This window comes from Vanellus vanellus (genome assembly GCF_965231255.1).
Source record: "Vanellus vanellus genome assembly, chromosome: 15".
NCBI lineage: Eukaryota > Metazoa > Chordata > Aves > Charadriiformes > Charadriidae > Vanellus > Vanellus vanellus.
The window spans coordinates 7,190,748-7,261,529 of record NC_138920.1 but is presented as its reverse complement, the minus strand read 5'-3'; the positions used below and the strand labels follow the sequence as shown (position 1 = coordinate 7,261,529).

The 70,782-nt window shown below is 48.4% G+C and overlaps 3 protein-coding genes across 4 annotated transcripts in view; 1 reads left to right on the top strand and 2 right to left on the bottom strand.

Moving 5' to 3' along the window:
* The window catches only part of MANBAL (mannosidase beta like), a 5,317-nt gene extending 2,663 nt beyond the window's left edge, over positions 1-2,654 (bottom strand). The window contains exons 1-3 of the mRNA XM_082490906.1: positions 2,605-2,654; positions 1,282-1,364; positions 723-920 (exon numbers count right to left, since the gene is read on the bottom strand). Of these exons, the coding sequence (XP_082347032.1) occupies positions 723-872 (150 nt within the window). The 5' untranslated portion in view covers positions 873-920; positions 1,282-1,364; positions 2,605-2,654. The remainder of the gene's footprint in view (positions 1-722; positions 921-1,281; positions 1,365-2,604) is intronic.
* A 12,401-nt stretch (positions 2,655-15,055) lies between these two features.
* GHRH (growth hormone releasing hormone) lies at positions 15,056-19,153 on the top strand (the record flags this gene model as incomplete). The annotated part of the gene is made up of 6 exons (XM_082491323.1): positions 15,056-15,135; positions 15,958-16,089; positions 16,979-17,083; positions 17,691-17,828; positions 18,174-18,230; positions 19,129-19,153. The coding sequence occupies 6 exons, from the start codon at positions 15,056-15,058 to the stop codon at positions 19,151-19,153; spliced, it is 537 nt and encodes a 178-aa protein (XP_082347449.1).
* A 3,332-nt stretch (positions 19,154-22,485) lies between these two features.
* Positions 22,486-42,696, bottom strand: RPN2 (ribophorin II). 2 transcript variants are annotated; one of them, XM_082491290.1, is made up of 18 exons: positions 42,666-42,696; positions 42,380-42,576; positions 40,235-40,330; positions 39,353-39,528; positions 38,416-38,491; positions 37,897-38,031; positions 35,631-35,807; positions 35,118-35,236; positions 34,595-34,700; positions 32,123-32,214; positions 31,137-31,251; positions 30,309-30,503; positions 29,715-29,801; positions 29,040-29,135; positions 27,865-27,940; positions 26,823-26,952; positions 24,893-24,978; positions 22,486-22,858 (listed from the first exon to the last, which is right to left on the bottom strand). In XM_082491290.1, exons 1-17 carry the CDS (start codon positions 42,676-42,678, stop codon positions 24,927-24,929), a joined length of 1,938 nt encoding a protein of 645 aa, XP_082347416.1. In that variant the 5' UTR covers positions 42,679-42,696; the 3' UTR covers positions 22,486-22,858; positions 24,893-24,926. The 2 variants fall into 2 exon arrangements, with proteins under 2 accessions (XP_082347416.1, XP_082347417.1); XM_082491291.1 differs by lacking the exon at positions 24,893-24,978.
* Between the last annotated feature and the right edge of the window lie 28,086 nt (positions 42,697-70,782).

Sequence of the window (70,782 nt, the reverse complement as noted above, 5' to 3'; positions counted from 1 at the left end):
TACCAAACCACCAAACTTGCAGCCTGAACACCAACACTGAAATATGTCCCCAGCACCACAGATTTTACCAAGCACATGGAGCTCTTTTACCAGAAAAGTGAGGTAGATGCAGGTCATCCCAGTCTAGAGGAATCAGAGTCCTGTAGCTCACCTCAACCTTTCACTTTAACCTTCTCCTGTACTAACTGCACCAAAGGACCCTCCACTCGCTGGTGCACGATTGGCTATCAGGACTGAAAACTGCCTTCCTCACATTAGAATATACTAGAAATGTCACCTGTAACTTGTTGCCCAAAATCCCACACATACTAGAGCCCAGAGTAATTCCCTGAAAGGCAGGTCCTTCAAAGGGGACACCCTGCCTGGCAATTCATAAAGCAAATCAGCAGAAGGATATGGGGTTGGGACTAAAGCATTCTCGTGTGCAGTCAGCAACAGCATGTACATTTAGCACACCTTGCCAATGCTTCAGGTCACTTTTTTCACTGACATTCAGAGACACCCTGGCTCAGGTATTTGCTCCTGACTTTCTAATCTGGGGGTAAATAAAAAGACAAAAGCTGGAGTTGGGAAAGCTAGAAGGAAGGAAAGAGAATGAACAATGAAACTGTCATCAATCCCAGGAGCAGACAACTGTGTCTCCATTAGCTACTCAAAGTTCCTTCCCACCCTGTTTTCTCTGACTCTGCTCATCTATATCAATATTAAAGAGCACTACTTACTGCCTTATGAGACTTTGAAACTGGCAGGATTATGGCTAGCACACAGATGAGCTGGAAAATGGCTCCAAAGAAGAGTCCGTAGCGTAACACATTCTCCATGAATGTGGGCTCAGGGATTTCAGGTGGGGAGAAATCCAACTCGGCAGCCATTGTGAGTGCACCCTCCTTCTCCTCTAATGCTCTCAAGAAGAGTGGTTACTACAAGGGGGGGGGGGGGGGGGAAGAGGAATTATTTGCAACATGCTTTCTGGCATTCACTTTCCATTAACAAAAAATTACAGATTACCTCATGCAGGTTTTTTTAAGACACCCTTGATCTACAGACCCCATAACAAAGAGGGAAATGAAATTTGAATTTTATTTGGATCCTTGTTGTTTACCACCTGCCTAAGAAAATAGTCCTCAAATGCTAGTATTAGTCCATTTGCACATGAGGGCAAGACAAACAAAATATGAACAATATTAATGAAACAATAAGGGAAAAACTTAATAAGCAAGAATATACTTCTCCCTGAAGTTGATCATGCATGCAAGGTGACTATTATTAATTTTTACTTACATCGTATATGTGGTCACAGCCTTTTTGTTTCGGATGGTGTAGAAAACCAACTACTACTTAAATAAACCACACAGAAGGCAGATCTGTTGAAGACAAAGGAATGAGTTATGCATGTAAAGTTAAGCATGGCTTTAGCAGCCTGTTACACTAAGCCCTATATACCTTGTGACAGTTACACAAGTAGTTTGTGGCAGAGTTGAATATTGATCTCCTGGTCCCAAGCTAGTTTCTCAGCCACGAGACCATCCTTTCTTCCTTCCTTTATCTTTTGCTAATGGAGTTGTCAATTCATTCTATGAATGACTAATGGCTTTCTACAATAACAGAGAACTCTCCTGCCAGAATTGCTGGAGTATGCCACAGGAACTCCCAAAAGGGAAATTCAATTAGTCTGAGATGCCATCAGAACTCGGTTGTGATTACTGTCTTACTCAGTTATCCTGACCTGTATGATCTCAGTATGTACTTATTGAATCAGCATTACTTATTGGTACTTACAATTCTCTATATTACTAAAGCTTGGGTGTAAGATTGTGCTGCTTGCATGTTTCAGCTGAATGGTCCCCAAAGCTGGCTCTATATTTCTCAGGCTAGGAGATTTCTACAACCTGCAGATGTGACCCAGTTCAGAAAGACAGTAAACTCAGAGTATAATTTGAGTACAGTTATAATTGATAAATTTTGAGAATCAATCAACAACTCAATGCCACTGCATAAGAGGCAAATGTCATTTGAGGGCATAGTAGAAGGAGTGGTATATAAATTAAATAAATAATTATTTTGTTTTAATTCAGCTGAAGTACAGGATCTTATTTTGAATTTTAAAAGACAGGAAAAAATTCCCAACTACACAGACTGCCAGCCACTGGAATAGAGACTGTGGAATCCCTGTTACTGGTGATTCAGAAGAGCAGATCAGATAAGCATTTGCCTGGGATGGGGTGTGAGTATTTATAATCCTGCCTTTGAATCAGGAGATATGATTAGGTGACCTTTTGTGGTCCCTTCCAGGTTTGTACTTCAGTGAAAGAAAATTTTTCAAATTCTGATTAAAATTCAATAAACAAGGGCTGCATGGGACACAAAGCCAGAATACATGGCGGGCCACTCAGGCTCATCCCTAACTGCTTTTAACTTTTAAAATGCCCTCTCCCCCAGTCCACTAAGGCAGCAGTTCCTGAGCAAGAAACAGAATTATGGGAAACTTTACCCCTGAGTTGCATTTTATCTCGACTTTATTTATTGGGATATCTTTTGAAAACGTTATTCTTGCCCATCCCCTTCCTCAAACAGAGCAGGAAGTGATGTTGCTTCATTACTCACCCAGAGTTTTCTCAGCACAAACTCCTACTGATAATCCTGATTCATACACCTGAAACACAACACACAAAAATAAGCCAGAAAAGGAAACGGATACAATGAAAACAAAAAAATCTCCAGACTCATCTTCCGCAAGTCTCCCCTCCTTTCCCCTTTTCTGTTTCACCTCCCTTGAGGGTATTAGTAATTTTCTAACAAATCCCAATTGACATGACCAGCATCAACAGCTCTCACACAGGCTGGTAGCAGCTGCCACTACCATTTTAAGCACTACACCATGAAATATGCTTAGAGAAGACCTGACAGCATGCTCCAACTAGTCACAGTAGTGTGTCCTTGCTTGCACAGTAGCCACAACAGGCAACCCACATTCAGACTATTAGTTTTCCTGATATCAGTGGAGCTGAACCAATATTAGCAAAATACTTCCCCTTTTTTAAAAAAAGAAAACTCCTGTGTTTAACACAAGGCCCAAATCTGCACACACACAGAGGCTAAACCTAACGCAAATAATCAGGCCAAAGTTGAACACCGGGGAACATGGGCTCAGTGTCATGCATGTCACCTTCCGCACTGAAAGGAAAACTTGCAAAGTGAGTTTTCTCACCGGGAGCACTACCTTGTTACGCTCTGCCTTGTAGCTAATTCAGCAGGTCCCTGTATGATAATGGAGTCTTCCTTCCTGTTCCCAAGCAGCTAACAGTTTCATCACCTCTTCCTTGGCTAACATTTCTTCTTCTCCACAGGTTATCAACCACCTTTTTCCTCAGACCACCTCACCTATTAACTTGGCTACGTTTAAAGTAATTGTTCTCAAATTGCATTTAAAGATCGGTATTCCTATTTCACCCCTGAGAGGAAGCTTCCCTCATCCAGCTAACTCATTTGGTCTAACAGCAGCTATCACTCTCTCACAAACTCGACCACCTCACTGGAACATAACAGCAGAAACAGGTAATAAACACTTGCACTGCGCTACAGAAATTGATTTTGACTATCTGTTTAAAAATATTCAGTCTTTGTTAGGGTTTTACAGCAAACTAGCTATCCCCACACAAAAGCACTTGGCCCTGTAGCAAAGCCAGAGCTGTACCACAGAACCAGCAAGGAGCTACTTGGGGCTGCAGGCTCACGCTTTTGCTCAGTGCCACCACTGGAAGATGATGCTGCTGTCCCCCTGGACATAGGATCAGGCCCTACGACCAATAAGGACGTGTTTTCAGGATCAGGGCCATAAACTGGCCACCTCAATAGAACTAGGACAGACTCAAACCTTTCTTTTTGCTGTCCTGTGCTGGCACCAAGACCTAACACTATATAATTAGCATAGGACAAAAATACAGGAGCACTTCAAGTAATATATATTAATTTCCTCTTGGGTAGAAATAGAGAGCAACGGTATCAGTACAGAACATGAAAACTTCTGCCAAAGGATGAGGCAAAAAAAAGCTGGCGCTGGATTTCTGAAATGACTTAATAGGTGTTGGGATGGCGACTGGCCAATTCACGTTGGCTTCAGGAAGATTTGCGTGTGCTTGGCACCGCTGAAATCATGACCGTCAGTGAGGCCGAGGAGCCCGTCTGTAGGCTGACGGGCCCGGTGCCAGGCAGCCGGCTTTGCCAGCCGTGCCCGGGGGCTGCGAGGAGAAGCAGCTGTGCACCCTCAGAGAATGGGACACCCAGAACTCCTCCTCCCTTCTCGAGAGAACGGTTCTGTGCCGCTCCCTGCTGCAAGCAGCGCTGGCCAGCCCCGGCTGCAGCAGGAGGAGAGGGCCGTCACAGCACCAGCCAGGCTCCCCTGCACCCAGGGCTCTCCCTCCCGCTTCCCGGGAGGGACGCGATGCTGAAGCCACCGCTCCGCCCCTCCCAACAAGGATCCTTCCAGCAGCCCCCTCCTGCAGCCCCCGACCCTCCCGGGAGCCCCCCAGCCTCCCCCGCCCAGCCCGCTCACCGCCCCTCTCTGCCAGGCCTCGCCGCCCCGGAAGTGGTTCCCGCCCGCCAGGAAGTGCACCCCTCCCCGCCCCTAGCAACCGCCCGGGGCGCCGCGTTGCTAAGGGCGGCCTGCGGGCGGCCCCGGGGTCTGCGGGGCCGGGTTGCTCCCGAAGCCGCTCGGTTTCACGCTGCCGCGGGCCCCCAGCGCTGTGGGCGCCTGTGGGTGCCGACCCCGCGGTGGGTCCCCACGGCCAGGCCCGTGTAGGCCCCTCTGGCAGCAAAGCACCCCGGGCCTTTACACCTCAGGGTTAATGTACTCGCCCCCTACATCAGTTGTGAGCATTTTAATCCCTGCCATCAGTAGCGTGGCCTTTCAGTTTATCTGCGAGGTTTTGATCTGCTCCCTTGAAGTGCTCTGGCAGCAACAATTAAGACATGCAGTTCTGACTTTGCTCTTGCTGTGGATATTTTTAAAAAATTTTTAATGTCCCGTTTCAGTATCCAGCTCTGAAATGGAGATGTCTCGATAAGATGACCTACAAAGAGAAAAATGGCTGTGCTCTGTTTTGCTCCTTTGTGGTATTTAAAGAATCCGATTTGTTTTGCCCTTTTCCTAACCCTAAAATATCAGTAATGCCAGGTTAGTTTTGCTGCAGAGCTTTATTATCAGAGCACCTAAATACTTCGGGGCAAACCTAATCGGTTACTTATCTACTGAGGGAGTAAGGTATGTCATTTGTAATAAAAGGATTTGCTAGGCTGTTACCAAGCATTTGAATTAAATGGGTATTAATAAAAACAATTTCAAAGGTTTTAAGCAATTGGATTAAAAACCTTTCATCTTTTTTACTGCAGAAGACTTTACAGACAACTGGAGAATGTGTATGGCTGTGAGTTGCAGAGGCCAGAGACACTTGTACAAAGAAACTCTTCTAGCATAAAAATCCTAAGAAAAAAAGGACTCTCAATAATTACCAGAGGTTCCACTGCTCCTAGTAAGTGGCTGTACTGGCTAAGAGATAGACCCAGAGATCAGGAAAGGGAGTAAATTCTGCCCTTTCAGCTCCCAAACACTATTTAGGACACAAAAACACTGAGGAGGGAGAAATAATTCCGTGAAAGTGAATGTCAGGAGAGATCCTATCAATATGGATTAAAAGGCCAGATTAAATGCTTCCCAGTACAACCAGTACACTGAATTTCGTGGGGCTGCTGTCCACACACACCTTCCCATGGGCTCTGATCCTCGCATCTTGACGTTTGCAGGCAAAAGGGGAAATACACACTTAGATTGCACCAATACTGTATGATTTCTTCCTTTCTCCTCCTCTCCCCCAACACAAATGGCACCACTTAGTCTAAGCAGAAATAGGCAGGTGGGGAATGCCAGTCTGTCCCCTCCGTGCCGAGACTTTCAAACACTTTGACAGCAAAGCCAGGCTCTGCAGAGGAGACCCTCCGCCTTTGAACCGCAAGCAGGTGGTGCCATTAGCCCACACTGGCTGTGTGCCTTTCACCAGCACCACACTGACCCATTCGTTTCAGCTGATTGTGAAATGATAAAAAGGGAAGCTATTTATTAAAAAAGGGAAGATTTTTCCAAAGCCTACGAGATGTAGATGGGTTTCAAAGCTAAAATAGATTCAACAAGTGGAAATGGCAATTTTGTCAGCACCCAATTCCAAGTAGAGACAGAGCTCAGGCATTAAGTGTTTCTCCAAATCCAGATCATCCTTAGCTTTTTTGAGTTCTTTCTACATTTCTTCTTTGGTTTGCATTGCAGTATTTCCTGCACGTCTTTGCAGTGAGATCTATTTATTATCATTCACTGCACGTGTACCATATCCTTATGCACCAAGGTCTTCTCATCCTCAGGTTGCATATTATTATTCAGCCAGGAAAAAATTAGTAACAACTGCCTTCATTTTTCAGCCCTTACTGGAAACGTGACCTTCCTCACTCCCTCTCCGTAAACTACATTTTACTTTCTCAATACCAGTAACACATTTCACTCAAATTCTGTTTTTCATCAGAAGCTTTCAAAGCACTTTTCCAAGGTGAGCAGCAATAGCAGCGTTTGGATTCTGATGGGAAACCAAGTCACAGAAAATATGTAGACCAACACCCAGCCTGCCTGATGGGAAGAGGAGTCATTGGGGTAGTCACTAGAGCTCTCTGTGCAGAGGGTGGGTGTTCACAGACCCTTTTTCTACACTGCCTCTCCATCCCAGAGTATGAAGGTTTCAGTGCTTCCAAAAATCAGGACTAGGGTTCTCAAGTGGGGCACCAGCACCCAAGAATCAGCAGCTGAAGGACCTTTGTGAGCCTGTTTGCCACAAGTCAGTGACAGGGTTAGGACTGAAGCCTTGTTCATTGATTCTGGCTGTAACGTGCTGGGTAACCTTCCAGCCAAGGCTCCTTTCCAAACTGAAATAACAGCAGCAAGACCAAAGACAAACTCCTTAATTACTGAGATTCACTGCTGCCATCCGAGCTCTGTCTGCTGGGGCTGGAAGAGGAAGGAGATGGTATTTAGAGAGCCAGAAATTCAGGAACCAGTTACTCACAAGCCTACAGCTGAGTGTAACATGCTGACATCTGGCTGAAACTCTTGGCAGTTCACTTGGGCGATGCTGAAATGCTCCAGCAGCTCTGCTAGGAAATAAACAGACCCAGACAGGTACAAGCTCTATAAGTGGATCTCGCCCGCAGAGCTCATCAGGCTTCCTGACAGATACACATCTCGCAGGCTGGTGCCATTTGTTCTATTGTAGTCTCAGTGATACGTTAATGTTTGAAGATTAAGTAGGCTTTTCAAGCAGCCTTTTAACACTGTGAGACAGTCCTTTCTGATAGCACTTCTTGCACATTTTGAATTACTGATTTATTTTGTCTATTTTTAATCTGATCCCTTGTTTCAGACTCACTCTCATAGTGCAAACTGTGCTCTCATCCAGAGGAACTCCTTCCTTGAGATTATTTTAACAAAAGTTTGTATTCAGCTTCCTACCAATCTGAATTCCTCAAGGGAAAATCCTCCCCAGGAAATCTTTTGATGTTCAAAGGACTGAGTCTGGAGGATCCGAACATCCAAATGCCAGCACTTGGTTTCTCCACCTTGGAAGGACAAAATCTTGTATAATTTTCTAATGGCAAGTCTCACCACACCTGCTGGGTTTAAGTTTTGGGTCCTCTGCTTCTTCCGCAGCACAGGCCAAATCTTGTCTTTCTCATCTCATTTTTGTTTGCCTGCCTTCCACAGAAATGATTGCATTTTTGCTAAGAACTTAGGAATGAAAGTTACTGTGTACACACCAGTAATGGACAATGTAATTAAATGATTGATGATCAATTTATTTATAATGTGCCTTAGTTCTGCCACTTGGGATAAAACATTTGAACCAAAATGTGTCCTCTAAGATGGCAAACCTAGGCAAAAAATATAACTTCTAATATTTGGTAGTTCTGTTTAATTTACCATTTGGGCATTTGCGATAAGTTAGTCACCACCACATCTCGCAAGTAAAAGAAAACCAGAGAGAACAGTTGTGTGGGGCTCTCTCAGGAGTGGTAGGGATTGGAGGAGCTGGGGACCAACAGCCACCATCTTGTGCCATTTTGGAGAACTGCAGAAAATTTTTCAATAGCTGAGCAAATGGAATGTTTTTTTTTTTTTTGGTATTTGATGAGTTGCTTCCTACTGTCATTAGTTTCAACCTCACAAGGTGAGCAGCACCATTTCACATGCTGCTCAGCCTATCTGAAGCTGTAAGTTGCTCACCTGGAATAGACAGGGGCAATTTTTTAAAGTATGGCGTGGAGACTGGAGGAGGTAAAGCTAAGAGGAAATCAATACCTGGGAAATTGCTGCAGGATCCTAACACTGTGTCCTTTGTCAGTGAAGGACTGGCACTGAAATAAAACTAGCTGGCGTGTGCTTCACCCTAGTACTCTCAGGACCTCAGGTCTGCATGGATCTGACTCCGAAACCCAGCAGTTCCAGCTGCAGAAGGTACCTGTGGCAGCTTGTACCAGGCCATAGACTCCATTGGGCTTGCACCGGTGTGGTCTTGGGTTTAGAGCACAAATCGGCAGTTACCCACTGTGCACTGCTAACTTGAAGAAATGATCTGTGAGAGGTAATTTGAGTGTTCCATACCTGGTTTAGGAGCCAGCGGATGCTGACTACACTAGCCATGGTAGGGAGGAGAGGTGGAGAGAAATGGGGACGGTTCTAGGGACAAATCAAGAGATATTCTAAAGAGAAAAAGCTGTTCATTTTGCAAAACAAGTTTATCATCTGTTGTGACAAATTATTACTGAAGCTACCCCTAAAATGAAGGTCCCATGAGGAATGCTGTCACACAACTAGTACATTTAGACTTTGGATGCCACTGATACGCACAGAGCGGCTCTCAGGCTGTGAGGGGTGCAGAACTGCAGCCAGAGTCACCCTCCTGCATGTGCAGGGGGTACCAGATCTACCTGCACGACTACCCTACTGAAAAAATGACCCTGAGAACACAGACCACAGTTGCCAGCTCAAATATACAGTGCAACACAAATGGATGCAAAACTGGCTCCAAACAGCACTGGATCCTATCACAGTCTGTAGCATCTTCATCCAGAGCCGTTAGCAGCCCGAGCACCCATTGTGGGACTCAAGCCGTGGCTGAACTGCTGGCAGCAGTGGGGAACAGAGCCATTTCTGCTGCAGCAGAAGTAGCCTCAGTAGCCAGAGGGAGAGCTCAAGGAGTCTGGTCGAGGAGCTCCAGAAATAACCCTTCTGGGCTCTGGGAAGATACGAAGGTTTTGACTAAAGCTAGGACAGGAGATCCCAGGGACAGAAAAGCAGCTCTATTTATGCTATTTCAGAACTCCTAAGCTGCATACACCCAACGGAGCCTGGAGGATTTTTAGAAGTTTCTGCTGCCTCCCGGAATTAATCTGAAGTCATAAAGAGAAATTGTTGTTGTGTGAGTCTTGCTGGGTCCAGCTGTGCGTAACAGGAACCCAACCCAGGCAGCACAAGGAAACCCCTAGGATGATGGAGCTTTATATAGCCTTCTTTGAACGCAGTTCACTTGAGATATGAACGCGGATCACAGCCCTCCTAATCCAAGCTGGGCAGCAGGCAGCTATAAACAAGTCAATTATAGACTGATTCCCCTTGATCTGAGAGATATTGCCCAGTACCTTACAGCATCTCTGTGTAAGGCAATGGGCCAGGCAGATGGAGAATTAGCTCAAAACCATGCTATAGGATAATACCTTGAAATAGCATAGGCTCTCGACTGGTTTAACAACATGGTCTGATTCATCTGTTCAGCCAGTGTAGCACTAAGACAGTGGAAGAAAAATAATTCATGCTGAAAAATTGGTGCAACCGGCCTCACACATGAGAGAACACGAACAGATTGTTTCAAAAAAGCAAACAAAAATTCCTTCCCAGTTTGCAGAGACAGCGCATGGCTTTGTGCACCAATAGAGAGATTTTGGAAACCCTGCTCTGTGCTACCCAGAAATCCCCTTCTCCAGTGTTCATGGTAGATGATACAAGTGATATACCTGCCTAATTTGCACAGCAGCTCCTCTCCCCATGAACAGGCTGGTGCCATTTTTGTTTTTAACTGGAGGAAGGCAGTAGTGCTTGCTTCTCTTCACGCTGCTGTTCTGTTTCTTGATGCCACTAGGAAGGGTCAGCTACTCAGTTCAGGGTCAGCTCAAGCTCCTGCTTTGGTCCATTCAAACCTTTTTCATAATTTATCTGCAAAGTGGCCTGGTCCTGATTTGATAACAAAGGGAACATGAGCTCTTGGAGCACTCAAAGCAGGGAAAGCCCAAAGGTGTTGGTGCACATCTGTGTAGGTATAGAGCAACTGTTATTTAACACCACAGAGTCATTTGGTGCGCTGAGCTCACTCAAGCCTTTCCAAATGGTTGGTTACTGCTTACTGAGAGCCCACAGTTTGGAAGGGTCACTAAGTGAGCCATATTCACAGCACTGATTTCTCACCTCAGCACGAAGCAAAGAGGCAACGGCAGAGAGTTGGACCAGCGCTGAATGCTTTTGACGCCCTGCACACACAGGCACCCATGTGCACACCAGATGCACTGTCCTTCCCTACAATCCACTTCTGTCACCAATAGCTGCGATGAGTGCTCTGGTGCAAGGCGAAGGTATTCGGCAGCAGGCAGATATGAGTCATCTCACCTGCTAAAACTTCTTCCCAGCATCGAGTCACGCAAGCTCTGAGACAGGAAGGTCTGGGTCTCAATCAATTCTGGTCATTATAAAGTCAATACTAAAAATCTGGCAGGTGGAACTCATGCCGGCACCTCATTTTTAACTCCTCTGAACTGTCCTGGTCTTTGTGGCACCAAGGCTATGTGTTCTTTTTAATGGGGTTTTCATAAACCTTGTTCCAGGAATGAAAACAGCTGCCAGCGCATGCAGCACCCCAGGGAAGACCCTCGCCTTTTTCCCGAGCACATGAACGGAGCAGGGCTCCCCAGCTGCTTTGTGTGCTTAATATGAAGCTGTGATGTTTGCGAGGGACTGAAGCATGAACTGCCCCACTAACGCTGGCAGGTGTGAGTAACAAAGGAGAAGGAAGAAAAGGCTGATAATCAAAGAAAAAGAAGATAGCAAAAAGATAAACCCTCCTGAGCAGGCAGTGCGAGAAAGTATTAATGGTTAACTCTCTCTCATTATGGAGTAGGAGGAAAAAATGCAATTGCAAAGGGAAAGAGAAGTTTACCTTGCAAAGCAAATTTGTCATTCACTTTGCCAGACTATTGTTGTTATTATTTGTTCTTTATTCTTTGAACGATAAAGAGAAAGCGTGCAAATGACCCTCAACTACAGGCATAACCCTCTGCCCACAACCTCCCTGCCTGCGTCCTTGCACGCACAAAAAGGAGGATGCTAAACACAGCCTTTGAAATTCAGGAGGATAATTGATTCTCTGACGTGTAGAAGCCCACAGGACTCCTGAGGGAGCACAGGTATAAAAAGAGGAGATGCACCTCCCTGGCAGCCAGAGGACAGCTGGGGGGAGATCTGAGAGTGTCCTCCCCGCTCAGCGCGTGTCCCGCGTCCTGCCCAGGCACTGCGTGGAGGGGACGGACCCAGCAGGGCTCACCGAAGCAGCTCTAGAGAATAAGAAGTTGTATTTGCAACAGGGAAAGAAGACACCTGAGCAGGAGCCAATCTAGGAAGCGCTTGTTTTCTAAGGGAAAGGTAAGTGTGAGTCTCTGTATATGCATTTAACAAGATAATGTCTATTTGGAAATTTGAGACAATTAAATTACACCAAAATGCAATCAAAGCTGGCATCAGTAATTAGCTTTGCCAGGTACAATATACTTTGTACCATACAAGATCTTTTGGTACCAAGTTATAGAATGAAATAATAATTGAACTATAGGATAAATGCAAATCAATAGAATTATAATACAGATGAGCCTTGTAAAGACACGTTAGACATTTACTAGCTGTAGCACAGTTTTCCTATTTCGTTATACTGATGCAAGTCCCTTTTACCCTGGAAAATGAATGCCGTTTTACTTACCCATCAATAAAACTGTGTTTGAGCCAAACCAAAGTGTGAGGAGAAACGCAACGGTGTGTTACAGATAACACAAAGCCAGCTACAACGAGGCAGCGTAAGGCACTTAAAAGGATTTCTGCTTTTCTAATGTAGTATTTCATAGCAAAAAAGTCTGAACTTTATAAAACTGCAGGCACAGTAAAAGCTTCATTTCATCTACATAGTGGTATTTTTAAGACTGATCGGGTTAAGGTTTCAGAAACAGTAAAAGAGATAGTTACCCCATCTCTCCAATATCATTGTGACAATGCTGCTGTTAGCATTGCACAGGATGGAACGAAGCTATTATGCTTTATCTGCTGGAATGGTGCTAAAAGCTTTTCATCTTAATGGGAATTTATTTATTAATAATTTTTTCACATACTGCCAGAATGGAAAGTAAGATGTCCCTCACCTCGGGAGATTTTTGAAGGTGACAAGGTTTTGCAGAGCTGTCAAGCTGCCTGTATGCAGGGTGAGACTTCAATTCCCCGGGTCCTCCTCTGAAATAGCAGACACTTCTGGGAAGGTGTTAGGACTTTCATTTTGGACTCCTTCCCGAGGGAAAAAGGGAGACAGAAAATGCCCAAAAAGCTGGGATGAGCAGCAGACTGTAGTTAAGGGACAGAAGACAAAGCAGGACAGGGGAAGAAAGGTAAAGCCAGAAACAAACAAGAAAAAAAAAAAACAAAAACCAAACCAACATTGTAAAGAAACTAATAGTAGAGAAATGAAAAAAATAAATCTCAAAGGGACAAAAAGTGATTCTGGAGAAAACCCCAGCATGCAAAGAAGAGAAACCAGATACAGAAAGTGGTAATCAGGGCTGTATACTAGGAAGAAAAAAAGGGAAGCACACAACATTTGGCTAGGTTTTCTTTTACATTGGTATTTCACTTCTCAGCTCACATAGCAGCTTTCCTGCTACTGACTACATCTCCTGGTTGGCATTCCCTACAGATGCTGGTGCCACAGTCTCCTGGTACCCCCCAACAGATGCTTTAGATCATTTCCTCTGTCTAGAAAGATCTGATTGGGGATTTGTCTTGGAGATATTTAGGGGAGAGGCACAAACAGGAAATGCTTTTTCAAGTTTAAATGAAAAAGGGAGAAAAAAAAAAAAAAGGTAGGAAATTTGCTCTAAAACCAGAAGCCCTGTAAGTCTTTCTCAAAGCACTCTGTTGCTTCTTCTGAGTATTCCTCGACTCTCTGAGGGGCCCGAGTGATTCCGTAAGAGACCAGGTATCAGAGGCAGGGGATGCCACCCATAAATTCACAAGAAGCTCTGCTGGAGCCAGAAGCATCAGTGCTGCTCCCCACGGAACAGATGGGGAAGCTGCTGGTCCCTCAGCTGGGACCATGAGCAGCTGGAAACAGGGACTGGGCTGAGACTGAATGTGTGATAAAAAACCCCATTTCTTAGTGCACTGCCTTTTCCCATGTCTGCCCATGCACTTGTGACACTGCCACTAATTCTGTTATTAGCTTCCATGGTATCAAGATTGAGCCACTTGCATGAGCATTGGTTCTTAATTAACCTCCCCTCCCCCCCCCCAATATTTTGATCTACTTTCAGGACAGTGGGCAGCTATGTACAAGCAGAAAATCAGAGCTCACTGCTGATATTTCCCATCAGAATGGGCCCCCTCCTGCCACGATCAGGTGTAAAACCCACTGCTCAGAAAGTTTGCTTGGGAAATTAGAAGCCCAACCTTTCCATTTGGAAACTGCACTTTGCAACAAAGTATTATTATACATTTGAAAAGTGTTGGTTTTTTTAAAAAAAAATCTAGAGTTTTTTTTTTTTCCTTTTACAGAGATCAAACATCTTTCTGCTCTTTTCTTGTGTAAAATAAGACAGGGAATGGGGAAACTTGGTATTTTAAAGATTTCTATCACATTCTTAAAGAATCTTTTTTGAGCAAAAGATCAATCGCTTTCAACCAAAACTTAGGAAGAGCCTTCACTGAAATACCTTCCTACTGTCCCTCGCTTCCAATGACAAAAACATCGCATTCTGCTCCCGAGGGTGTGCGACCTCAAACGACTCAGTCCTGAGTCATTCATAGCACTTCAGCCAGCCCAGGACCAGTGCTCAGAGCTGTGCAGGGGCTCCTCTAGACACAGTGGCTGTTCAGCTCTCCCGAAGGGATGTATTTTGGTTCAGTCCCTCCTCTCCCCAAGCACAACAACTGAAGGAACAGTTTGCACTTTGTTCAGCTAACCAAGCTCAGCACTGTTGCCTTTGATAAATGCATTTGCCAGGGTTACCTCCAGGCCACTACTACCCCTCTGCCCAGGAATTTTATTTGGGTTTCCCTGTTTCTCCCCAATCTCCGGACAGCCAGCAAGGCAGCCCAGTCAACTGTTATGCACAGACCTGCGCTGTACAGCCATGTGGGCAGACACACATCCCCAGGAGAGCACAGGGCAGGAGAGGTCCCAGGGGCCGGTCACAGATGGTCCTGTGCAGGCAGAGGCTGCTTTTGGCAGTCCCTGCTAACTGCAGCCTTCCAGCATCCAGGTGTTCTTACACTGGTATTTACAGCCAGTGCAGTGGTCCCCAGGGCTATCCCAGCCTGAGAGCTCTCCTTCAACCACTGGGGGGGGGGGCAGGTCAATAAGGGGGTCCCACAACGTGGAACCCTACTGATCAGCCCTGCCCCCTGACCCAAGGGACACACCAGCTCCCTGAGGGGTCACACACAGCCACTGCACGCCCTAGCAAAGACTTTGCCACATCAAGACATCACTGCATCGGGAAGCACCATAACCATAAACAGAGGCACGCTTCCAGTCCCTTTGTGCCAATGACTGAGCAGGGGGACCAGGAACACGAAGGCGGCACTTGGCCTCCCCTCCTGGCCCTGAGCATCTCACTGCCGCTGACTCACACTGCTCTGCGTTTCAGGTGTCCAAAAGAGTGGAAGATGCTGGATAAGGCCACTCCGCTCCTCTTCCTGCATTTAGTTGCATGCTCCATCTCCTCTCCTCTCTACCCAGCTCTCAGGTAAGCTAATGAACGCTTTATCCACACTGTCACTCCCTACCTCATCTCTGACCTTGTGCAAAATAAGCACGTGCCAAACTAAGCTTGCCAGCACTTCTGAAAGCCAGATGGACCGTTCGTGAGTTGGTAAGCCTATTTCTTTACCCATTTTTTTGGGTACACTACTAGCCTAGGGGCAGTTTCCAAAGAAGGTGGGCACCTGACATAGAAGATTTCAGCCCAAGCAGTTGGTTTTGGAATTAAATGTGTGGTCCTATAAAGGGAAATCTGGCAGTCTTCAAAGCAGGCAGCACCTCCAGCTCCATCCTTGATTAAAATTTGTGCCTGCAGGCTACCTGCATTGAAATCAGAACTGCAGGTATTTTAGTACATGGACTTAACAGCTGCCTATTAATATTTTCAAGTATTTCCTTGCTGACTGTTGTAATATTATTTCCTACCTCTACAAATCAATGGAAGCACAAAACTGAGCACTGGGTTCTATAATCTGGATTTGCAATGTCCCATAGGAAATGCTTTAGACTTGTGCCAAAGCCATGGCATAACAATACCAGAATTACTGGAATTTTGCTCAAGGATGCTGGGATCTCAGGGAGGGGAAAGTGTGTTTGAGGCAGCTCTGTTAACCATCTTTTCACTGCTGAAATAGCTTCAGGGCAGTTTCTAGTTGGGGAGAGTTATGGCCAACACTCGTGTTACCGATGAAATGGGCATGGCAAAAGGAGAAAGAAAAAGCAGGAGAACAGGGAGTAGTGATTAAGAAAAGCGATCCCTGACTTGAATTAAGCACGTCTCGCAGTTTGCCTTGGGTTTGTCTTGCAGGTACAGCCCAGGGCCAGTTGATGGCAAGGCCGTGAACTTCCAGCTACAGCACAGCAGCCCATTGCAGAGCCATAACCCCTCAGTGGAAGATCAAGATGAGGAGGGTTTGTTAACAGACCACACTGAGAAAAGGTTTGTGCCTCACCTCTCAGCCCTGCTGCAGCAAGAGTACACTGATTACAATCTTCCCCCAGCCCAGGAACAGAGTAGCAGGTCATTTAGTCCCACCAGCACCACAAAGTCCAGGCTCCAGGGGGAGAACACAGCTGAGCCCTGCAACCGCAGAAGGCTGGGACTGTGTCATCTCTCACCATCACCCATGTTCAGAGCTATCCCCCAGCAGCAGGGACATACTGACAAGTGCACAGTCACACACCCAGCACTCCTGCAGGGAACATAGTTTTCCACCCAGCTCTGGGAATCCATCTGTACGGTTGTTAGAGCCTCTCCTTTCCACCCCCGCCAGGAGATGAAGGATGGTCATTTCTGTCTGAAGCAGAGGATTCATCCTTACGACAGTGGGACCATCCAAACAGTTTGTGCTTCCCTTACCTGTGGATTTTTGGGAGCCTGGGTTTAACCACAGGCTAGCGACCTGCTGGAGGCTCCTGCCACCTCATCCCAGACACAGCCCTCCCAGGAGATGACAGTGCTGCCACAGAGCACAGGAACGTCGCAGCTCCAGCTCTGCCCTCTCCCAGCCTGTGGTTCTCCTCCTTTCTACTGGTTCTCTGACCCATTTGGTCTGTAGGCGGTTCTCCTTATTTGTTTTAGTGTGGATACTGATTAACAGACATTTTATTTTGCATGCTGCCTCCACGTCAGGACTGAGCTCCCTCAAATCCTTTTACCCTCCAACACTAATGCAGTCCAATACCAAAAGGCATTTGCTCTGCTTTCCTGCTCCTGATCTCAGCAGTGCTACATCTGGTGTATTTTACCATCTGAAACACCCCTTTCTCTCCTGGAAGGTTCATTACTAGCTCAGAGAATATACCTCATCCTTGTCTTTCACCCCTAGAATGCAACGCCATGCTGATGCCATATTCACCGACAACTACCGGAAATTCTTGGGGCAGATTTCCGCCCGCAAATTCTTACAGACCATCATTGGCAAGCGGCTTGGGTAAGCCACAGTGCTTTGCTGTCCTAGGGCTAATGTTTTGCTTATTACACTGGGCAGTTTTTTTCATGCATGTAGGAGAAATAGCTGCCTTCCACTGCAACAGAAGCAACCTCTCCTGCTGTTCCACATCCCGAAGGCCATCCCGCATGCCTATGTCTCGGATCCCCCTAATCACAGCTATCATTAAGCAGCCTAATTAATCTTTTCCTCCCAGGCTATAGGCATCAGATGAGCTGAGAGCTCTGCCATAATATCAACAAGCAGTAAGATTTGCAAATAGTAGTTGCAATGATCATTCACCGGTAGGAAACGGTTATTCCTGTTTGAACACAGAAAACAGCCCCTCCACTACCACTCGGGTAGTTTTGACTAGATAGATTAGTGACTGCCACTAAATAAGACCAATTAGTCAGATGCGAGCCAGCTCAAATCCCTCCTCTAAGACAGGAGCAAATACAGCTGATCAATTTCTTACTGAAATTAAGCACAACAGCCCTAGGCTCAGACCCAGCAGGTTCCCTTGCTGTGCTGCTCAGCCTGAGCCGAACTGAGCGAGGGACTAAAAAGCATCTCTGAAACAAAGATGTTTCTCATCTTTGCATAATAGAAGCAGTGAGAGCAGCCCAGGAGAAGGCGTGCATGAATTTCTGACAAGGCGCCAGTCTGACAGCATCCTGATGGACAGCCGCTACCACCAACAGATGGTACTAAGGGACTTCCTGGGAGCCATGCTGCAGAATCAAAGGTAGGTGGGAATGAGTTCATTATCTGCTCACCACAGGAATAAGACGAGGTCCTTATTGCTGTCTGGCTTCCAGATGTGAAGCTACTGGATTAAGTATCATCTTTCAGGTACGCTCAGGGAAAGAGTGAATCTCTTACCTGACCCCATAACCCAGCCCTTCCCTTACACAAGAAAGTAGGGTGCAGATAAGGAGCAGCCTGTCCTGAGCCAGCCCACACCACACACAGCGCCGTATTATTGTGCTGTCTTCTCAATGCCATAATTCAGTAAAAAAGTGGTGGAAGAAAAATAATTTCTCTCTCAATCCCAATTATGCCATCACTGCCCTATTCTCTTCTTTCACAGGCCTCAGGACATCAACAGCAGTCAGCTAGGTTTTCCCAGCACCTTGGCTAAGCTCATGTAAATACTTCTCCCTTTTTCATCTCCCCATGCTCTGGTGAGTACCATTCACTGCTAAATTCTGTACATAACACACTGCTGCTGCACTGCTTAAGTGGTTTGAAGGCTCTCCTTCAGCAAAGTCAGTTCCCACTGCTGCCCATGAAAAAGGGCGCTTGACATGATTTAAGGGGGAAAAAACTCCCAATCGATTTTGTGAAGTACCTAAAGTTCTGTTAGTCTGAACAGACAGACCATGAGTGTTGTGAAGCTACATGTGGATGTCTGGGAACAGGCTTGCAGCAACCAAAAGCAGCCTTGTAAAGCTATCTGAGATGGTGTGCCTGACTGTCTGAGCTAGGCTAAAGTAAAGTCTTCCTTCATGAGCAGAGCCTGCCTCTAAATCCCTGGGACATTTCAGTTTTTCTCTGCACTGAACAGGAGAGGGGGTGTTACTGTTTTCTGTACCCCTCACTCCTGAAAGTAGTCACCTGGAACTTGAATTACGCTTTAAATCTTGCCAGCCCTGGGGGACTGACAGCCAGCAGACAGTCCATCCTTGGGAATACCTTCACTTGTACAAATGTCAGTTGCCCTGTTTGAAGCAACCTCATCTTACTCCTCTGTCCCATAGAAATCAAGCATGTCCAACCCTAGCCAACACAATATAAAGGGGTGTGGAGAGACCTGTGTGCCTACTAAACAAAAAAGGGGCTGGGGAGGGGAGGGAAGATCAGAACTACATAAATCGTATCTCTGGATTCAGCTGGGAGAGTGTGGCATTTCAGCGTCTCTCTTGCCATGCTGTTACCTTTCCATGAATAAGGTCAGCTAGGAAAAGCCTCCAAAGAATGAAAAAACTTCTGTGTGCCCTCACAAAGTTTTCTTATAATTCTATTTTCCTCCTGCTTCTGTCTAGAATAATTCAGAGCTTATGGATCTAACTGTACAGTAAGCCCTTCACAGCAATGAAGACATTCCCGGATGTGACCAGCTGGAAACTGATGCATACACTCCTCAGATCTGTTCAAAGGAACAGAGTTCTGATGCACCACTTAATTGACTTCAGTCTTTACAATTTAACGCCCCTCTCTAAATACTGGTCTGTGTACTGAATCAGGAAAAAAAAATACCTCTGTAGTTTAACCTCAGGCTGCTTTACACATAAAGATAAAACAACTAGTACACTTGTAATCCTGGGGACATATTGTCTACTAATTAAAGCTTTCAAATCACGAAGCGTAGCAAAATTTCTGCCAAGTCATCATTCTATTTGAGGGCCTTATTAATAAACATGAGGCCACCAAAAGGCACCTTTAGGCAACTTAGTAAATTGATTACAGCCTCCTCTAAATAGATGCTGATGGCACAACCACACACGCAGCTCAGATCCCAGAGAGGTAAGAGATGAATCCACATGTCTACCACCTATTAGAAACGCCACTGTGGGCTGCTGCTGTCTAGTTCCTCGATACAGAGCCCTGGCAGCAAAACTGAACACTAAAAAGCTCAGCTACAGTTACTGCTCAGCCTTGAGGTGTTCAACCTGAAGCTACAGCTCTGCTAGAGTTAAAGGAGATCCCTGTGCATCAGAGTGGGCTGTCACTATGTTTTAATTCAACGTGCCTCCAGTGGCTCTGAACTCCACCGTGGCTAGAGTTACAACTGTAAATGCTTTCAGAGAAGTAAGTTATTAAGTCAGTGATCTCATACAGCTACTTTCTTCCCTATCACCCCAATTCTCCTATTGTTTGTGTAATAATTATGTCTTCAGAAATGTAAATAACATCAGGATGGGGTCTGCTTTCCCATCATCAGCGGGGAAATAAAAGTTGTTCTAAATAAACCTGTCCAACAGCAGGTCAAGATGGCTCTTTGTCTGTTGAGATGTTAGTTTCTTGATTCTGGGCCCAGAATGAAAGATGTCACTCAAAAACAGCAGTCAAGTGCACAGAGGACGACTCAGAGCTGTGCTAACAAAGGCACCAGGTCCAGCACCAATAACTCAAGACCAGGTTGGAAACACAGTGGCAAGCAAATACACATTAAGAGCTCCGAAATCATCCTTCCTTGCACTCAAACAATTCCGTGATAGTCTGAAGTAGATAACATCTCCTTTTTCTACAGGTGACCATGTTTTAGGACGGCAGGCTCCAGCATGCATGGAAATGAGTTCATACTTGCACCAAATCCCTATATATTCCATTCTCTCTGATCACATTTTACAATTCTAGCAGTAAGAAAATATTACTAACTGCCCAGCAGGATGGGAAGCAATGAGGGGATGTTGAGGGAGATCAGTGAAGCTGTGACAGCAGCAGGTGCACTAATGGGTAATGTATTACCCTTCCGCAGGGTGGCAGCTGGCACAGCCAGACATAAGCCATCCTTCTGCTTCACAGTACAGCTGGACAGAGAACCCGCAAAAGAAAAAACGACGTGAGTGGGCCTGGTTAAAAATGTGTTTGCACACCTGTCCTGTAACAAGTGAGACACTTGAAGCCATTAGGACTTACTTGCTCCAAGGAAACGAGTTATAAAAAAACCACAGCAGCTTCCTAAAGTAGTAAGTAAACATAGTAACAAAAAAAAAATTAAAATTCTATTAAGTGGCATAAAAGCCATATGCAAATACTAGATTGGATACTCCCAATAAAATCAAAAGACCTATCAAAAACACTTTGGAAAGACTTAAGTCTGCATGATTAAACAGCAGTGTGAGTGCAGCTATTTGGAATAAAGGGACTCCTTTGAAAGTTCAGTTTGCATCAAAATGAGGAAACAAATTCTCAATCTCCAGGAGATTAAATATAAAAACAAATAAAGCAAACTAGAAAATGTCTGAAGAATAAAAGGCCAAAAAAATAAAAACAACCTTTCCTAATGCATAGCCAAGGAGGTAGAAAAATCAATAGCAACACACACAGCTTAGAGAAGATACATCACAGTAGTGCTCCATGGTTTTCTTTTTGCATCTGTGCTCTCCTTGGATAATGTGCCAGAGCTCTACAGGCACAGGGAAAGTACTGTCTTAGCATGAAGCATCAGTAAAAAAAAAAAAAAAAAAAAATTATAAAACAAATCTGGTGAGCAGGAACAAAATACAAAGCTCAAAAGAAACTCACCAGGTGAAAAGGAATTCCAGGATAAAATACTACAAATAGTAGCTTAACTATTTCTTGCTTAAAATGCCCTTAGGCCCAGAGGACTTGAATGCAGCACGAGATCAGGTTTTTGAAGGAGTGCAGAGGAGGTCAAAGTAGTAGTTCATTAAATCTCTATGGCGTCCAGTATAATGTTCACAATGAACAAAGGGGTGGGAACTATTACAAAGAACAGACACAGTGAGCTAAGTGTGAACAGCAGCAGTGGGGAAGAGGCAAGATGGCTTTTATAAAGTGGAGTCATGTCTCACACATGTGAGGTTCTTTGGAGGATTTGGCTCCACACCCTTTATCCACATGCTTGCTGGTTGATATCATTTTCTTGGATCTCCAAAAGACATTGGATAAAGTTCCTTTGCCAAAAGGCTTTTAAAGAAACTAGTCTGATGCGGGACAAACAGGAGCCAACACACCGATGCACGGGGGGGGGAGCAACTGTTAAGTTTCCCATGTGGAAGTGGCTCATCAGGAGATTTTGGCCTTTGGTTATTACTATCATTGTGTCCATCAACAAAGACCAAGTCTGCTGCCTCAACACTGCTTAGTGGTCTTGAAGGTGGTAATTAATTGAGAAGTTAGAGGTCAAATAACTCAAATGTGGCCACATGGCAATGAGCAGACTCCTGCCATTCTGTTTCACAGAAGAACAGAGACAATAACCTCAATCAAACTCGTATTTGGAGTGAAAAGGTTACTTGCGGAGGCTGGAAAGAAAGCAAACCCACTCAAGGGTCCCACCAAACCCGCCAGGGTCAGACAGAGCCAGGCACACCAGTACTGCTGCTGGCTCCCCGCAAGTGCCAGGCCCCCAGCACTCCTCCTGCCCGAGCCCCGAGGGCCGCAGCAACACCGCACAGCCCGGCTGGGTGCCATCCTGAAGTCAGAGAGAACAGCCGTTAGCGGAGAAATGCAGATGACAGCATCACACAAGTGACAGGCAGGAGTGGGAAGTCCCCCCCAATGAACATGTCCCTCTGGGAAAGGACATGAAAGAACAGGAAGCTTCACGCGGCAATGACTCATACACAAAATTACCCATCAGAAAAAGCTCTTTTCATTCTCATGAGAGTCCAACTTCCAATCAGAGCCTCTGAGACAGCCAAAAAACAAAATTCAAGACCATTCTTTCCTCTTTATTCACAAATCGTTTAGGATGAGGAGAGGGCACCTGGGGAAAGGCAGAATTATATTTTCTTTTTCCTCTTTTTATAAAGGAAATTCAAATGTCCTGGGAGAAAAAGGGGGGGAGGATCCTAGGGAAGAAAGGATTTTCTGGATTCATATGAAAAGCACAAGTAGCATGAACACAATGATGAAAATCAGATTTTTAAAAAAGTATAACTGGCACCCTTTTGACTTAATATAAAAAAAAAAGTCTGCTTCTGCCTTCCTTCTTCAGGTCTTTCAGTTATTTATTCACTTCTGTTCTGAAGGCATTTGCTTTGTTTTTCCCCATTTCTTCTGTTCTTCTCATACTAGTGTGTCCTGGAAAGAAAAACCCAAAAAATTAACTCTTCCAGCCAACAAAGCACTTCCTTGCCCAGTAAAAGTGTCCCCAGACCCCTAATTCTCAAAGGAAGCTTGTCAGAGTGATAAAACCAGTACTGCAATGGAACAGAGGACTGAATTCAAGGAGGATGGAAATGGTCAAACAAAATGAAAGTTAAATTTTGGTGCAAAAGGGATGAATAAGCCTTGTAAAATACAGAACTGAACAAAAAAGCAGAGCTGAATGCAAAGCCTGCAAGTACCTTAACCGCTCTTCTACTTTAAAAAGGGGCAGTCTATCCACTTGGAATCAGTTGGTCCACGTAAACACAAAGAAAAGATCTTCACATCCCCAAGAAGACGAAGTAGTCTAATGTGGGCACAGACGACCCATCTTTTGGGGGTCCTTTTCCCTTCCAAGGTGCCAGACACAGGCATAGCTACGGACTCTGAGCACTTGACAGTCCAGCCCTAGGAGCCAGTAACAATACTGTCTTGGCTGACATACCTGGGGCATCAAAAAACACAACACTAAGGACAAATGCTTGTAACTGACACGGCAGCAAAACCTAACTTATGGTTTGCAGATAGTAAGTTATTTGCAAGATCTTCCAGGATTACTCACAGCCCATGGGGAATTAAGGAGTTAAAATACCAGGCTGAGAAACAGAAAACATGCAAGCTGTGGAGAGCACACTCGTGAAGCATTTGGTTACAGGCCACTAAAAAGCTGAAAACAACTGGCCCAAAGCTATGGTAAAAAGAAGCATCCAGGGAGCAGAACAGCACCAGCAAACACTGCTGGGATGCAGCCAGCATTCATCTGCTAGAACAAGCGACAGCCATCTCCAGTTCCTCTTCAGTTACTTGTCATAGCTTGTTCTGTGCTCAAATACCTCAAAACACTCCAGGGAAAGAAGAGATAGTAACAGGGTGTTTTTCTATTGGACATGATGCCAAATTCTCCATAGGTAATCTTCATGAAACCATCTTCCATACTATCTGATCCGCAGACAGGAGCTTATAAACAGCGCACATGGTTTCTGTGACATGGCCACCCACGTTGGTTCTGTTTTGCACCACAAGAACTGAGCTCCGTTCAACGCACTCTGTGTGTGTGTGTCTGGAGCACTGACTACGAACATGAGAGAAAGCAGACGCTCATGAGATGTAACAGTGCAGCACGTTGTACAGTGACATCAGCTTCATCACAGGACTCGTCCCAGATGCTCTCTCCCTTCCCCAAAATAAAACAGTGCACTGAAGGAGAAATGAAGCCACACACGCACATTCAGAATTGGGCAGCATGCAGAGCAGCAGGCACTCCTGCCTCCTATGCCACTGTGGCTATAGCAAACTGGGACTGTACCTGCTCAGAATGCAAGGAAGTGAAGGGCTTTGCACTGGTAAATGATAATGGAGACCTATCAGATGATGGTATTGAATGGAGGGGGCTGGCTACTGCTGCCGCCGCTGACTGAGCCATTGTGACCAGTTCAGTCTAACAGGACGGTGAACCCTGGATTGGGTCATGTTCTCAGCTCAATGAGGTGGTGCTGACCCAGCTCTACTGCACACAGAGCCTTCGCCACCCCAAGCAAGGATATAATTCAGCAGTCAGAGCGCCTGGCAGCTGAAACAGTGCAGGTATCAGCTATTTTCCTCATGTTCCCCAGCTGACATTACTAATAATTTATTTACAGGAAAAATACTGCTTAAACTAGGTTTATTTCATGACTTGATAGCTGCTTGGTGCCCAAGACTGCATATTCACATGTGTGCATATTACCATACAGACTTCAGATGATTAAGGAAATCACACAAAGGCAATTTAGTCTCAGAGGACATGTGCTGCTAATATGCAAACACAGCTTTAGCCAAGGACACACAAGGACTGACTTAAAGCCCAATAACCAATGCTGGAAGGAAGCAGCTTCAGCTCAGGTATCTTTTTTGTACTAGGAGTAAGCGATGATGTGCAATGAAACAGGCAGCATGACCAGGAAACCCGAATTCCAAAAAGACCCTTACTTCTAGAAGAGCTGGTCACTAGCAAAACCCCCTTTTACCGCAGCGTTCTATACTTTGCCAACCTACTGCTCTGCTCTGCAGCGATCCTGCCAAAAGGAGAAAGGAAGAAAGGTTCAGAGAATATACGAAGGAGGAAAGCAGCCCTGCTGCAGGAACAAGAGCCAGTGACAGCAATGCAAAAAGCAAAACCAGGCCTTCCGGTAACTTCTGTAAAAAGATGGTTTATACAGTCCCCTTCCCACACCCACCAGCTGCCTCCATAGTGGAACAGCAGCTTTACCTCAAAGTGCAATCTAGTTAATTATCACTGCACTTCAACATCTGAGACAGGCTAGCAGCACGTTAACAAAAAGATGTCTTTTTGAACTTTAAAGTCATGTACAAAGGGTTTAACTTTAGCCTAAGGTAGAAGTTTTACTTTCAAATTTGCCATTGTAGTTGCAGCTTCATGTCATTTACAGTGAAAAAGCATACAGACACCCCCTGCAGTGTTTTGAAGTAGGAACCAACCACCTGCATTTATGTGCTAACAGAAGCCCTGGTTGAGCAACGACACTTAGAAGTAAGCTTCATTGTATTCTTTTTTCCCCCCAAACCTGTATCCTAGGCAATCTGTAATTAATAATGATTTTATCATTACTCTTTAAATTAAAAAGAAAATATTATTAAATGACACAACACAACCCCGTTGGCAAGAAAATCTCAGTAGGAACTGTTATGCTAACAAGAGAAAGTGCCACAGTAGAGACAGGTGGTCATCCAAGGCAGCAAGGCTGAGAAAGCTGTGAGGACAGTATGGAAGGGCTAATTACAATAACCATCTCCCCTGCTACAGCCATGTAGAGTAGAGATGTTTTAAAGACAATAAATCAATGCAAAAGTCCCGAAAGTGATATTTTTGTGGGTTTTGACAGCTCTTGTCCTGGGTTTAATACAGTGTAATCAAAAAAGTGAGAACCCAGGGATATCTATGCAAATAGGTATGCAAGGATAAACAACTAGTGGCTCAAAAAGTGGAAAGTAAGAAAAGCACAGGTTTGATGGCAAAGCAGGTCAGCAAGATCATCTTCAAAGCCAAATTCTACATTAGCACAAAAGAGCTAAAATTTAAGTCTCACATGGAAAGCCCATGTGGCAGAAATGAAGGAGGGAATGGTTCGACCTCTAATTAACACACTGTATTGGAAGCGTGGGTCAGCAAACTGCCTGCAGGCTGCCTAAGCCATGGCGCATTCACAAGACACTGCGCGGCAGAAGGCAGAAATGTGAAGAATCAGTCCAGTGCCAGTACAGAAACTAATGTTGTATCCCTAACATTTACCAGAGTTTTCCCTGGTTTTGCTTGCCTGTGTTGCACTTTGTCTGGTGCTGCACATCTCTGGTAAGTATCTGCTTCCCCTTTCTCTATAATCCCCCTTTAGGTAGGGGAAGACAGCAGTAAGATACCCCACCTCACCTTCCTCCTCTTAAAACTTATCTCACAAGCACAGCTACAGAAGAGTTGGGCTTCTTCTGCCTTTATAGTGGCTTTCATTATCTAACAACATTTTAAGAGCTTGATCTATCATGCAAGTAAAACACATTTGTCAGTGAATGCACCTCGCCAAATGTGGGTTTCCTCAGTTCAAAGTGCACATACCCTTTGCTTTCTCTGTGGGCCTGATCACTTCAGCAAGCAGCCACATAGACCATTCGCTCTGAAGGAGCAGTTAGCTGTGTCTCAGTGAGAGCAGCTCATTGCCCTAGTCAGTTCAAGCCCTTATTGTGAGAACAGGCGTGAAAGAGGGACCAAGCAGCCCATCCCCACAGACGAGATCCAAGAACCAAAAGCAGCGTTCATTACTGTATCACTGATATGACAGCATCAATGTGCTCTCCTCCCCACTGATTTTAAAATCAGCTCCCACCAATGCATCTGTCCCTGGCTTACCGTTTTACTGCTTTCTGAGCCAGCATCCTGTTGCCTGCCAGGAATGTGACGCCACCCAAAATGGCCAAGTACTTCAGAGTCTGGAACATGTTGAGCTGAGTCCAGTAGACATACATGAGTCCCAACATTGCTGTGAAAATAAGACCGAGCCCATGGCTGAAACTGCATTTCAAAGACCAAACGATTGTTACCCTCAGAACAATCGTTATGTTATACTGCCAGGCCTAAGCACTGGGTTTCTATCTCATCTTTGAAGCTCTGAAGTGGCAGACCTAAAGACTATACGTTACTGCCAGGGGAAGAAGGCATCTGGGCCTCCACACTGGAGAAAAATGTGATACGGTTGGAACCAACCCTCTTGTGGCAAAATTATGGATATATTATAGACATTAATGGCTATTAAAAGGAGGAGGATACTCTGGTTTTCAACAGAGGTTATTAAACTTTGCACATTTGTAGGAGCTTATAGCTTTACAAAGCTTCCAAGAAAACTGGCCTGGATTAAGCAAGACGCTATCATTTGGGAAACAGTAGATCCAATATTCTCCCAACCTGCTATGTTTTTGAAATTCTGTCAAGACAGTAAATAACTGTGCAACTAAGGGTGCAATAAAATTGATGAAAAAAAAAAAATATCGGTCCAGCCAAAGGAAAAGAGCAGCTTTCACAGCAAGAGCTTTAAAGAAAAGATGTAGACCACAGTCCCGCAGGTTTCAATCCCCACAGAAACTCCCTGCTTACAAAGGATAAACATACAATCAAGAAAGTGTGACCTCTAGAAATAAGAAGTTCTATTAAGTACAGTTAAATGGTGTGTGAGAGGAGCCCGGATAATGACTGCTGTTATAAGCTGATGGCCAAAACAGGTTTATCACCATATTAACAATCATGAAAAGCAGGAAGGCAGATGAAAACAAGAGAACAAATGTTATGCTATTATGTCATTATAGTTAATAGACCACAAGCCCATTAACCACCAGGGCTCTCATCTGTAACTCCTAGGTGAGGAGGTCAAACAAATCAGAAAGCCTCTGACACTTACCAGCATGTCCCATGTGAAAAACAATGGTGCTGGGAGCAAAGCTGAAGTTGGAGATGTTGGCACCTATCTTTATCCACTAAAAGGAAAAGAAACAAAACCCGAGTTACAGGAGCCTTGTAAACATGAGCTTTTATTTTAAACTTCAGTATCTTTCAAGCCTGTTTGCTTTAAGTTCTTCAACAAATACAATGTATTCTCTACAGAAGCACTTGTCTCCTACTACAAGAGGACAGAGTAATTTTGTGAAAGACAGCACTGTTGAGCTCCTTTAGTGAAATTTCTCCTGCTGCTTCTGACTGACCAAAGGCAGTTCCTCAATTATCTTTCTTAAACCAATGAGAGGGTATTGCTCCAAATCTACATTTTCTAGAAAGTAAACATTGCTATTTTTAATTGAAATTAATTCAGCTGGATAGAAAGACAAAAAAGGTAAGGTTTAGTTCTGGACTCAGCAAAAGAACAGCTACAGATACAAGGTGTCCCCTCATAAAACCAATTTTAGTTTTTAGAACACAAAAGAGAAAGGCATGAAGGATGGAAAACAGGAGCAGTAGCAATAAGATTTTTTCATTAAAGTGTCATCAACATGTGAGAGTAGCTAACGGGAAATTACTGCCCAACAACGGATCAGTTTCATCCTCCAAATAAGGAGTAATTTAACTTGAGTAGATGAGATTTTTGTATTGCATTGAGTTCAAAACACTGATCTGATGACACAGTGAGCAGCAGTAGATTTTTCAACTACAGACACACAAATACCAATTATGTCCATAAATGGGAATCTGACAGGATTGTAACACAGATGTGATGAATATATTCAAGTGTGAGACAGAATCACTACTTTTTTTACCCATGGAAGTCTAATGTTAGTTATAACTTAATCTACCCACTGCTATTCAACATCCCTAGCAGAAGCACACTGAAGGAACTCACCCCACCTACTTGGCAGCAGTGTTTTGCTGTTTTGACTATAAACTCAAAAACCCCAACAGTTTAAGAAAGAAACAATACCAGACCAATGCCCTGTGCTGACATTCGCTAGCTATGACTGCAGCACTGCTGTGCTAGTCATGATTAACCAAGGGTTTTAATACCAAGTTTAGCTGGCCAACCTCCTAAGGGACCTTAGAATGGAAAGGAAAAAATTTTCTTCTTCTGTGGCCCAGTTCACTCACCAGAATGAGCAGCAAAAGCAGAGGGGAGAGAATCAGTGCTGTGAAAGTGTTAGATACCACAGTGGGAGGCCTCTTCTCAGGTTCCCTGAAGAGGTGCTGCAAACAAACAAAACCAACTCATAAGTAGGAGTATTCCAATAAAGCAGTTACTCAGCTCCCCAGAGAACCAGCTGCAGCCCTGGTGGTGTTCCCAGGTGTTCCTTTGGATGATAAGCATTCCTCTTAAGGCAACGACTGACTCTTTAAAGTAGTGTCTATTCCAGTCTCCGCACATTTGATCTCTTACACAGTTAACTTTTCCTTGCACTCACAGAAGCACTTGTTAGCTTGTCATCAGCACAGATGGCTGGAATGAAGCAAGAAAAATCTTCAGACAAGAGAGCTTTCTGTGGTGCTTATCTAGTCAAACTTCCATGTTTGAATCTTCTCAGTGATACCAATTGCTCTCTCACAGGTAGTATGCAGCTTATTTATTCATATTCCAGAGAACTGCAACACATTTCTTTCCATTAAGCAGTAACTCTGGTCTTTCTTCAATTACATTACTTACACAGTATTTTTTTTTTTTTTTTTAAATGAGAGATGACTTTTCAACAATGAATTACGGTGAGAACAAATAGTACTAGTAGGACTAGCCCCCCCACCTCCACACATAATTTTTGATTTTGACTCTACCTGGATTTCAGGTTTGGGAACAAAAAGGTTCTTGGACTGGACTGTGGATGGCGCATCCTCTTCTGGGAATTTGATCACAACATCAGCCTGAAATGAAATCATGGGGCTTCATGAAGTTTGATCTTAATGTACTAAAAATTTTATAAAACCTACTCCATTACCGTGGCCTATGTCCTTATTTGTCAATCTACAGTTACAATGATTTTTAAAGGAACTAAGAAAAAGCCACCAGATTTTTTAAGAAGCAATTTCTCCTCAACAGAGGCAGTAATGCCGTTCACCTCTCACTAAATTAGACTTATTTCCAGCAGAGCAAGCACAGAAAGACTAAACCTTGAGGTGCTTGCTGTGAAATTACAATCAAACTCATAACCTTCTGAAGCTGCTGTTCTACCACATGAAGTGAATGTTCCTATCAGTCTTGCTTTGATGCTTAACTTAAAAACTTAAAATGAACAGCAAAACTTAGAGTCCATAAATGGCCAAAAGGATTCTGGTTCACTATAAAGAACAAAGACACTTGAGCCTGTACCATGCCCTCCTGTTAGACTGCTAGTAATCTCAAACCACACTACCACACTTCCAGCTACATACCACATTCCACAGGATTGGATTTTCCAGAGTGGCATCTCCAATTATCAAGTAAAGAGTATAGGTACCAGAGGCAGAGTCAAATTCAGTCTTTCTTTCAGACGTATCCAGTTCAAACTTGTATACGTTCTTGCTATCTGGTTCTGCAACAAACACTACCTCTTGGCCAGTCTTTTGGTTGTGAAGTCGGACAAAAGTCTGAAAGGAAAGATTGTAATGTTTCTGGAATATTTCACAGTGCATTTACAAATGCCAGCGAAATGAGAGATTTAACCCCCAATCAAAAAGCACAACATTAACAAAAGTTGGGAGTATAAACTGAGAGCCTGAGTGTCTAGTTCTACATCTCTGAGTAACCACATAAACAAAGGACCAAGACTGTCCAGTGGCCCACTGGGGTACAGGGCAATATGCTGAATGTTACTCAACAGGGTATATGCAATAGCAAACACAACAGGGATGTATGCATTTATGGTTCTTGTTGTCCCCCCACCTTTTTTTTCTATTTCATACAGGAAAAAAAATTAAAGAAAGTCTACATTCAAGGACTTTTATCAGCAAACAATTTATATTAAAAGAAAATCACAAGCGTGCACTCACTTTGTTGAGTTAAATAAGACACAGAACTAGAGCCAGAAGAGGCATCATTTAACATACAGCCCAAACGAAGTGAACCCACTTTCCATTTACCAAGATCAGTGATGTTTCACACTCTGTCAGAAACATAAGGCTTCTCAAAACCTACTGAATCTTTTCAAGAGACACTGTCACCTCAGATGCTTCAAGATGGAACATCTCAGTGACACAGCAATAACAAAAATTTTTCCTAACCTGGTGAGGGATGAGTTCAGCTCCACTGTTCACATCTATCAGCTGGAACGATAAAGCAAAATTCTGATGGCTGTCAGCAGTGAACGAGCCCTTGGCTTTGGCTGGGTAAGCTACCCTAGAAGGAAAAAAATACAGAGGTAATCTTCCAAAAGAAGGCCTGGCATTCAAAGAAGCCGAGGCATGCAAGCCTGTCTAGCAGTACTGCAGTCTACTCAGTGCAGATGAGCTATCTTGTCAAAAAGTCAGGTGAACTAACACGTCTTTCTCTTCCACCATAAATCTAATGAAAAGAAACAAATGGAATTTTTAGAAGGATTTTTGTGAGCTACATACCTGGCCCATTTTCAAGTTAAACAGTAATTTGTTGTAAGATTCAAAGGAACAGCAGAAGGAGGTTTTGCTAATACTATGCCCTACATTCCATTTAGCCAAGGCTATGCTACAACCCAAGGTGTGATAGCAGCAGAACAGAAAAAACAGACACTCAAACTTCAGCACAGGAAGGCTGTATCAACACACACAGAGGGGCCTCAGTGAGGCTGTGCAAGCTAAGTCAAATTCTATACATTACAACTGATGAGTTTTTTTAACTGACATTACATTAAGTTCAAGTACACCTAGCAATGGTACAGCCACACCCCCCAAACAGAGTGTATATGTTGCTTTAGCACATCTCCACCAAACCCCAATAATAACAAAGTTAACACAATTCTTCTAACTTGCTTTCGCTATGGAGAGGTGCCAACAAAGGAACAGAAGACTCAGGTTGCCTGGCTTGTTAGTACTTACTTCAGTATTAAGGAAAACCACCTACAAAAATAATCAGTATTCTCCAAATGAACACAACAGGTTTAAGAGAAACAGCATAGGTATAGCTCTGTAGCTATTCCAACACAAGATTCCTTTGCTTTAGCTGAAGTAGGTAAAGCTCAGAAGACCTCCAGTCTAGAGCCCATTAAGAGATCACACACCCCGAGTTGTTTTACCTGGTTGTTTTTGGCGCAATGCTCTGATCTTTATCCACAGTAGAAAGATCTACATTGGTAATCCCAACTTCTGTGGAAACTTTTACTTTCAGCTGCAATAAAGCACAACAGAAAGTTACTCAGGGCACTCTACATATACTAATTACAGTCAAATTCACTACCGAAGCTTTAGCTCTTCTGTCCCCTTCCCCAAAGAGGGAACCTGAACTGAAGGATCTACAACAATCTACCTTCCAACAAGGCTCCTGCATCCGTTTCAAACCCTGACCCATCCCCTTCCTCCCTGCAGAAGCAGCCAGCTCTGAAGACACCAGTTTCTCAGTCACGTTGGAGTTAGTTGGACTGTTCCATTAAAAACAGTTCTCCAAAGGGCAGCTATCCAGATCCAACTAGTTTTCCTTTTAAACTAGCAGAAACGAGCTATTAAAGATTCCATCACATATAATACAACTTAAAACTGCACATGCATATGTACTTCTGCTTATGGGATAGCAATTTGAAATGAGAGAGGTCTCTGGACAGCAACCAGTTATGCCTTTGTTGGCTCCTAAAGCCTAACAGATTTCTGCTGATTTTACTACCGGCAGGCAAAATCCAAAGCATTCCTGCAGACCTGCACTTTGTTCAGCAAGCCTTCCTTCACAGCATTTATCACTTGGCGCAGGGCGGCCAATAAGGCCCTGCCATTTATCACACTCCTTTGTGCTAAGTGCTGTATAAACCCCGAGCAGAGAAATGACTCCCTGCCCTCTCCCCAGTCCCAAACCACAGACCATCTAGGCAGTGAACCTCGGTGAGTTTGACTGATTTCAGTCCTTCTGTCAAACATAAGCAGTTACTGCAGTCTGTAGTTTTTAATTAGCACATTTGTTCTCGCAGCTTAGAAACGCTCCCTTGGAGAATTAAAGTTTCATTGCCAAGATATTTTTCAACATATACTATAATTTGTTATTACAGGTTTGATCATGTGAACCAGCCCCACACCCTCACCCTGAAAAATAATTCACAGGGAACTGGTGGGAAAAATATGTAAAAACCCTAAACCAAACTATTCAGGTCAGACTTCAAACACAACAATCTTGGCAGTTCCTTTGCAACAAAAAGTGCAATTTAAGAGAGAGGTTACCCCTGAAAATGGATCCATTAACATGTAGACTACTCATGCTAACTTTAGTAAAGGCTTAGTTTGTTTCAAGATGGGAGCAAAGAAAGATGGACTAATGAAATATTCATTTAAAAAAAGTTATGTGAATGCAACTCAGAGCTGCTGCACACAGCCCCTCCAACTGAACAGTACACAAACATCTCTCAAATATTTTAATGCCAGGAAATGCAGTCTCCGCCTGGAGTAATAACCCACTGGTTTAGCTCATTACTGTCAAAACGATGGTGCATTAAGGACAATTAATGCTAATAACAGTAAGGAAAAAAAGCAGCTCCCCCAGCAGTCCTCCCCCATAACAATGGGTCTTATTAGAAGCGGTTCACACAAAGCCGCTCCAGCGTTAATGCATTCCTACCGGTACCTCTGTGTGCCAGCAGTGAGCTTAAGCAGGACCAATCAATCCCCTTTTGACACTCCTAAGTGCCATTACTAATACAACGACAACATCAATTTCATACACAGAGTAAAGGTCAGCAGTTGTAAATAAGTGTCTTCCACCACTCCAAGCTGACTATGTTGGAAGACTTTAAAAGCTAATCTTTTCCTTAAATAGGCAACTGAGAGCAAAAACTAACCCTGAGAATAGACATTACTGGAGAAGAGCATTCTCAGCTGTTGACACTGAGGTGACTATATGAATAGTCACAGAGGTCACATTCTTCTCACTGTAACAAACTTGAGGAAAGTAAAACTCTGAGTGTTTTATATAAACTCTTCTTCAGAAAGATGGGGTATAACAGATCTTGCCACCAAAAGGGGGTATGTATACATGAAATGAAGACTTCACTTGCTTTTGCTTTGGTCACTGTTTCTCTGCTACAAAAGCATCACCATATACACAGTTAGGAGATGCTGAAAGACCCCCTTGACTCTTTTCTAGGGCTCTAGAGCTTATATAAACAGGCAACAACAAATGGTCAGCTTCCATACATCAGGCAATCGCCAAACAACTGCCAGCCAAACCTTGAGATTTAGACTCAAATCTTGAATGCTCTGAAGAACTAACATTTTTAAGAATCATTTATGCATAGCTACTTTGGGCTGCTATATAAACACTTCCACTGTTAGCTTTTGTTTGCGTGCTGTCAGATCAGCATCTAAGTGACATCAGTTTTGAAATTTGCACAAATCTTTTGATCATATATTAATCTAGTTACTGGTCATAATCCTGAGTCAAAATCCAATGCATTACAGAAAAATATGTGATAAAAATGCCATAGGACTGGCAACATCCTCAACAGATATAAATAAAAAGCTGTTTCAGCGAATAGGCACAGAATTAAAGTGTCACCAAAAAGCATACCCACCTCAACTTTGTTAGCAATAAATCGCTTATCTCCATCAACACTGATAGAGAAATCATAATATCCACTTGCAGGTTTCACATTCATGAAGTTCAGCTCAAAGACGTCTCTGTAACAAAAGCAGCAAGGTGTCAGTATCCTCTAGGACACTAACTGCAACCTACAAATAGGTAACATCTTATTACCAAGATGTCTCCAAATATGCTACATTAAGCAGGCAGAGACAAATGCAGCAAGGAAACTAACATGGCTAAGTAGAGCAGGAAAGGAGTTCTTAAAGTGTCTCTGAAGTCAGAAGAATGTTGCAATTCCCCACTCCCAATCAAAAGAAAAAGCAACAGAAATTCACCATCACTACCAAACACGCTAAGTCACCTGCTACCAACCAAATGCAACTACAGCATTTTGAGTTTTCCATCATATAAACATTCCTCCAGTGGAAGAAAACATACGGAAAATAAGTCCAACACTGTTTAAATAACACCTGTTTGTCTTAAAAACTGTAAAAACAAGATTATTTTCTTACCCTGACACAGCAAATGCTGTCTGTTGAAGGACAGTGGCTTTGCTAGATGCAGACTTGGCGTAGTCAAGCTTTACAGAAGCTTGCGTCAGAGGCTGGGACATAACATCAGTCACTTGTAGCTACAATAGAAAAACAAGAATTTCTGTGAAATGCATTGTCCCAGAAGGAATGCAGGAGCACAGGTGACTCACTACCCCTCCACATTAAACACCCAGAATTCTCCCCTGACCAGCATCTGATTCACCTAGTTCTTTCTAACATAACCAGGAAAGCCAAAGTTTGTAACCAGTAGAGCTGACTACCACATAGTGCCTTTTCGAGGTAGTGCCTGGTAAGCCCTGGGTAAGCAGAGGCTCCTAAGAATCACTTCGTAAGAGTACTAAACCCCCAGATCTACTGGAACCGGAGTCCTGTAGCTAAAAATGAAAGACATCACCTTACACATTCAGCCCAAAGCTACAATACTAAAGACTAAGCCAAAAGATGAGTTAAGATTTGAGGCAAAGGACTCACCCTGAGTACTGGCTGATGGTGGGACACAGCGGCAGGCCCATCAGGGACAATAATGACAGGCAAGTGGTAGCGGTTCTGGGATAAAGAACCTGCAGCACAAGCAACGCTGAAGGCCTCTGAGAGCGTCTCAAAGTTTTTCTTGCTAAAAATTGCATTCATCAACTGGATAATTTGATCCTGAAAGAGAAAAAGCAAATCACATTTAAGCACCAGCAGCTTACCACAACATTGCAAACAGGCTCAGTATAATGTAATTAATAAAAACACCATTCATAAAGATTGTTTAATTTCCCATTTGCTTTATAAATAGCTAATATAGGGTTACCTCATAACTTGAGTTATGTTTTGAATACCACATTAGCGTTCTTATTCTTGGCTGGGAGGTTCCAACCACAATCACTGTAATTGCACTGAAAACTTGTGAAAACAGAATTGGGATCTACCTCTTCAAACTGCGTGTTTCAGAATGGAAGATGCCATCAGCTCAACTATCCAGACTGCGTGAAGCTGCAAAAAGACAGTTTGGCTCCAGGAGCCATACAACTGTCTTCATACAGCAGAGGACTAGGCTAGATGTCCTGGCTACCTGCCAAGCTGGGAAGGCTACTGAGAGGTGATGCAAAGCATCCTAATGGCTCTGGAAGGCGCCAGTCTAGGCCCACGCAGGCTTATCCCCTTAAGCTCAGCAGTGTCCTCAAGCTAAGAGGATTAGCTTTAAAGCAGTACCACCAGGAGCACAGAGCCAGCTCTGGCTCTGGGATGTGCCAAAGCTAATTTGTTCTCTCCAATGTAGGAGTGGGACCGCGTCCCCCAGCTGGTTTTGCAGTCTGACTTGGTAGGGTTAGTCTATCTGAGCCACACTCTGCAGGGTATGCCATATTATTCAGATTCTTCTATTACTCCCTGCTAGTCTGGAAAACAGAGGGTTTGGTTACCTGTACTTTGATCCAAGCACAGGATCATGGGCTAAATTCTAATCAGAAATGAGAATAATCAAAGACAATCCAGGTAAAGCAATAGGCATACAACTTAGTAACCTACAGACAAAGAACACTTTTAAATTAAATCCACTGCATCTCAAATTTTCAGCCTCCTACTTGTATTAATGAGCACCAACGTACATGACATAACTAGAGAACGCATCCAGACAGATGCCACAAAACCCCTGCATAGTGCAAATCCTGCAGTGTTTTTCATTTACATGGAGGGCATGGCATAGCTCCAGACCTTAATCAGCAACTGACACACTCATTTAAAATGGGAGGGGGGGGCAAGGGGGAGCTATTTTTGCAAATAATACATGTTAATTTTTAAAGAGAGTTTGTGGCATTCTGGAGGCACTCTCACCAGTCACAAGAGAGAAAGCTTTAAGCCCCAACAATAGCACTTCTGACAGCACAATTCCAAAACAAAACTAAATGATTTTCCTTAATTGGTCTTTTTTTTAAACATCATTTGGACGCTGACAGTTTGAATTGTGTGTAGCAGAATCACCACCTCAAAAATGACATCAAAATTACTTTGCATTAGTCTGTTTGGCAGCAGCATGGAAGTGAGCCAGGAATGAACTCAGATGTCTTACACTGGCTTCGGTCTCAACCCTGCCACTTTGGCTCGTGCTTTAGGGAGCTGCCATTCTCAATCAAAAGTACATCTAACTCAGTTAACTTGTTGTGGAAAAAAAAAAAGTACTAAGTGGATAGCTCGCAGTAATGATTTCTAGCTTAATCAAGCTCAAAAGGAATTTCCAAGTCTTTCATTTCAGACAAGTTTTTGCATCTGGATTCCTGTAGGTGTACGGGGTGCCCAAAAGGGAGACAACATTAGTACCAGACTAGGGTGCCTGCACTTCCTCACAGGTAAATAACATTTGCAAAACACTCCGAAATGCTAAAAAGTACTAGACAAGTGCCAAATACCAAACTCTACGACAAGAGGGTTTTATTTCAACAGCTTGTCTCATTAAACAAAGAAAAACTAGGCCTCACTTGCAATTTCCTTCTGTACATTTGAGAAAGTAAAAAAAAAACCCAAACAAAACAACCACCAAACCAAATTCAGCCTGTGATCTTGAAGGTGAAATTTCCTCCTACATTCTGTTACTCAGCTTCCCCTCTGAGATGTCCTTTTTCAGTGAGTGTGCTCATGATTTTTTCCCAATAGAAACTCTACCCAGTTATACCGGCCTCTTGCCCTGCACAACAGGGACTAGTCAGGTCCTTTTCGTGAGCTACAGCGTGCAACGGAGGAAGAGGCAGACACAGACCTCCTTCATTGCTGGCTCTGTACCCACGTGGTCCGACAGCTTATAGGCAGCAGCAACAAACAGTGCAGTAGTCTCAATTCCTTCTTCAAACTGCAGATAAACTCCACCCAAGTCATCCAGGCGAGCAACAAGATCCTGACAGAAAGAGTTATTAAAATTAAAATTGCGTTCTAGTAGATCCACAGAAATTAACTGTTGGGCCTGTAATCAATAGTATCTGTATGGGATCACTGAGGTATTTTGTAATAGTAATTTAGAAACAGGAGAAAAAGAAACCTTCAGCCTTTACTGGATTTAATTATATTTAAAAGTCAAACCTTTGCGTCTCAGTCCATCATGAAACAGTTAAAAGTCCACAAGAAATATCTGCTTGAAAGGAAGAGCCAAGCCAACCCACATCATACACGCAAGGAATTCGCCAGGTTGATTTTTCATTTTGTGTTTCACTTTAATACATCTTTTAGCACTACAGAGGTCTAACAAATTCCTGAATAATTACAGAGCATAGTGTGTTCCTACCTCTATCTCTTCAACAATGCTGCTTAGATCTGCCTGCTGGGACAAGTAAGATGCTGTCTCCAAAGCCTGGATGGTTCTTAAACAACAACAAACAAAACCAAACAATTGTATGATTTTCCTTCCTTAAAAGCCAAGCATCATTCAAATCAAAGCAACCACAGTTTCTATTCTGAATGAAGTGTAAAACAGCTGGTAATGCATTCAGTTGACTCAAGGCAATGAATCTGAAGTGATTTAGTGGAAACTTAGAATAAATTCATAGATTCAAAGGCAGAGGAGAAACCAAACTTTGATTCCTGCATAGCACAGATCCCCAGACTTGCTACTGAGTCTTCCAGGAATCCAGGTTTTTGAGTCAACAAAGCAAGTTTTAAAGTTTCCCTTTCTTCTCTAGCTTTTAAGGAAAGCTCTAGTCTCTCCTTTCACAGCAATTCTGTGAAATAATTAATTAATTTCACTTGATTCTTTGGTGATAAATGCCAAGATTCCTTCTGCTTACTGCCTTACTGCATTTTTTCCACCTCACAGTATAGGCATCCCAACCTACAAACAACAGGACTGTGGAAGAGCATTAAGCCCATCGCAACCATAAATGACACAGAACCATAGCTGGGTATTAAGTAAAAAAATTTGTTGTGAATCTTTTTAAAAGAGGAGGCTTCTTTGGGATCTGTCCTCTTTACCAACCATTATTCTTGAACTAAGCCAAATACATACACTCATTTGCAAAATCACACAAAAAATAACCCAAACCCATATGTTTCATTTCCCCAGAGGGACAATAATGAACCGGACAAATACATAAACTGAAAACATAGCACCTACTCTACTACCTCTATATTACAAAAATTAAGTGTTAAAATAACCTTTACTGAAAAATCCAACTGCCTAGAGGATATACATGCAACAATTAATCATTTCCATCTGAAAAACTTACGACAGCACACTTTCTTCTTTGCTAAGACGAGCAGTAAGAGCACTAAGTGCTTCCTGAGATGCTAAAGGAAGGTCAAAGCCGCTCAGGGCCCCAACGGCATGGAAGATCTGGGTGATTGAGGAATCCTCACTGACAGCTGCAAGCAGCAGCTCCCTGGTCTCATTTGAAATGGTAACCTGAGGAAAAACACAGGGAAAACGTTGATTCATACTTGAAAAAACAAGTCCGCCTAGTTGCCACTCATTTCTTCCTGGAGCCACACACTTGACTGGTGAACTACTACAAGCTTTTGGGAGAAAGCCCTTTATCATTCATTAACTTTTAGTTTAATTAATTAAATCCCTAAGTTTTGCTGCCAACTACCAATTAGTGAGGATAATCCACAATTCAGATTTACCTTGGTAACCTGCTACTGCTTTCCATGTGGCATCACATCATTGTGCAGCAGCCAGTGGTACTGATGAAGAATGGGGCATGGATAACCCATGCACATTTCAGCAAGGGGGGGCTGCATTTGTATCATCACAGTGTTTCAACACAAGGTTTACATCCAAACAGTTTATCATCCACCCAAAGAGTTTTTAATTGACACAGCTGCTGGGAAATCTATTAAAATGTGCTGGGTCCTTTTTTCTTCCCCACCAATGTTTAATCAAGAAACACCCCCTCAGAACTACTCTGGACCAAATACTTGTTTTGTATCTGTACACTTCACCTTGTAGAGAATACTTCATGAGTTATTTACCTAAGAGACAACAGAGTACAACCCACTAAAACAAAGTAAAAGTAGAAGTTATACATAAAAGACATAAAATAAAACCAAGAAAAAGATAAATACTTCCTTGGTAACATCTGTCTTCAGACTCAGGGCTCCAAACTCACCTCACAGCCAGACAGGATCCGGATGGATTGTGCAGCATAGAAGAGGGAATCGACACTGCTGGAGTCCACGTGAGATTTGATGAAATTGCATGCAGCCTGCGAAGAAACAGATGTTAACTTACAGCACCAGTCTTGATTTAAGACACTGAGAGATTTAGATGATACTCCAAGACAATTTCACATACAGTGCTGTGCACTTTTATACCAAAAAAAGGCAAATGAAATCCCTAATAATGCTTGAGAAGCAGCAGAGCCTAGAACCCCCCCAGATCCTACTCTGTTAAGTGTTGCACAGAAACAAAGGTGGTCCCTACTAAGACAGATAAGTGATTTTCATATAAACTCTACTGCAACCAGAACTGAAATTTAAATTTAGTATAATTATAAAACCTATCAAAATAAAAGCCCCATGGGTATATTTAGTAAGGAAAATCTCCCAGGACAGAGAACAGATGAACAGAAATTCTGTGGGTGAGCTTCCTTCCCAGCTGTATATCACACACAATCATTAATGGATGCAGAATATAGAATTTCAAAGCATACAGAAAGAAAAGTCAGGTAAGCAGCCACAGTATGAAGGCAAGCAATGAGACTGCTCATTAATCTGTACTCAGCTTATTATTAACTGACAGCTAGAGAGAAGGATCATTAAGAATCCATTTTACCCAGAAAATAACCAAGAATTTAACTGCTCGTACTCAAGAGACCAGCTATTCATGTACGTGGAGAATAGGTCTTTACAAGTAGGACAGGATTTTCGTGTACAGTTTCCTAGGAACCACAGAATGGTTTAGGTTGGAAGGGACCTTAAAAATCATCTAGTCCAAGCCCCCTGCCATGGGCAGGGACACCTCCCCCCAGCCCAGGTTGCTCAAAGCTCCATCCAGCCTGGCCTTGAGCACCTCCAGTTACGGGGCAGCCACAGCTTCTCTGGGCAACCTGTGCTGGTGTCTCACCACCCTCAGATTAAAGAATTTCTTCCTAATATCTAAAGTAAACCTACCTTCTTTCAGTTAGAACCACAAACCCTCATCCTATCTTTACTCTCCCTGATATATGTTCAGCTGTTATGCTTAGCTATTGTTTTTACTACCTCTGCCTTTTAAATAGTGTCACCTTGTCAAGAGGCACACTGTGCAGAGAAAAAGTCTCACCACAAACCTCAAGTAACAAATAAATAATTACTGTTTACCTGCATAAGCAAAGGCTGTATTACCATTGCCAAAACTAGGAACTATTAAAAAACCCAGCCACACCGACATAAACAAAAGCAGCAGGTCTCAGCCCAGCCCACAGATGACCAGTAACTGGCCACAGTGAGGTGTGCAGTGTAGTGAACCACAACATCTTCAGGAGCCTCAGAGTTTGTGGTGCAAATGCACAACTCTCAAAGTAAGTCCAAGTGGTTTAGAACCACTGAACTGGCTGAATTTATGAGGAAAGAACAAACTTATGTTTACACCTGAGGTGCACAGGTAAGCATGCCAGTGCACATAAACAGTCACGCCTACGTAAGCAGGTTGTTGCAGGGACAACCTGCAGCATTTAAACTAGAAGTGCTTAAAGGCATGAAAGGGCAGTAAGCATCACACTGATACCACAAGCCTTTGTTTCTAGACTGCGCACAAAGAGACATATTTTATATACGAAAGTAGCAAGATCAAGTGACCTGGCTGAATTCGGCACTGGAACTGAAATGAAATAATGAGAGCTCTATTTAACAGGGCAGCAAAGCAAACATGCCACAGGCTGAGAGCTTTTCCATGAAACAGTGAAGCAAATTATTAGCTCCAGTAATATCACACTAGGCTATGGATCAGCGAGCCCTGAAACCACCATTTAGAGACAGTCAGTGTAAGAGAGCCTGTGGCACATTATTGCCCAAAGATGCAATTTATTCAAGCAGCGCCCCTGAAAGATTGCCAGTAATTACCAGTGATTTGCCCCGATAGTTGTTAAGAACGCAACGCACGTATGCTTAACGTTTTCCTGACAGTACTGGGAAAGCAGCTCGCTGGATGAACTCCTTGTGCCTCATCTTTTACTGCTGTGCTGCGCCCACCGCTCCTCAGCGCGGCGAGGGCTGGTGGGGGGGGGAGGGAGAGGGGCAGCACCGGCGGCCCCACCGGGCCCCACACCGCTCACCTTTTCGTCCGCCACCCGCGTCCCCAGGCTGTCGAGGCCCACGATGGAGTAGAAGGCGGCCTGCACGTCGGTGAAGGGCCGCTCCAGCGCCGCCCTCAGCCGGGCCAGGTCGCGGGCGGTGAGGCGGTGGCTGGGGGCCAGGGCCTGGGCACCGGCGAGGAGGAGGCTGAGGGCCGCCGCCAGGCACAGCCGCAGGCCTGAGGAGAGACAAGCAGAGTTACCCCACGGCCATTCCCCGCCGCGCCGCCCTCCCACAGCCCCCTCCCCGCCACGGCCCGCGCCTCACCCGGCGCCGCCATGATGTCGCCCTCCTCCTGCGCCACGGCGCCGCTTCCGCCCCGCGCCCCGCCCCGGCCCGCACCATCGCTTCCGCGCCACGGGGGAACCGGGAGGGACAGCGTCTGTTGCGAGGGGGCCTCAGCTCCACGAGCGCCGGCTACTGACACCACGAAACTGTGAAACGGCGTAGAGCGCGGAGAGAGGGCGGGATGCGGGCAGAAAGAGGGCGAAAGCGGTGACGGCCGAGAAACGGCCGCGGCGGTTCCCCTGGGCGGCGGGAGTGGTACGGTCCCCCCCGGCGGCGGGTGGGGGCGGCCCCTGGAGAGGATGTGGGCTGCGCTGATTGGCCGAGCCGCCCGCGGCGCTCAGCGCGTCATGGCGCCTTAAAGGGGAAGAGGCGGGAAGCGCGGCGTGTGTTGTGTTCGTGCCGTGGTATGGAGCCGTAGAATGGTTTAGGTTGGAAGGGACCTTAAAGATCATCGAGTTCCAACCTCCCCCCCAGCCATGGGCAGGGACACCCTCCCCAGCCCAGGTTGCTCCAAGCCCCGTCCAACCTGGCCTTGAACACCTCCAGGGATGGGGCAGCCACAGCTTCTCGGGGCACTCTGCGCCAGGGGCTCACCGCCCTCAGAGTGAACAAGTGAACAAGTAAATCTGTGCAACGCTGCTCGCACAGAGTCCTTGACGGGGACGTGTGAGGTTTAAGGGATCGTTTCAGCGTTCCCCTGCTTTAGGGGAGCCTTGCTTTCCACCTCTTCATTTTCCCCCTTGTTTTTCCCTAAGTACCAAATAAAAGTTAAAAAAAAAGCCCCACAACTGTAAGGTTAAGCTCTGACTCTACTGTGCAAAACCCAAACCTCTCAGTTAACCAAGCCATTTATTCCCCTGGGAATAAAGAGCACCATCTGGTTGCCCTGTGTTGATTATTTCAGGTGACTCTTGGGAACGGCCACAGCCACGCCATCAGGGTCCCCAGGTTCCTGCAGTGAACCAATGCACACATCCATCCATGTGCAAAAAGGCCCCTTGGGACGGGCGGGTGGGCCTCTAGGTCCCTGTCCCATGGGGGACACAGCAAGCCATGTGTGACAGACACTCATCCCGCTGCTTACTGCCCTCCTGGAAGGCCCCAAAATTTGGGGAAAAGGGCTGTGCTTCCTCCTGCAGAGGGCACTGGGAACTTGTGCTTTTTGCTTTCCTGGGAAGATCCCCTGGAGCCGGAGCAGCTCCCACCTTTCCCTTCGCCTCCACTCTCCCTGGGTTTCGGGGCACTTGGTGTAACATGGACAAGGCTCTTGGCCTCGCTGGGGGAAAGCAAGGAGCCGCAGAGCTGCTTGATGTGGGAAGCCACTGCCAAGAAGGCAGCCTGCTGCTTGCTCTGCCTGACCACCCTTACTTCTCCCTCTGCGCCAAAGCTGTGATGTGACATCAGCTCCTGTTTGGGTGACACCGAGGTGGGGTTGGGACAGCTTTGCTGGTGGTTTACAAAGCCCAGCTGAGACTTGCTGCCCATCAGCTCTGCTTCCACAGTATCGTACCACCATTCTTACTTAATCCCCCAATTATTGAGCCTGAATGTGTTTGACCGCCTCAAGGCAGGAGATGCTCACAGCATGGATGTATACCTGTATGAGGATAGAGGCACCCATCTGCCAAAGATGGACATGATGGGATGAGGATACAGGCACCCATCTGAGCTGTGAGCATCTCCCATGCTGAGGATGACCCCTTGCACTGGGTTACTGGCATTTCTCATCCCATTGCCCTTCCTGGAGAGAAACTGGGCTGAGGGGAAGACTTTTTGCCCAGGACTGGAGCGAAGCCAAACTAAAATGATCTCAAAATCCCTGTGAGATGGCATTTCTCTTCTGTTCAAGCTATCAGATGAGTCTTGCTCTAGCCCTGCTCTAGTCCATATCAGGAGATGGCCATGCAATCCCCGGGGATGCTGGGGACCCCTCTGAGAGGCTGCAGGGTGACTGACCCCACCACCACCCTGGGAGAAGCCTCCAGAGCCTTGGGGACCCTTCAGCCTTGGGGACCATGGGGAGTCTGGCCGGCTCCAGCACCTTCCCCTGGGGCTGAAACACCCCACGTGCACCAGCCCAGCCTTGAGAGGAGGCTGGAGACCCACAGCCAAGCTCTTCTGCTGTGACAGATGGAAATGGGAAGGTTTGCGTTTTTTATTAGATGAGAGAGAAAAAGCTAAAGGCCACTTGTGCAATTAAGTGCCTTAAATGTGGCTTTTATTTTGATGTAATGGGATGGTTATTGCATATAAAAGAAGTGCCAGATGGTTGTTAAAACCACATTTACTAAGTTCTAATAACTGTGCATTTGACCTGTAGCCCATCAGGAACTTCAACCCCTCATTATAAAATAGCTCGGGAGCCCTCGCCCCAGGCAGAGCCTCTGGCTGGTCCTCGCTGGGACCTTTGCACGGCAGCAGCGCTCGCTGCTCAGGGCGGGACTCAGCCTCGCGGTGCGGCTCTCCAGCTACAGGATGCTCTGCCTGTCTCTTTGAACTTCAGTTGGTTGGTGATGGTGACAAGGACAGAGGGATAGGAAGATGTGAAATAAATCTGCCGGCTTGAGGAGAGGGGCCAGGACCCCTCCACGGGGTGCAGGGCAGCGGAAGGTCTCTGTGCACCCCAGGGCAGAGCTCTCCTCTGCTGCCCTACCTGTGCCAAGGGGCTTGGAGGAGGGAGGATAGAGGGTGGAAGGTGGAGGACAGATGATGGAAGATGAAGGGTGGAAGGTGGAGGGTGGAAGATGGAGGACGGAAGATGGAGGGTGGAGGTTGGAGACTGGAAGGTGGATTGTGAAGGACAGAGGGTGGAGGAAGGCTGTGGGAGGAGCAGAAAGGTGGGGTATGGCTCCTTCTGCTCCCCCCGTGGGAGCTTTGCTTAAACACATGCAGGCGCCGGCAGGGAAGGAATGGGGGGAATTGACGGAGGGGACTGCAGGTCTCGTCTCCCGCTGCCTCCCCACACCCACTGCATGGGATGCATGGGATCCAGGCGGCTCAGCCCTGCAGCAGCCCCGAGGAGGGCAGTGCACGGCACCAGCCTCCGCAGCACCTCTGGGCTGGATGTGGCCCCCGTGCATTCCAGGGGAGCACAGGACAAGCAGGAGAGTGAGCCCCCAAACCTGTGAGCTGTGCCACAACATCCCTCCTACCGGCTCTGCCTGTCGGCAGCACAGCCAACCTTCCTTCTTTGGTAAAGACTCCAACAATTCCCTTTTTAGGCTTAATACCACCAGTCACGGGAAGGAGCAGGAGCCTGTTCCCCAGCCCCCAGCCCCACCGGGGCGGCTCTGAGTGTAGGGGCTGCCTGCAGGGCTACAGCCTGTGCTCCAGCTGCCTGCAATATGACTTTCCAAGGCAGCCCTTCTTCAGGGCACTCGCTGCCCCAGCGGCTCCTGCCTCGCTGGAGGGGCACCGCTTGTCTCTGCTCCGCGGGAGCTCAGCTGCTCAACCTGCTTTCCCAAGCGCACACCTCGCCCCGGCCAGCACGAAGGCATTACTGCACTGGCCCGGGTCTGCTTTCCTTATTATTACTCCTGGAAAGCTCTCCCTGATGAATCCCAGCTGGGAAACTTTTTTTTTTGCATCTTATTAAATTGTTGATTTTTTTTTTTTGCAGTGCTGTTCGTACTCCCTTCCCCATCCCGCTCTGTGCCCCGCTGACCCCCCTTGGCAGGAGGGGATGAAGGGCTGCCAGCCTGCCTGGACCCAAACCTGTCCCTTTCCCCTGGGTGTCACACCTGTGGGCTCCCCGCACACCCTGTCCCCGGGAGCACTGCCTGCTGCGGGGCTCTCCCAGTTAGCCCAGTCTGTACACTGGCAGGCAGCTGGCAGGGGCTGGCAGTGCCTCCAGCATCCCGCACCCTCCTGACAGCATCTTCAGGGCACAGCCCCCATGTGAGCCCCCACAGCATCACCTCCCATTAGGAAGGTGATTTACTGAGCCCTCCCCACTCCATGCTGCCCCAGCAATGTGACCCGCATCCCGGCACTGGCCAGCCCCCGGTGAGAGGATGGATGGGGACCTGGGAGCGGGATGGAAACTCATTGAAAAGCTTCAACAGATGGGTTGTGTTTGCACCATTCCCATTGTACATGTTGAAACTCTCCTGTTTTCACGGGATGATGTCAGATCTGGGCTCCTCGGCCAGATTCCCTCCACTGCAGGGAAGGAGAGTGAAGTGGAGGGGGTGGGAGTGGGAGCGGAGGCCATGGGGAAAGGGAGGGATCTGGCCAGGACACTCAGAAGAGATGTACACCTCCCTCTCCATCGCATGAGAGATGGGATGAGGCAGGCAGGTGAAACGCTGCTCCTCAACCCACTGCTTTTCCTGGCTCCCGTTGGCTCAGGCATTTTCCTGGCAGCTTTGCACCCCTGCAGACCCCTCTGGGGCAGGGGGGCTCATAAAAACCCAGCAGAAGGAGCCGGCAGGAAAACCCACCTAACTCGGGTCCGGACTGATCGAAGGAGAAATGTGTCCCAACCCATCTGGAGGCACCGGATGGGTGGAGGTGGCTGGGAGGTGTGTTGAGGTACACTCCCCACCTGGGAGATGCCCCCCCCCAGGTTTCCCCCTGCATTTGCCCAGCCTTAGCCCATGTCCAGCCCCACTGGCAGCACAGTGGCCATTCAAACCAGAGTGTTTTACCCCTTAACATCACTTGGGCTTTGAGTGGTGCTGGAGAGGGGTGAGCCGCCCTGGGGAGCTGGCAGAGCCCCCTCCTCACCTCCTGCTCTGCCACACTTCAGCCTGTTGCAGCCTTGCGGGGGGGCTGCGCAAGTCCCAGCTCCTGTGGGGAGCGGCTTGGGGACCCCAGTACAGCCAGGCTTTGCCTCAGAGGTTGGGGGGGGTAGGGCGCACAGGCTTTTAGGGGGCATTGAGGAGCGCGTGTGGATATGGAGGGGTCCTCAGCATACACCAGCACAGCATCTCCCTTGGGTTATATTGGAACCCTGCCTTTTGGAGGTCCCCAGGGAGTATTGGGGGTGTGTGGGGGACCCTAACCCATGAAGGGTGCCACATGGGGTGGCACAGGTCCCTCCACTGCTTCAGTCCAGGGCACTGTGTCTGGAAACCACTCCTGGTCATCCAGGGCTCATCTCTCCGGGTGGCTCCGGAGGCAATCCCATCCATGGGGCTTGGGATAGCCCTGGCCGCCAGGAAGGGGGGAACGTGTTTCTCTCACATCGCCCATGTGAGACTGTTCCCATTCAGAGGCGGCTGCTGAACGCTTGACAGCTTGTTTAGCTAGGAAGCAGGGGAAAAGGAACGGCAAGTCCTGCCTCTGCAAGCCCACAGGAGAAAAGCTGCTGGGAGCTGCTCGCCCCAAAAGCAGCACCTCCAGTTCGGCCGCCCCAGGGAAGCCCCTGCTACAGGCAGCCCCTGGGGGGGTGTAGCCCACCCCCCAGGCCCAAAGATGTTTCCCATACGTTCAGTACGATGGATCACACAAAACTCTTGGCATCGCCTCCTTTGCAGATGGTGCAAGCAGCCCAAAGCCGTGCCCACAGCATGGGGAAACAGGGGAGGTTTGCCCATCTTCCCCCCACGTCCCCTGGGACCTGTAGCCGGGCAGGCTCACTGTTGGAAACTCATCCCAACAAACCACTCCCTAGACAGGCTGGAAATCCTGAGGCTTTAGACCCAGAAAGCCCACCAAGAGATGATGCTGGATCCACTGAAACTCTGGGAGTGGTGACTGCTGAGCTGTGGCATCCCAGCCGAGCCTGGTGCCCAGCTCCTGCCAAGCCATGGCTACCACTGCCAAGCAACTCCAGGTTTCACTCTATCCTCCACACTGCCAGAGACACGGAGCATTAACAGATATTCCCTGCCTCTACAGCATTTTTCAATAAGGAAACCCCCAAGGGTGAGACTTCCTCACACGTCGCTAAGTGGCTCTGAAAGCATTTAGGAAAGCCCCGCTCGGCAAGCAGGGGAGATGGACCAGTAGCCTTGGGGGACAGCAATGGTTTAGTGTGGGCTCTGTGTCCAAAGGTAACAGCGATCACTGCAGGGTGAGGGTAGGCAGCCTTGGGGGTAGCAAGGCATTACCAGGATGGGTCCAAAATCATCAAATCATCAGCATGGAGAAACCTGGAGGACACCACAGCACCCATAAATATGGGTTGTTTGAGCTTAAGGTCCTCTTTCTGGTGTAGAAAAGAATAAAGTCAGCATTACCCACTGCACTGCCTCCTGCAATGGGTGGGCAGGTCCTTACCGGTATCCTCTTGGTGGCCCCAGAGCAGGGACGCAGGCAAGTCACTGGCAAAGTTTTGGTGGGCAGGCAGAGGTAGCAGCTGGGCCAGGGAAAGGACGGGCTGCTGTGCTCCCCAGCACCGAGTGACTGGAGAAAACCCTTTTCTTGGCTTTGGCAGCGTATGAGTGTGGGTGGAGGGTGGTGACGGGCACGGGGGAGGACCTGCCGCAAAACTCCCACATGTGGTAGAAATCCCAGCTTGGCTGATAATATTTCCCTTCTGCTCCAGCTTTCCTTGAGTCCCTAAATTAGAAAAAAGGCCCCAGGGAGCACTTAGAGAAACTATTAAAAATAATTAAAATAGAACAAAATAAATAAATGCAGAGCGATTGAAGAAATAAACCCCGGCTGTACAAGCCCTGGCCTCCTGCACTGCCTGTGCTGATGCTGCTGGCGAGGCAGTCGCCGGCCGGGGCATGGAGCTCCCAGCATTTCTGAAACACTGAGCCCATTTGGGAACAGTTGCCCAGAGGTTTCCTCCTCTCCCAGCTGGATCAGGACCACAGGGATTTACCTGCACCCCTGGCAGCAGCGGCTGCAGCTCTCCCCCAGCCCCAGACACCTGCAGGCAGAGGAGCAGCCGCTATTTCTTTGCACGAGACCCATGCAGGGACAGCATTGAGTTTTCCAAAAAGGCCTTAGGAGCTGGATCCTGCTGGAGGAGATGAATATTTTGGGGCTGGAGCAGCAGCAGGGGCGTAAATCAGCGTGGCTGCTGTGCAGTTGCTCCAGGTTCCACCAGCCCGGCTGGGATGGAGCTGGACGATGGGTTTGTCTGCTGCCTCCCGCCCCGCCGTCCCAGGGGACACGCTGCTCCTGCCCCGCAGCCAGCGGGAAGAAACCAGTTCCCGACTCTTTTAGCAACTGCAAGTATCAGGTTCAGTTTCCTTTGATTCCCGGCATTTGGTTTGCTCTCCTACTTCATAAATATTCAACCACCAGATGCTTGAAAAAGCGCCTGCAAACCCTCCCCGGCCCCCCGCGTTTTGGTGGGAGCAGTGCCCGCAGCCCCTGGCCCCATCCCGCAGGGATGCGGCCCCATGGCTAACACACAGGAGAGAGCACACGGCCAAAGCCAACAGCTCATAAACAAGCCCTGCACCGAAACGCGCTCCCCCGGCGTGCGGGTACCAGGCGTGTGATGCAAAACAGCTTGTGAGGGTGTGGGTCGGGAGCTGATGCCCTACACCCCTGCGGTGGCTCCGGAGGAACAGCCTCGGCAGCAATGGGGATGCAGCTGCTCCCTGGGAATTTGGGTTTCGTGTGTGCTTGCTCCCCTGAGCGTGCCGGGAAGCAATGCACTGCCTGCTGCTTCCCAGTCTGCTGTCCAAGGGGGAAACCCAAAGAGCTCCCCAGAGCCCAGGGCGTGATTGGGTTAGAGGAAGGCTTTTTGCATGGCAGCCTGAATTTTCCCTGCTCCCTTCCCCCCACAGACAGAGGCAGAGTTACCCATCCTATGTGCCCACTCACCCTGTCACCAGCTGGGTAGGCGCATGGGATGCACCAAATCCACAGCGCTCCAGGCTGCTGGACAACCCTCACTGATGGCATAGCCAGGGATGGAGGGGCAGGGAGGAGAGAAAGAGTGGGGGAAAAAAAAGAAAACCCCCAAAACCTGCATTACAGTGCCCTGGCAAGGTCAGCGCTGAGGATGGACAGCAGCTCGGGGGAAGGGGTGGCAGGAAGGTGGGGGCTGGGGACCACAGCAGCCCTGCAGCCCCCCCCTCAGCCCCCCCGGATGCCTGCGCAATCCTGCAAAAACCCCAGCTCCTGCTTAGCTTTCCCATTTCTTGCCAAAATCACTCCAGAGCATGTCAGCACGCTGTCATGTAAGGAATCTCATTTCGGAGAGGCTTTTTCTTTCTCTCCCTCGCTTTCCCCCTTTAGATACAAACCAGACACAGCTACGTTTTATTGGGTGCGAGGGCAGGGCTACCCGCATCCGGCCTTCCTCTGCTCCCCCCAAAAATGATGCTGGAGTGGATTTGGAGGGCTTAGGCTGTTTGTTTAGGATACTTTTTGGTGTGTATGCAGGGACTTTCCATACACGGGTACTCGTGTGCAGCCCCCTGCCCCGGGCTGTGGCAGTCTCACGTGGAAACCAGAGGAGAAAGAGCAAATTGCTCTGTGATGTGGCTTTGGAGAAGGTCAGGGGCTGCTCGCTGAGCCCCATGGCCAGACAAGCCTCAGAGGAAGGGGATGATGCTGCTACTCCTCGCTGCATCGTTATTTTGAGGACTGACACCCCATTCCCAGAGGAGCACTGCTCCCCGTAAAGCCCCTGGGAGGTACTCGCACCCTCCTCTCTTAACCCCCATCACCCCAAACCCCCTCAGTGAGGCTGCACATTCCTCCCCCTCTTATTCCAGGTGATTGAGCCCTTTACCTGCCTGACCCCGGGGCTCGCTCCCATGTGCTGGGGATGGATAGCGACAGACAAGTCCTGGCCTGGCTTCCCAGTGCCCCCCTCAGCCCCCCTGCACCCCAGCCCCACAGCAAAACAGGGATTTCCCTTCTCCGAATAACTCCCCGTCTTTCTGGATGCCTGGGGGAGGCAGGGAGCAGATCCCCTTGGCCCCAGATGCAGAGCAGTGGTGATCAGCGAGATTAATAATTCATCTGGCTGGTATTTATGGGCATGGGGCTGATTTCACTGATTTTAGCACTGCTCCATGCCTGGGGCTGGCTGCCAGCAGTGCCATTTGCTGAGACCAGGTGGGATCGGGGCTCCCAGCTTAGCCCTGCGCCTCTGTGCCACGATGGAAAACCCCTGGGTGGTGCTGGTGGCTCAGACACAGGGGAGGTCAGGCCCCGCCATGCCAGCGATTCTCCCTGCTGCTTTTTGCATGCTCTCACATCCGTGATGGGGCAGAGGTTCCTCAGCAGTGCAAACACCTCCACAAAGACCTTCGTTCTCTGAGCATGCTCTGCACACCTCGCCCTATCCCACCACCACCTCAGGACCAGAGGTCTCCAGCCCCCCAAAAAATAACTGGGCTGAGTGAGAGTTGCTGGGATGGAAAGTATTTGGGGTGTCTAGTGGACCAGGGAACGGGAAGTCAGAGCGTCTCCCCAAGCCCTTCCCCACCACTCTCTTCAGCATGCCAGGCAAGGTGGGGAATAGCCAGGTCTGACCCATGCAGACATCAGGAAATGTATTTTTTTTTTTTTTAGGAGCGTTTTCCTACTTTGCTGTTATTCTCTCATTCCTCACCTCTAGCTTCTCTCGCTGCTGAGGAGCCACCATCCATCTGTGTGCTGTGAGCCCCGCAGCCGGCTTTGCACACCTGATGTCATCCTCCCTTTCCGAGATGCTTGGCCTGGGAAGCAAAGATAATCTGGTTAGGTCAGTGAAGGATTAAAACCCTCTCTTGGTCTTTTGAGCTGTCCCCCTGCAGCCCCACAGAGGGGGTTTTGGAGCCAGGGGCTCCAGACAGACATGCAAAATTTGCCTTTAAAGGGCTGTGAGAGCCGGTGAGCCGTGATGCCCCTGCAACAGAGGAACAGTGCTGAGGGGCTCCGGTCTTAGCTGGCCCCACCGTTCCATCTGCTTCTGCACAGGGAAAGCCACCCTGCTGCCCGGCCGTGAGGGAGCTGGGACTTCCCAGGAGGGCTCAGCCCCACACCAAGCCAAGGGTGCTGAAGCCACATGGGGGCTTTGAAAGGTTGCGAGTGCTGATGCTCCCAGGAGGTGCCCCAAATCCCACCTGAGCCCCCTTCCAGTCCTGCTCATAGCCTGTGTTGTGCCAGGGAGTTCTGTCCCCATCACCACCTAGGGTCACTGGCGGTCACCTCTCTGGTCCTACAAAGACCTGGAACATGGTCGGTGTCTCTGATTTTATCCGTGGTAACCTGGAATTAGCTTTTGCCTCTTCCTCTAGGTTTAAAGCGCATTCTTACAATATATTGCATCCTTCATCATGCAAGACAGATGTTCCAAGGAACATTTTAGATGCAAAGACTGTTGCACTCAGTGAAGCATCTGGCCAGCAATGTCAGGCCTGGACCTGCTCCCTGCCAGGTGTGGTCCTGAGTGCCCTTCAGAATAACAGGGACCTGAGGAATCACATCCTCTCCACACCGCATCCAGCACCTCTGCTCCCTCCTGTGCTCCTGCATCAGCTCAGCCATCCTTGACCTCACCTCTCCTCATCTGCAGCACCGGCCAAAGGTGTCCTGAGCAGGTTTTGCATCCCCAGGGAGGGAACAACCCCCTCTCCAGGGACCCCTGGCCCATATGGAGCCCAACTTTTGCAAACGCACAAGGATTTGTTCAAGAGTTCACCGAAGTTTAAAGTGAGAGCTTGTCTCAGACGCACCCTCTGTGATGCTTTTCCATCCTAACTCGCATCAAATCATCACTGGACATTTATTGTTTCTGGGCATGCTCCAGTTCCTCCAGGAGACAGCAATCAGAGGGCCCCTCGCCTCCTTTTTCTCCTGCCATCCCCATGCTCAGCCCCATCCCCCCTAGTTTCCATCCCTCAAAGCCTCCAAACTCAACACCCCCAAGCCCCCGCCAGGAACTGGGCTGGACCAAGCCCCAGAAGGGCGAGGGCTCTACATGCGCCTGGGGCAGCCAGTCCAGACCATGGAGCTCACTCTGGATGGTGGTAACAAAAGGGCAAGCGGTATGGGAAGGGCTGGCTGGGAGCAGAGCACTGCAATCTGGGGAGACAGAGAAGGTGAGGAGATGCTGGAGGATGCCAGGATCCCTGCCGACTGGTGGTTGATGCTCCCTGCTGCAATTTGAAAGCTGCTGCAGCCTCAGGATAAGGCTTCCAGTACAAACACTTAGAGGTTTTCACTCCAAGTTTATGTTCCAAGACTAATTTCTCAATATTCATTTAGGGAGTCTGCCTTTCTGTGGGTGTAAATTGGTGTACCTCCACTGCCTTGGAGAGGCCTGCACTGATTTATATCAGCCTAGATGCTGACCCCAAATTTGCAGTTTGCACAAATGTTCCTGCCAATAAAACCGTTAAAGTATTCACTGAAAGTGAACCCAGGAGGCATGTGAACATGGTCCAAACAAATCTAATTAAAGCTTTCATCCAGAAAATTCTTCCTTGCTATAGAACAAGAATCCATACATTAATACTTGTCCTCACTTCACTGGGACTTAAAAACTCAGTTGAGAGGCCCAGAGTAACTGATATTTGTGCTGGGCTGAGCACTCACAAACTCCGCCGGCTCCAGGACACCTAGGAGCATATTTGGTCTCCCTCTGCATCCCCATCCTTTACAGCATCTTTCTGGATGGTGCTTAGCTTGGTAAAGAAGCTCAATTCAGAGCAGTCCAGCCAGGCTGCAGTAGAGCAGAGCCACTGTCTGTGCTGGGGAAACAGCTAAAGAAAACACCCTGGGCAGGGGCTGAGGACAGCCAGGGAGGACAGAGGTGCCAGGATCAGAGGAACCTGGGTGCCACCAGCTTGCAGAAACATGATAGAACTGGTCCAGCTGCTGCATCTCAGCTGGCCCAGTGGCAGGGGTGCTGGCTTCACAATGTGAATTCAAACCCTTTGTTTGGGCAGATCCTGTCTGATTTTAATCACTGATCACTTGATCCGCACAAACTATCACAGTAAACCTACCCAGGAGGAGCTAATCCAGCCTTCACAGCAGCTTTTCAGAAGGTTCTGTGTTACTCCCCAGGAAGCTGGCTGCATAAATCTAGACACATCGGGGCCAGTGCAGACACAGCATCCGTGATAAGCATCACTCCGTTACTGCCTCAGTATCTAAACTATTAATGGTGCCGGTACATGAACCCCTTCACCTTTCAGCACCTGCACAGCCACCCTCACCTGCCACTCCACCCCATGCTGCTGAGAGACAAAAATCCACCAGCAGCCTTGCTGACAGATGAAATATTTCTCCCTTGGCTTAGAAAACAGGTGGGGAGAGACTCCCTTCCTCTCTCCCTGTGCTACCACAGAGGGACTAAAGCAAGCTGTGAGCTCAGCAAGGGACAAGACATGGCAGGAATTGCATTTGCATCAAACTCAGCAGGACCAGGACACACAGCAAAGGCAGGGAGAACCTGTTGCAGCTGCTCCATATCCCACAGGGTATGGGCATGCATTGGCCCGGGTTCCAGGCTGGGCTCTTTTCTAAGAGCATCACCCCAGGATTGATTCTCACATCACAGCAATAGGGCAGTCTACAGGGATGCTCTACAGTGCACCTCATGGTCACAAGTGGGAGCCAAGGACCAGGTCTGCAGGAGGCATCTCTGGCCCACCGAAGCCCAAGGACTGGGGGCACATAATCCCTTGCTGGTCTAGTCTACTCACATTTTCTCTACTCCTCCTTCCTGCCTTTTTCTCCATTTTAGCCAACATCAGGTGGGAATCACCCCATAGCTCACCTTTTTCTTCCTCACTGCCTCTCCACGAAGCTAAACAAACAAATCCAAATCCCCTGAACCACCTTCATTTCATCTGCCCTCCCAAAGCCCCATGTTTTTCTGCAGGATTCCAGTGAGATGGCCCTGCAGGCGTTTTCCAAGACAGGAGAAACTTCAGACAGCAACAAAAATGTGTAGAATTTGGTCTGTTCTGTTCCCTTACCTTTCGGTGACCTCCAGGGAGCTTTAAACAGGCAGCGTCTTCCCTCGCTCCCTGGCGTGCCCCAGAACAGCTCCTGCCAGCCCAGCCCAGGCTGCCTGCTGGGGAACAAGCCACAGAAATGGAAAAAGAGAAAGAATGAGACAGGTGGGGAGAAAAAGATAAGTTGACCGCTAATGTAAGAACTATTTCCATGCATATTCCTTGTGCAACCAAAGAGCTGGAGCCAGATCTTTCAGTGCAAGGTGTGCTCCTCATCCCTGCTCCCACCCCACCTGGCCCAGGGCTCTGCAGAGGTGCACCAAGATGGGCATTACTGACAAGTCTGTGGTGGGAGCCAGGAGCTTCACGTTCTCCAGGGCCACAAGTTGTTGCTCTTTGGGCACACACAGCTGCTGAGGGGGCCTTGCTGCTCAAGGGGACTCCCGAGTTTTAGGTTTGCATCCACTGTATTCACCTTGGAGGTTTTGGCTGCTGTACAGCTGGAGAAATCCAAGATAAGGTCTGAAACAGAAAGCTTGACCTCAGTGGTACCTCATTATCCCACCGCTTTCCTCCATCCCGTTGCCAAGGAATTGCCCAAGGGCGCAGACATCCTTCTCCCCAGCAGGAAACCAGGCCTGGGCATCACAGGACAAAGAACTTGTCTGCTGTCACTGAGCCAGAGAGCAGTGCTGCACAGAGGGCACTGCTCCTTCTGCAGCACCAGGGCTGATAGCCAAACCTACTGCTGCTGCATCTCTCCAGGAAAATCCAGTATTTGGAGCAAGGGATTAAAAAAAAGTCAGGGCATATCTTGTGTGGGGCATTGCAGAAAGAGGCTGGGGCAACAGAAACTGCCCAGATATGGAGGATGCTCTTCCTCCAGCTCTCTAGCCAGGGAAGCAGCCAGCTTTTGCCCAGACACCATGGGTTTCATGATGTGCCGGAGAGGAGCAACAAGCATCCCTCAGGACGGTCCACTGAGCCACGGCTGGCCTGTCTGGGGATGAGGTCTCTGAGGGGTGCAAAGCCCAGGGCAGGACCATCTGAGGGACAGATGCTCCCAGAGCAGATTTCCCAACCGCGGCCATGACTTTAACCTTGACCTGGAGGGCTCATACAGCAGGAGTCAATTAATTCCCTGTGCTCAGCCTGAGGGACAGGGTCATTCAGAGCCACTTGAGGGGCTGTGGGGGACACCTGCATTGCTCCCACATGCCACAGCTGCCCAGCACTGCCGAGCATCCCGCTGGGCTCCCTGAGACAAGCAGGACACACACTCTGCCATCTCCTCTGTGAGTGTTCTACAGGCAAGGCGGATGAAATGAAAGAACAGGAGAGCTGTAAACAAGCTAATCTGAGTGTCTCCCTGGGGCCTTGTCAAGTCAGCTTCAGCTCCAGTCAACACCTCTCACATCAGCCAGAGCCCAGCCCAGCCAGGCTGCCCCGAGGGACCGCTGTGTTAATGGCTTTCAGGTGCTCCAGCAAGGCATGGAGGAAGAGCACAAGGAAGGCTCTCCTTCCTTCCCACCCTTGTCCCTCATGAAGTCCCCTCAGCTGGCTCCTGGCTCTGCTCTCAAGCATATGTTTCACTGCATGATGCCGATGTCTAGGCTACCCAGCATGCATTTCTAAAGAGTGGTTCTTACCACAGTGGAAAAATATTATTTCACCCCAAAATTAAAGTTAGATCAGGGCCAAAAGCGAACAAAAGAGCACGAAGAGAGTCCGTCAAAATCAACTGAGCTTTCTAATAGACTTCCAGAAATCATTTCCTGCCCAGGTCTCTTCTCCCCTGCTCCCCTTGTTTCCCTCCCCTTTCCCACTCGAGCCGAAGTCTCCCTCTGAGCCAGCATCCCACCTGTTTCTAACCCCAATGCTCCGGTGCCACATTTCCCAGCAGAAGTGATGAGGAATTCAATGGAAAAAGTAAAAGGTCAGGATGGAGCCATGCCAGGGCTGCAGAACACAGCTACAGCTGGGAATGGACTTCCAGAAAATGTCCATCCTTCCCGGTGACAATTCTCAGATGTCCTAAAGATGAATGAGTCTTGCCAAGGAGGAGGAGTCCTCACTGCAGCTCAGAAGCCCAAGCACCATGGAAGAGGCAACGGCAACCAGGGGAAGTGAGAACCTGGTTTGCAAGTGCAAAGGAGCAGGAAATTAGGTAGGCAATTAGGTAGGCAAGCATCCGATCTGTGACAAACGGGGCCACCGACACATCAAACAGGCAACGAAACAAAGAGCCAGTGATGAACCCAGCAAGCCACCGTACAGCCAGCAGCACATGTGTTCAATTAGCCCAAGAGCCAATATCCAACCAAACACCAACCTAGCCAGCAAAAAATAGACAATAGACTACTTGTTCCATCAAACAGCTGAGTTAATAGCAAAAACGTGCAGGGAGTGAGCCAGCAGCCAAAAACCCACGCCAGCCACTCAATAAGTCAATTAACCAAAGACCCACATAATCAACCACTTAAGTAGAGCCGAGCAAATAACTCACAATGAGTTATTTATCCATTGAATTTAGCCTCTAGTTTTGCTTGGGCCATCTCTGTGAGCACATGTCAAGTCCCTTCAATTGATTTTCAATTAATCTCATTTTGGCTTGTTTACTCTGTGCTTGGCTGGCCAAAAGTTGACATTTGAACTGCACTCATTAGCTCTGATTGCCCAGGAAGATTACATGTTGCTCTCTAGTCTCAGATTAGATAAGCATAGTTTTGCCAGTGAATCTCCATCCCCAAAATGCTCAAACACGACTGCCGTTAGGCAGCCAGGACACGGTGATCACATTATTCAAAGAACGAACTCAACAAGCTGTTATTGAGCACTTATCCAGCCATCCAAGATGTTCAACTAAACAGTCCCACAGGAAGAAGGCTAGTGATGCTGCTCAGACAAGATTGGGGAAGTGGAGGGTTTGGGTTTAGCGCCCTACAGTTGGGTCCTATTTCTGGGGATCTTCTCCATCACTGCAGGACAGTTGCCGAGGACGTAGCTCCATGAGCACGCCAGGATGGCCCAGCTCTGCAACTACAGCCCCTTGTCTGGGGGGGTCCTCAGAGCTTGTCTGGGGTGTGCAGTACCTTCTGCAGGGCCTCCCAGAAGACCTCAGCTCCTGATTTATTGTCAGTTTGAGAAGTACCTCCACAGTGGCAAGCTCAGGACACAGCCAGGCCAGCTCTTTCTGGCAAGGGCTGGGACATACAAGGCTCTAATTACATTTGGATGATCCAGGCATCACCAGATCATTAAAATAACAACATCACACTGAAAAACACCTGACTGGGAGCTTCTCAAAGGAGACACTGCGTTCCCCATCCCACAAGCCTTTGAGGAAAGGGCTGCATGATGGCATGGAATGCATCCAGGGCTGCCGGTGCAGAAATGCCTCCCTCCCCTGCCCCACACCAAGCTCTCTCATTTGCTCCCAAGAGACCACAAGTCTTCTCGTGCAGATGATCAAACAGAAGCCCAGGCAAAGCCCTTGCTCCTGTGGAACCATGCCACAGCAGGATTTGGCCCATGCCATGGGTCACACTGCACTTCGTGGAGCCCGATACTACCAAGCCATGGCCATTTCTACATCGACGCTATGGACGATGGGGAAGGTACCGCTCCTGGCCTCCTTCACCCCAAATTGGCCACAAAGAGACAAGCCAGGCAGACTGGGCTAGCTCCAAGCATGGCCCCGCATAGCTAAGAGAGCTTTACATCCCTCTCCTCCCCGGGGCTGCCGTGAGTGCTTTGGATTCAGCGCTGGCCAGGGAGGAGGGATGTGCTGCCGGCTCAGCGCTGCCAAACCACACTGTCAACTGCTTCGCTGCTGCCTGTGAATCTTAATCCCACAGGCAATATATAACCAGCGGGAGCTACACCATCTTTGAAGTGCGAAGTGGAGTATCAGAGGAACATTGCTATCTCCTGCCTCTCCAAGAGGCGACTGCAGGGACTGTCGGAGATTAGGACTAATAGTACTTAGCTCACTTCAGCAGGCAGCTGAGGCAAATGATCCTGACATGCCCTTATGTCCTAATGAATCGCATCTGATTTTTCACCCAACTCCGAGCACGGAGCAGCAGTGCAGCTCAGACCTTGTTGCTCTCATACTCGGAGTGCTGTGCAAAAAAAAAAAATCACTGCCCTCATTACCCTTGCAAATCTAGCCCGTGTTTTTAATCTAGACAGCATCTCCTACAGCTCCCACTGCAGACTTGGGTTTGAGCTTGACTTTCAAAGAGAACTGACCTCTCGAAAGCCAAGCTTGGCTGCAATCATCAAGCTTCAGCTTCAAGACCAAACAAAACCCACTGATTTCACATTATTTCCATGCAAAGCTATAAATCAGCTCAGGCTCGGCTTGACTGTAGGCCAAGGCTTGACTGAAAGGTTCATGAACCTTAAGGAATCTTTTGACAAGCTCAGTCCGAGATTTAAATTTGTAATGAAACCCCAAAACAGTGAAGCTCTGCTAGTTCCACATAATTTCAGGTTTTGTTGTGAACATTTCATGCAGCTCTGGGGACATAGTTACACCAGCATAAACCCAGTTACTCCTTAAAAATCAATAGAGCTGGCCTGGATTTATGCTGGTGCAAGAGCAATCAACCCAGCCCAGAAAGAGAGTTATTTTTATTCCTTGCCTTCTGTTTTGCTAGAATCCACCCAATAAAAGTTCCCAGCCTGAGTCCAGACTGTAGAAATGCAAATGCCAGTAGAGCATAAACCCCAGTGTGTGTCTGGAGGAATTCATGTAAATCAACGGGGTTACTCCAGCTGCGCGAGGCTGCTTGGCTCATGTGCGAGTTGATCAAGCTCAATGAAAACCAACAAGAACCTAAAGACCTCCCTCCCCATCCCAATCTTCCAATGCCCCCAGAGGCTTCTGTAAAAATAGACATTTACTGGGTTGTTGCTGTAAGTGGTGACTGTTTCTGAAGGGCAGAAAAATCGCCATGTCCCATCAGACTGACCTCAGGACAGAGGTTCCCACAGCCACGAGAAGGTTGGCTCCTGCTCTCCCGGTGCAGTGCTGAGCTCTCAGCAGGTCCATCAGGCTTATTCCCACTGATTTTTCCACAGACCCTCAGCTCTAATAAGGCAAACTGAGCTTGTGCTCTGGAAGGAAAATGCTGTGGGGCTCGGGGGATGCTGTCCTCCACCCTCACTCTAGTTTTATAGCATATCTGCACTGGTGGGTCAACATCAGGTTGCTCCGAATGGGAGAACTGATGCGAGGTGCTGGGCCAAAGCCCATTTAGCTCTTTTCTGTCCCAGCACAGGACCCCATCTCCGCAAGTCTAGCTGGATGGCTGCTGGGGTAAGCAGCTCCCTGGCCTCCTGCTTACACAGCAGAGAAATCCTGGGCCCTAAAGCCTCGCGCAGAAGCGGAGCAGAGCATGGCAGCCAGGGGGTGAGCTTCATCGCCCCGCAGTAACACCCGCCCTTTTGACAGGGCCGCTCCAGAGCTGTGCTGCAGCAGCGCTTGGCCCGGCATCAGTTACTTCCTATGCCAGGCGTTTCCCCACAGTAAGACAGCTTACAGCAGGAATTCCCTGTATTTTCTTATTTAAAAAAAAAATTCCAAGGTTTAAGACCTGGCAGGAAGCTGGAGCTGTTTATTTCCCCGGGGGGGGGGGGGGGGGGGGGGGGGGGGGCCTTGCAGCGGCCCCAGAGGTGTCATGCAAGGAAGGACCATGTGCACCCCAGCCCTCCCCAAAGGCTGGCAGGCAGCTCTCCTTTCACAGCTCATTTTAGTACCCAGAAAGCCACTGGCTTTCCTAGACTAACCTCAGCCTGCCAGATCCTCCTGCCCTTGTTTTTATCCCACACCCTCTCCCAAGGACTAAGGTGCTTTGATGCATGCTCCCTTCCATGCCTTGGGAAGGGAGGTCCTCCAAGGCAGCTGGGCCATTGCTTTGGCAATCATTGTCATCCTACCAGTACTGCTGAAAAGCTGGCTTGGCCCTCTGCCTTCCCTGCTAGGCTCTTCAGAGGTGTTAAGAGGGAATTCCTCACTCCCTGGCAGCATCTTGCTGATCCTTCAGTGCAGGTGCACCAACATTAAGTGATTGTCCATATAGGAAAATCCATCATTGATGTGCTGCCCCTTGATCTGAACATGTAATGGCGCACATCTCAGAGGGGTTTGAGGTGGGATCAGTTTGACTTTGGGTGCTGGTTGTGCCAGGCTAACTCCCTCCTACGTGCCCTGGGCAGGTTTGGAGCAGGGTTTTGGAAGGGCTCCCTGCAGTGACCCTCTGTGTTGGGTGTGGGGCTCATACCCACAAACACCAGGTTGTACCATGGCCCCATTTCCTAAGATGGCATTCCTTTATATTCCTGAGGAAGGGGTCAATGCTGCTGAGGGTCTGGGAGAGTACAAGATTAAGCCTTCTGTGGCCTTGCAGCACCTGCCCAGCAAGTCCAGCATATGCCTTCTTGATTACTCCTCATGTCAGTGGCATCACTCCAACACCAACACACAATTCGAACCAGTGTGGCACCTGCCTGCTGCCTATTTTGGAGTATCCCTTTGGAAAGCAGGAGAAGACCCACTGCACTAATGAAGCTAGGATTCCAAGCCTTGGATGCCAACTTGAACTTTAAAGGAGCTTGGTCCTACATCTGAAACCATCTACAAGTAGACAGAAACCATAACACTGAGGGGTACCACCTTATTTATCATTAACACCGCTACCCATTTGTACTTACACTTTACAGCAAAAAAAAAAAAAAACAGTAAGGAAAATAGCTCTTGTCCTACCAGGAGTGAAGTCCAGTAGGAAGACAAGCAATCAGGGAAGAAGCCACACTGTTGTCAGGGAGCAGCAAGAGCAGGATTAGGGTGGAGGATGAGCCAGGAGCCAAGGGTGATGGCAGCACAGGGGCTACCTGCACCCATGGGTATAACCCTACAGGCACTGGACACAGCAGGTAGAGATGGGTGCCGGTAGCAGGGCACATTGAGAGCCCCAGGGGGTGATGACCCATGTCCAAGCTCCATCCAGGGAGAAAAATCAGCCAGAAAGAGGACTGGAGACACCTTTCATCATATGGCCAAGGTACATCCAGAAATCAAAGCAAGAGGCATATCCCTAAGCCAAGCAGGGAAGGATGGCCCTGGAGCTGAGCTTAAATAGAGCCCTGGTCTCTGGGCGGGGGTGTGGGGGGGTCCCAGGTGAGGCTGGTCAGGGCAAGTGATGTGCATTGAGGTGCACCTGAAGGTGCTTCATGGCACCTGGCAGATGTGGGTGCAATACTGCAGTACCCACAGGAGGCTAGCCCAGATGTTTAGCGGTGCCAGGTGTTTGAAGGTCCCTCTCCCCCTCCCTGTCAATAGCACAGAAGAAAATCAGAGTTTCCAGCATTCACCCACCTTCTGCTGTCGGCAGGGAGCAGGGCCAGGCTCCCTCCCCAGCAGTGATGCCGAGCATCCACCGCGGTAGACCAGGGTTCCCCCAGCAGCGATTCTGGCAGGGATCTGGACCAACAATCCCCGAATTGAGGGGAGGGACCGCAGGGTGAATGCCTTGCAGCAGGCACCAGGATTTGGCCCCTGAGCGCTATGCACGAGGGGAGAGAGCCCGTTGGGGAATACAGACTTACTCAAATTGGATGCGAGCTACATTTTATCTTATTGGAGTGGGTTCGGAGGTGATGTAATCACTCAGTGTGCTTGTACGTTTGGGATCGGGATGAGATGCTGTTTATCATGAGCTGACAAGTCAAGGAAGGATGCGAGAAAATGATCTGGGACTTCCCATGCAGGACTTGCTGGAGCTGCGAACCGGGGGAGACGTGACTGGAAGCCGTAAGGATTAATGGCCCCTGTGCTGCTGTACAAGGCGCGAATGAATGAAATTCTGTTCCCCTTACAAAGGAATGCCATTAATTCAAGGGGAGATAGTCCAGATTTTTCTCCAGTGCGATGAAAGCAGAATTTGGCCCTTGATCTTGCACAGAAAACGCCTGTCTAGCAAGTTTTGAGGCGCTTCTTTCCATTTCTCTTTTGATTTGATTGCATTTTCTTCTGTAGAAACATTTTTTTCCAGTAAACGCAGCGAGAAAGGAAAAGGAGATAGGCAGGCAGGCGAGTAGAGAGCCTGGCGGTCAGGAGGGAAGGAAAAATGACTGAGCAGAGGGGACCTGTGCCCGGGACGTGGGGAGCTGCTGCCCCACCAGCAGCGGGGGAAGATACTGGGATTCAAGGAGGGAAAAGCCCCGGGGGGTGGGAAGTCTCCTGCACCTTTGTCGTCTCTTTGGCTGGAATTCATAAGTAAACACGGAGCTGAGTGAAACTGCTTCTGCTCGCCAGCAGCCCCTCTTTGGCACTTGGTGGAATTTGGGGCGGGAGGGGGACAGGTGGGGTCCGTGTTTGCTCACATTCCTCTTCGTGCGCCAGTTTCGGGATGCTGTCGGAAAGCAGGGCACGGCGGTGGGGCGGTGTGTGTGGCGGGGAGGGGTGATGGGCTCCCTTGGCTCGTGGTGGGTCGTGCCCCGGTAGCTGGGCCAGGAAGGGGAGGCGATGCTGTGGGGGTGATGGGGAATAGAGCGCAGGGGCAGGGTTTTGTAGTGCAGGCGGGTGAACTGGGAGGGCTGGGGCTGGCCTGGGAAGCTGGGCAGGGATGGGAGCCCCAGCAGATGAGGCTGTGCCATCTCCTGGCAAGGCAGCAGGTCCTCAGGGAGCACGAGGAAGCTGAAGTCCCGCGGACACACTAATGCAATGGGTCCACTGCCCCACACGTGCCCGGTTCCAAGCAGATGAGCATCCAGGACGGAGAGCCCGGCACATGGCCACCCGCCAGCCCGGCTGTGCCCAGCCCCTCTCCTCTGGGCTGGGGTCCCACCAAGTTTCCAGCTGTGGGATCCTCTGGGAGCCCGCCAGAATACACTTCATGAGCTGGTTCTCGTCAAGCTCTCTAACCTGCGGCTTTGCTACCCATCACGGCAGGGAGCTTCACCTAATTCCCTAAATGAAGCCAGTGGTGCCTTTTCTTACGGAGCAGCTGAGACGGATCCACTTTGCTGTGTGTCACCCAGAACAGTGGCAGGCCGAGCTCGCTGCCAAGCTGCACTGCCTGCCATGTAGCATCACGTTTGCCACCCACGTCCTGCTTGGAACTTCTCTCCGCTGGCAGGACGCAGTGGTATGACAATCTACGAGCAGAAGCAGCAGATGTTTGTTAAAAAAAAAAACACAACAAAAAAACCCAGGCAATAATCCAGAATTTTGCTGATATAAACACAATACCAGCACTGAATACAACCGAAGGAAGACAAAAACATCCCAAAGACATAAAACATCAGGCCCCTTGGAGAACCGCCAGGCTACACGCACCAAACTTGGTCAGCCTCGGAGAAACGAGTGCTTAACCCCTTTTCGATCTCTTTGGCAGTCCAGCCCTCGAAGATTTATAGCGGACTGTGTTTGAATGAGGGATCTTCCTCGGCATGTCCTGCTCCTTTAATTATGGGTGGGAAAACTAACAGCCGCCCTCCAGACACCCATCTGACCGTTCTGTTCCCCTCCCCGTGGGATGCACAGCCCCTTCCTTGCCATCAGTCCCCACCGCCTCCGCAGCCCCGCCGACACCTCGGGGTCCTGCTGTGGTGCCGGCGATGCCTGTCTGCCAAACACCCAGTGCTCAGATACCCACTGGTACCCGCGAGCCATGCCGGCAGCCGGCGCATCCCTGGGATGCTCTTTTAGGAGAAGGGCGCCCTGCCACCATACTCCCCTGCCTGCACCAGCACCGCCGGGTGCGGGAGTCAGTGCAAGCCAGCGAGGGCAGGGCAGGCAACGCGAACACGCCGCGTTGCAAATTCCTCTCTGCCGGCGCCGTTCGTTCCCAAGCCCTAATTACGGCGGTGCTGCAGGGACCAGGCTGGCGCGGCTGGATCCCGGGGTCAGGCCAGGCTCCGAGGGCCAGCCGTGCTCCAGAGACAGCGCTGATGTATTTTGACAGGACTTAAGGACACCTGCTACTTTCAGAGATTTTTCTCTTTTGCTAGCGAGCTTTTGAACAAGCGTGTGTGTGTTGACAGGGGCAGATATCACTGGAGGGTGTTGAGGAGGGAGCAGGAGGGAAATCTCCAGAGAACGTGTCAGGAAGGATTTTTCTCGGCTGCTCACCCTACGGTGAGCGATGGGCACCAAAGAACCGGCACCCGCTGGACCTCGCTTGCGTGTGCTAGCTTCAGCTATGAGGCCTTACCATATTCTTTTTAACGGCACTTTAAAGCCAATTAGTAGCTTTAATTTATGGAGACCACACACGTGCCCAACCCTTGTATTTATGCTGGATGGTTTCCATCTTGGAAACTTTCTTGGCTTTCTGTCCATCCCCAGGATGTTTCCAGGACTCCACCTTCCCCTGCCCAGCCCCACTGCCACGGGGGAGCCGAGAGGATTCATGGCCAAAGCATCGAGAGGGAAACTGAGCTACCAACCTTTCCCATCCATTGGAAATGTTGCAAGCTGAGCAAAGCACGTGCTCCAGGCACAGGAGGGGGACTGCCTTAACTCATGAAATAAAAATCGTGTTCTACTCCGTGGCTGTAATACAGAAAAGAATAAACTTCTTTTATGCCAGTGACAGGCCTCGTGGACTGCAGCTGAGATGCTGCACCCCAATAGATGTAGTGGTCTTGATGGATTTCTTCCAAACAGACATCGGAAAGCAAAACCGGCTCTGTGTATTCGTTTCACCAGCTCCATTAGAATAATAGAATCATACAACAGTTTAGGTTGGAAGGGACCTTTAGAAGCTATCTAGTCCAACCCCCCTACAATAAGCAGGAACATCTTCAACTACAACAGGTTGCTCAGAGCTTTGTCCAACCTGACCTAGAATGTTTCCAGATGGGGCATCTATCACCTCTCTGGGAAACCTGGGCCAGTGCTTCACCACTCTCATCATAAAAAATTTCTTCCTTGAAAGTCACTCCCTGTCCTCTCCCCACCTTCTCTTCTGGTTTCCCTAGTCCCCCCACCTAAGGGACTGCCAGCCCAGTAACCATCAAATCCAGACTTGACTCTCCCAGCTGTAGTAGTTCTGCTGGGCACACCATTGGGGTGGCACTGTGCAGCGTCCCTCCTGCACAGCGGGCAGGGAGGGAAGGTCTGAGCTGCACCTGCCTGTGCAGGAGCCGGGCATGGGACATCAGCTGCCTGCTTTGGCATGGGCAGGTCCTTGGTGGGAGTCACTGGGAGCCCAGAGAGGGCCGAAAGGTGTTTTTCAGCCTGGAGCCACCATCCCATCCCACCCGGTGTTGCAGTGCAGAGCTCCCTCCATAAAGTGCCTGCTGGAGTGATGTAGAGCCATGTCGGCCAGATCTCCCTGTGCATTTTCAGATGTGTTATATCTATCTATCTATCTATCTATCTATCTATCTATCTATCTATCTATCTATCTCTACCTGCTGTTTTACAGCCAGTGGGAAACAAAGGCTGTTCTCAGCCTTGTTCCCTTTCTGTGCATTACCCGCGCTCCCCCTTGCTGGTATTCACTGGACCCGTTCTTAGCTTGTATCAGAGGAGAAGCCAAGAATTCAGTAGGCAGTGAAGGTGCTTGATGTCTTCCCAAACTGCTCCCTCACCTCTCCAGGAGTTTTTCTCTGGGTTGGAGTGCTACGATCATGTGAGGAGGAACAAGCATCACTGCACATCTCCCCTGGTGTCGGAGCCTCTCTGGCTAACTGCTGTCATGTGCAAAAGGCAAAACAGAAAGACAGGCGACCTCTGATGGGCCCTTTCACCACCTCAAAGCAGTTGACATTATTTCTGGTTTACCTCCTTCCTCTCTTTGCTCTAAAGCCTGGACACTTATGCCAAGTCCAGTTCTCATCACATCTGCTCTTTCAAAGAGTTGGGAGGTCCCAAGACCAGTCAGTCCTGGAGTCAGGACTCTGACATCTGGTTCAGCCTTGTCTATGAGTCACTTTGGGAGCTTGGGAAAGTCACGTAACTATTCCTAGCCAGTGCAGCTGACTGCTGGGGCGGCGCAAGTCCCACCCCAGTGGGCCCCAGTTGGCCACCCTTCTCCAAGGCTTCACCTCTGAGCACATGCCAAGTGCCTTGAGCTCTTCCGGTGGAAAGAACCTTGCAAATGCCCCATGGTCTGATGTCCCATGACGGGAATATAGGTGTCCTATGCCAGTGGTCCTCTGCCAGCCTGATTTCGGAAGAGAAAGGTGCAGGGATGCTCTGTGCAGTCTTGCATCTGCTGTCAAGACTTCAACAGGCACTTTCGTGTAATGCCATTTTGTGGGATTTACCAGCAGCTCCCCTCTGACCTACGGTCCTCTCCATCCCACTATTTTAGAAAGATTTCAACTATTTTATTGCATTTACTTCTCAAGACCAAAGCCTGCTCACAGCCTCCCTGGCATGGAGCTGGAGAAACACTGCCAGTCCCAGCTTTACTCCAAGGTTAACTGAGCAGAGCCTGGCCCCGTGTGTGTTAATTGCTTGCAGACTCATTATTGCCCTTCTCCAGTCTTTATTGTTTCCTTGAAGGGGCTGAGAGCCGCAGACCTCATGTGCGCGGGGTCCCAAGCAGAAGAGCGCTGCAGGAATGGGAGCTGGCGGCTCCCGGCCAGGGGTTGTTGCGGAGGATTTTGTTCCACCGCCTCTGCTGGGGCTTTGTTTATCCATCTCCATCCAATGAAATAAACACTTTCACATGTTGTGATGTCCTGCAGACGGAGCTTGGGAGCTTTGCTTTTGCTTTCCGCGTCCTTGTGGAGCGGTTGCCCCTGCCGGCCTCCCCACCAACCCGACTCACTTGAGTGCCACCTCCAACCCCCTTAGCTGAGCGGGACCTTGGTGCTCTCCTCCCTGGCACTCTGGTGGCACTTTTCCCCAAGGACACAATTTCCCCAGAGGGACAAAAACCTGGTGGCTGTGGGACGTGGTGCAGGACCATCCCTGCCATGCGTGGCTGGCAGTGGAGGTGCACCTGATGTCCTGGAGCAGTCGGGAGGGACAAGGAGCCCATGTGCAGCAGGAGAAGGGGACCATTGCAGAGACACCCCCAGGACTCCCCGCTCCTCTCACCGTGAGACCCCAAGCATCCACCCCAGCTCCTCAGCCGAGCTCAAGACTTCGTGCCCCTGGGATTCATCAAGACCTTTCCCCAAGACCCCCCTGTGAGCTCGGGGGCCGTATGGGGAAGGAGAAGAGGGGGGCAAAGGGGAGGGAGCATAATTAGGCCCCGTTGTTTCTGCTCACAGACGTGGCAGTCCCTGTGCTCGCTGCAGCTCCAGCACTGGCAAGCACAGCCCAGACTGCTTTTATGTTTCCTGACTGCGCTCCCAGGCAGCCCCGGGACAGCCCAGCACCGAGGCACCGTGCTGACCGGGACCCCTGCTGAGCTGGTCGCAATGGGGGGGGATCCGACCCCCGGGGAGACTGAAAGCCCCTCTGAGCATCACAGGATGCGGGCAGTGCAGAGGAAGGGCAACCCAGCCCCAGAAAGAGGAAAATCTGATGCGCTCTCCTGGTGTGGGTCAGGAGATGCTCACCAGCCAGGGTGATGCCATCACCTGTCTTAACCCCCTCCACGGGGATTGCCCAGGAGGCGGCTGGGGCTTGCATCGGCCTCGCCAGCGCCTCTGCCACAATGATTTACATCACCAGCGCAGCCCAGAACCATTCCTGATCCCATGGGGAAGGTCCTGCTCCTCCTGCCTTCCCCACTTGTGCTTGGGGGAGGCGCGGGTCCCTGGGGGAGGCTGCAGAGCCCAGCAGGGATGCAGGAGCTGTGACCAAGGCTGAGTGGTTCATCACGCTCATGAGAGCATCCCACTGATGCCCAATGCAATTAGCTGTCCTCTAGGGCAGGCAGGGGGGTTGGCTCTCCTCGGACATCCAAATTAGTGTCACCATCTGCAGCGGGTCTCAAATCAGGCAGCCCTCTCTGCCCTCCACCGCTGTCACCACAGAGGTCAAGGTCTAACCCGCACCAGAGCAGAGAAGGTCAAATTCTCCTAAAAGTCGTGTCATGACCTGGCTCTTCCTGGGTCCTTTGCTGCATCCCAGGCAGAACAACTGCACTTGTGTTTTGGGGGGATTCCTATAGAATTGGGGTCTTCCACAAATGGGAGCTGTGTGTCACGTAGGACACAGAGCAGGGAGAAAGCATCCCCCCAGCAAGGAAATGGCTAGGCTGGGAAACCATGGAGCAGGAGGCAAAGAGAGTAAGTACTCCAATTTCCCCAGTCAGAGGCAGGCTGGTCCTTTTTTGGGTGCTCAGCCCTGGAGCCCAGTTTCTTGGAAAGCCAGTTTTCGCAGCATCCCTGCCAGGCAGTGGGGAACCAGGCTGTCGCCCAGGTGGAAGCCTGCCGGCTCCTCTCTATCCCTCCGCATCCCTGAATCTGGCAAGTGCCACCAGCAGGATACAAAGAACAGACATTTCGTGGCAGAGAGACACTCACGTCCCCACCGTGTTTGCAGCCTGGCTGCTTTTGCTCCCCCAAACAGGCGAGCCCAAACCTTCCTCTCTGCCTCTGCTGTGTTTCGGCTCCGCTTCTCTGATGCCATAAATAAAAGGCAGGACACAAATAAATAATAACAATAATAATAATAATAATAAAAAATCCCCGCACAAACACGTAACAAATCAAAATGACCCTGTCTGTGAATGAAGGGAAAGAAAAGGCGGTTCCCTCCCTGGAAGTCTCGAGAGCTTCCAAAAATAGGCTGCGGCCCCGGCCAAGGCGAGCGCAGCCAGGGTTTGCTCGGTCAGCGCCAGCGCGGGGAGGGAGCAGCAGTTTCCCACCCGCTCCTGCCCTGCTCCGGTGCCCACGTCCCCCTCGCAGGGGCACGGCAGCCAAGGGCCCCGCGGGGCAGCGAATGGCAGCGTGGGGTCGGGCGGTGTGAAATCCCTCCTAAACTCGGGGTGACATTTCGTTTTGCTGCTTACAGCTGAGCAACCCGCGGGCCACAAAACACGTGTGCCGAAGGTGGGCATGGTTGGTGCCACAGCCAGGATGGTAAAAAGGGTCCCACAAGTGTGCACGGCCAAAATTGCAGCACCCAGCTGCCTTCTAGCCCTCATGTTGGCTGTTACACATACCTAGAGGATTTTCCCCATTTTACCAGGAGGCTCCAAGCTGTGCTGGGTACACGTGATCGGACGCTTTCCACCTCTGGACGCCCCTGAGAGCGGCATCTGCTATGGGGTAGGAGGGTGGTGGGGTGGCTGGGGGTGGCAGAGGGACCGTTGCATCCCCGCAGCATGGGGCGATGCTGGCAGCAGCCCCGTCCCCAC

What these genes read in the sequence shown, in the direction of transcription:
- RPN2 (XM_082491290.1), bottom strand. An exon ending in CTGAACTCATCCCTCACCAG is followed by an intron (nt 30,504 to 31,136) that starts GTTAGGAAAAAT and finishes CTTTCCTTTCAG; the next exon opens with ACTTTTGTCCGACTTCACAA. An exon ending in TGCTTTTGCTGCTCATTCTG is followed by an intron (nt 27,941 to 29,039) that starts GTGAGTGAACTG and finishes TTTTCCTTTTAG; the next exon opens with TGGATAAAGATAGGTGCCAA.